The sequence below is a fragment of the Cervus elaphus genome, chromosome 11 (assembly GCF_910594005.1).
Source record: "Cervus elaphus chromosome 11, mCerEla1.1, whole genome shotgun sequence".
NCBI classification, from domain to species: domain Eukaryota; kingdom Metazoa; phylum Chordata; class Mammalia; order Artiodactyla; family Cervidae; genus Cervus; species Cervus elaphus.
In genome coordinates, this window is record NC_057825.1 from 100035140 (window position 1) to 100094522 (window position 59383).

Consider the following 59383-nt stretch of genomic DNA (forward strand, 5'->3'; position numbering starts at 1 on the left):
GCACAGTAGCTAATAATAAAGATCTAAAAGCAGATTTCCTGGTTCAAGGCCAAGCTCTTGGCAGTTGGCTGTCTGCTTCTGTGTGCATTACCTTCCCTTCGTGTACCTGCTTCTCCTCTGTAAAATGGGAGGGATAATATTTACTAGTATGTTCCTCACAGGGGATGCTGAGAAGGCTGAAAAATGTCATCCACAGAAGGTACTTAGTAGTCCCTCAGTAAACGTTGGAATTTTTTTCTCTTATCACCCACTAGCAGAATTATAGGCCCAAGAGAGCCAATCTTTTTTTTAAGAAAATCTGTTTTACTTGTGGCTGTGCCGGGTCTTTGTTGCTGCACTGGGCTTTCCTCTAGTTGCAGCAAGCAGGGGCTACTCATCACTGCAGTGCACGGGCTCTGGGTGTGCGGGCTTCAGCTGTGGCCGGGAGCTCAGCAGTCGTGGTGCATGGACTCAGTTGCCCCGCGGCATGTGGGATCTTCCCGGACCAGGAATTGAACCAGTGTCCCTTACGCTGCAAGGCGGATTCTTAACCACTGGACCACCAGGGAAGCCCAATGGATCCAATCTTGAAACCCCTACTCTACTATAAGACAGATCACCTCAGCCCTTAAGAATTTCCTGCCTGATACCAAACAAGTCCGCATTCCTGAGTGTAAGAACCAGGTCTGATACTTGCGCAGTGGGCAATCAGCCAGTTTGTCAACAAACTACTCAAAGGATTTTATTTTTAAGCTTATATACACATTTATAGGCACATAAATGGTATATTTTATATACAAGGTTTTGGTAGCTATTAAAGGACAAGTGCCTACTGGGAAATTCTTTTCTATAAGAATAAAGTATGGAGAACAGAGCAGTGAGGAGACAAACTACGTGGATACGAAGAGTGGACACTGCTTCCATGATCAGGGCCAGTATCCTTGCCCTCTCTTCCCTCCTAGGTGCTCACCACAGAACAGAAAGCTTCCATCAAGGACAAGAGTTGGTCAGGGAGCTGGTTCCCAGACGGTGAAGGAGAGAAGGCGTGCTGGCAGTCGCTAAAGCTTCGCCTCAGACCCCTGGCATCTCAGCCCCAAGTGTGGGCATCCTGGTCACTGTGGGAGCGAGGACCGCCCCCCACGAGCTCAGTCCTCCTGCCGCACCAGAACATCCGAAAGATCCTTGGTTCCTTCCAGCTTCAGATTCTGAAGGAAGATCGAACACAGATGAACACTAGTGTACAGAAGATACAGCAATCAGAAAGCAAACTTGGAGGTAACAAGGTGGTGACTACAAAGAACCAGGCTTGTCCCATGATTATAAGTGACACTGTCAACAGCGAATATAATCTGCATGATAAAGCTGGCTCCAAACCTTTGTCAATTGCTGGAAGCGAAGCAAAATGCAAGCCTGGTTCCTGTGACAATCTCTGTAAAGGACCCAGGGCTGAGCTGGGAGGAGCTGGGGGAAGTGACAGGGAGCCCACCAGGGGCCACGGCACCGGTACATCAGCCCCGTCTATGCGTGGCCTTCCTGCCCTGCCCGAAACCTGCCCGTTGGGTGATGCCGTGACACCCACACTCTCCCTCCCATCTCTGCACAGGCCTTTTTCCTTGCCTCCCACTTCCTCTTGGACCGTCCCACCTCACGGATCCTCCACCAAGCCTAGGCAGCTGTCCCCTCAGGACTAAAGAGCTGTCAGAGCCCCTTGGCACGCGGAGGCCTAACTGCACTGGGACCACGCGCTCCTCTCCAGGCACTGGAGGCAGGCACGCGTGTTGGCACACCTTCTGCGAAAGACGGCAAGCACGCCCCTCACTTCCCCCATGACGGCTGAGGGGGAGCCCGTTACCAGAGGCTGGTGAGGAGTCCAGATGGGAATGAAAAACTGGGAGGAGGTGGACCAGCACAAGCGCCATGCTCTGGCAAGAGGTGTTGTGTGAGATTTGTCCTGGTGGCTCAAGCTCTGAGTCACCGCGAATCCCAGCGGATTATCTGGTTACTGTCAGCCAGTGCTACCAGTGAGATCTCCTCAAACAGTCCAAAGGTCAGCCCAGCAGGTCCTGGTCTGGGAACACCTCCTGATTCTTCCAGTGCTGAGCACTCCAGGGCCCCTTAGAGAAATCTGATCACAGCAAAGCAAGCAAAGCTGTCTCTGCTGCTGTGGGAGGCGAAGCAGTGGCAGAGTGAAGCCTGCATGCTTCCCGGCACGTCTGCCCGGCCCCCGTCCACCTGGGGGTCGGGGAGGATGACGAAGCCTCGCTCTCAAGCAGACACAAGGCCCCAGCCAGCGCTGGCCCTCCAGCAATCACTCACACCTTTAGAATCTGGACTCAGTATATGTTTCTGAGCTTTGAGGGTGGCACTATGTTTTGAGGGCCTGGCTGGGCTGGGAGACCACACCCAAGGGAGAGCCCACAGTACCGACATCCACGAGGATGGTGTGAGATTCCAACCTTGCTCAGGGAAGCTGGCAGTGACACCATGAAGGTGTCCAGCTCCAGCCCTGGTGACGCTCGCGGCGTGTGCTACAGCCCAGCCCCGTCCTGGGCACACGAGAGGACAAGTTTCAGGCAGCACCAAGTGCCCGGGCCTGCCGGCTGCTTCTTTGGGGTGCCTGCCTCCCGGAAGCGTCCACTGAGAAGACAGGTCTTGCCAGCTCCGTAGTGACTGCCCCACGGCCACTCCGCTCTGTCAGCTCTCTCCCAGCGGCTGTCTCCTTCCTGCCTCATCGCTCCCCTCTTTTCTCCACCAGGTTTCCCATCTGTCCTGACTTTGACACTGGCAGGATTTGGCCTTGATGCCCAGTGATGTAAAAGCACCTTACATGTTTTCAAGTTGGGAATTGACAGATCACAATTTCAGCATCTAAAATTTTCCCACTGGGATCCTCCTCATAATTTTCATCTCTAATCATACATGTTGGCCTTTTTCTCAATAATTTTTCAGTATCTGGTTAATCCTCTGGGTTGAAGGTAGGTACTACGTAAGTCACTGCATTTAAGATGTCCCATGAGGCCGCCCATGACTAATAAAAAGCTCCTGTAGGCTGACTATAATACTCCATGCTTACCAGGTCTACCTACCTTTTCATTGGCTAAATGTAGGAGACACGCAAAGGCCAGAGGTATGGAGAGGTTCTGAGCCATAAGGGGAGGCAGGCTGTGAAAGAAAAAGGCCAGGAAGTATTTAGCTGTCACTGCAACTCCAGGAACAAAAGCACTTTCATCAAGTATGAATACACATACCCAATGAATAAACTAATAGGAAACAAAGAAATATTCAGATGCCTTTTAGAAGCAGGTTTTTCCAGTTTCTTATTTGGAAATATTTGCTGTTCTATTCCGGCCACTGGTACAGAAAAATGCCTTTTTTAAAGGTGGGCTAACTTAACTCACTTATCAATGCAGAGAAGGAATGGAAAAACTGCAAGAAATGTGAAAATGGGGGTCCTGTGTGGAGGGGGGGGCTCTGTTACGCAAACAACTTGGGGAGGAGTGGGAGGGATGAGGAAAGGAGGGGTGAGGAGGGGAGCGGTAAGGAGGGGAGGGGTGAGGAGGGGAGCGGTGAGGAGGGGAGGGGTGAGGAGGGGAGGGGTGAGGAGGGGAGCTGTGAGGAGAGGTGGGGGGGCAGGGCCAAGTCTGCCTCATGCACACACCTCTTCTGCAGGTCCTTTGTGAGACTGCTGAGTTTCTTGTCAGCCCCCTCCTCAAAGGGTCCTGCTTCTCCATTCTCACTGTGGTTTACCTGACAGAAGAAAGGACACTTAGGGATCAGACTGGGCCCAGTTTACTTTTTGACAGCAACATAAACCTATGAAGCTGGAACTCGAAAAAGGAAAGCCTGCGTTGGAATGAAACCGAACAATTTCTTTGAGGCATTTTGAAGAAAAAAGATCCACGTGTACCACCTTCTGTGTGACCCACCGGTTTGCACACTTGGTCCATTTCTGTTTCAGAGGTCTGATGTCATCCTTGTATTTCTGAATAACGGCTTTTCAGGTTCACGCTACTGATGCTGGAGCGCAGACTCGAGCCACGCCCGCATTGGTGCTGGGCACCAGAATGGAACCCGTTACCTCTGCATCTGCCTGCTTGGGGATCTCCGTCAGCAGACTCCACATGCTCTGCTTCAACTTCTTCATGTCCATCTTTTTGGCAGTCTTGGCATAATGAATTTCAATTTTATTTACCTGAAAACGGTATGTGACAAGTAAAACTAAGCAGAAGAAAGAAACATTTACCATCAGCTCTTTGAAAAAAAGTCTGGAGAGGAAATAATGAATAAACCTAGTTTACACTACCAAGTTTGAGCTTTCTTTGGACGTATTAAAATAGAGTCCCTCATTTCAATCTATTGATAATTTCTTTTTTTTTTTGATGATTTCTTTTTGATCAAGTACAGTCTTCATTAAGGGTATCCTGGAATTCAGTGTAAAAGAGAGAAGTGAATCAAATATATATAAAAGCACCAAGCCTGCCATCTTGGCATGGAATAGATGCTTGATACATGGTAACTTTATGAGTTGAATCTGGCCTAGATTTTCCAGAGCTAAATACCTACCCTTACCCAGCCCATTTCTCTTTCTGCAGGCTTCACTCACATACTGCATGTGCATTGCAGGTTTGTCCCTAGTCATATGGTTTATCACAATCTTTGGAGAGATAGCTGGTTCCACACAAACATAATCAGATTCTCTACAGCCTTATTTAAGAATCAGCCACGTAGAGAGTAACGGGTTAAACTCAAGAAGGAAAAAAAAAATCAAGCTCAGACCAATACGATTCTCATAAAAGAGGCAAACTAAGCAGCTCTCAGGCAAACAACATCACATGTAATTCTTGGCTTCGTCTTTACCTTCTGAGGCTCAGCTACCAGGTTTGACTCCCCGTAAGTGGTGATGTCCAGTCCGTGGACTTTAGATGCCTCACCGTTGCCTTGTGTTGTCGCAGACGGATGATCAGAATGGTCAAGGGTTCCAGCTGGTCCCACAAACAAGTCATCGGACTCTTCATAATCGCTGTCAGCGGCCTGGGCAAGGAAATAGCTCTTCAAGTTAGGCAGAGTTGTGTGAGGGGCTCAGAAACAGCTTTGCAGTAGACCCCATAGCCAGCAAGAGCAGACACCTGAGAGTTCACGGGCTTCGAGGCCCTCTAGTCATCTCCCTGTTGCACAAAGACGGCACTAGGGAGGCATCTGTCAACTAAGACCTCTGCAGTGAGAGTTCAGAGGAGCATGGTCATCAACACAGTGTCCTTTGTCTCTAAACAGTTTAGGATCTCATTTTACAGAAAGCATTCCTAAAACCCCAGAGATGTGACCTGCCGGCTGGCCAGCAGCAGGGATCCTGCTGGGAGCTGGTGACAAAGACATTCTTGGACTGAGCCCAGCAGGAAAGGCCAGATCTCTGGGTGGGGCCTAGGAGGTGGTTTTTTTAATAGGCTCTCTGGGTGATTCTTACGTACACTAAGTTTGAGGAGCACTGGTCAAGCGACCAACTAGATTTTCACTAAAATATAAATAACAGCTAACTCTCTTCCAAGTAAGAAAATACAGTAAATAAACTATTCTCCCTATTCTTTCTCCTCTCCTCACCTTCAGGGTCACATGGGGCCTAATATCTCCCCCTCTGTCAGGCTATCTCATTCAGAGTCACAGAAGGGATTCTGAGGTTATATAGTCTAACCAAGATCTAAAGGTGGGGAGCAGTTTGTAGAAGTTCACAAGGTGTGAACCTAAATCAGAGCTATAAACGTGGTCTCCTGAGATCCAGTCCATACACCTTTTCCCCATCAGAACACACTGGCATCACACATCTATGCGTTTTGTCTCCCCACCCAAAACTCTAGCTCCTGAGAGTGGGGAGAGCGCTTCTTTTCCTCGGAAATCTCAAAATAGCCAAGATAAGTGCTTTGTACAGGCTAAACACTCCGTCCACATGTTGATGGTTTATTGGACTATGTCCACTTTTCTCCTGCGTCCAGAGCTCAGTGTGAGGCAGGCCGAGGTCTGGCTGCTCCCCGGCTCTGCTCAGTTCTGAGGCCTGGGGCAGGGCAAGCACACACAGACCCCCACTGGCTCAGAATGCCCTGCAGGAAAGGACAACGGAAGCAGCGACCCTGCTGAGAAGAGGACAGAGTGCTTGCCCCTGCTTACCTGTAACCCAGGGCAGAAGTTGGAGGTGTCGTTAGGGTTGTTGTAATCATAGTCTCCAATTTCTTCATCATGCTCGGTCCCTGCCTTCTGGCCTTGGGCCACCTTCAGTAACTGATTGGAGGAAAGTACAGCTTCAGAGAGCAATTTCTAGAAAATCAGCTAGTAAACTAGGCTGGGGAGATGACCTTAGTTCCAACGATGCACGTCCCAGAACATTAGGGTTTATAAGGGTCCTGAAAAATCACCTCATCCAGCCCACTTCTAACTCACCGCCCAGCTCCACTCTAGAGCAAGCCCAGGGCAGTGGGGCTCCTAGCTGCCAGCCATCCCAAAGATGCCAGAGCAGCCAGGTTGCAATTAGGATTGCCCGCAAATTTATTTGAAAACATGTTCCTTCACTAAAAACAAAACCACCTATGCCTATCTGAAACGAAGTCCACTTGTGGCTGCTATTGACCAGTTTTGACAGAACACTCACTGTTGTAATTCTCAGGCAGCTGGTCCCACTCCTGGGGCCATGACTGCTCCCCAGCAGCCCTCCTTTCTGCCACCACACCTGCGGCCCACGAACCCCCTTCGAGGGGTCTCATAGAACAAGTCTGCCTCCTCTCCTGGGAGTGCCTGTCCACCACAGCCCTTCAGATTTGCAGGCCTTTAGGGCACTGATCTTCATCTAGGGTGTGTCTTTGGGGTGGAGGAAATGGGATTAAAGGTGTGTACAGTTTATAGAAGCACACTGAATATTTTAGTATAACGTAATATAATTACATACTCCAAAAGTAGTCCCCAAACCTCAATGTTTTTATAATACAAATCCAAAAGTAAAGAATAGATTTTTATTAAGAAATGCCCACTTTCTCCCACTTTTCTTCATATGATTTCTAAATCCCTCTCCATGTGGAATATTCTCGACACACTCTAAATTGTCCACAGTCTATTAGAAATGTTTCAGGAAGGGTATGTGAGACTCCTCATGTATTGACTGGTTGCTATTAACATTTCTCTTTAAGATATTAAAGAGAATGGGTGGTTGACCTGTATAGTCTCTAGCCAGACTGGGTGTTTGTTTAACAATCATCTGGTGTCTACTTTCTGCTATTTCACAGTCACTTTTCTAGTGTTGCTCTCCTGGAAGGATGAGGTGAGGAATCCTGGGCTTCTGCCTGGCTGCCCTGATAAACATGAAGGGAAATTTGTTCCTGTGGATAATCAGAAGCAAGAATTCTTTCCTAAGAAACAATGATGGGAAAAAAACATACAAAATGCAAAAAGACAATTCCTGGAGTACAGTGATGCAATGACCTTGTTTTAACCACTTTCATATCTGAAAATGCAAATTACCACCTAAGCCACACTCTTCAATGTTCATAGTAAGGGCCTGAGAGAGGAGAAGGTGGCTTGTGGCTAGGAAAGTGGCTGAGGCTGGGTTAGTTTGGTGGGGCATCCCACTGTCTTCCTTCCGGCCCCCAGCAGCCTGGCCCTGCCCCTCCACCTCAGGGCTCTATTTTCTGACTCAAGCAAACAGCTGCCGCATCCGACACTGATGGCGGCCGCGGCTGCTTCTGCTGCTGCAGCTCTGTCTCTCCTTCTGCGTTTTTTTTAACTGAGGTATAACTGACATATAACATTATATTCATTCTTTCTGCATTTTTAAGAGCATTTCTGTTAACTGAACGGTATTGATTAGAAGGAAAATGACCAGTGTTAAATTATAAAAACAGAATGTGCAATATCAGTGAATTCAGGGAACTGTATACGTATCATTAAGACCTGTGGAGAGACAGGTAAAACAAGGCAGAGGAAACTGTCAACTGTTTGTAGACTTGACACCACAAGATGAAAACACCCAGGAATGCAAATGAGCAGAGGGTCCGGGTAAAACGGAAGTAAGCATGACCCACTGCCTGGTTGCCCTGGCAACAGGAATACATGCTTGCTGCTTAGCATCACCAGAGGGGCCACAGGCAAATGAAGTGAACAGCGACTGGTGCACACCGGCACGTCTAGAGCACTCATCTGAACAGGCATGGAAGGAGTGCGGCCAGGCTGTGCGGCACCGGCAGCTGCTCCGCCCCGCACATCACAGGAGGCTTGAGTCTGTGCCATGATCGCGGGGAGGCTATGAGAGCAGGAGAGAGGACCTGGCTTCTGAATCCACAACTCTAATGAGAATCAAAGGATCAAGGAATAACCAACGCCGTGCAAAACCTGGACAAAGCGCTGTTCATCCCCCTTGCCCGTGAGGAAGTAGGCCAGCGTGTCCAGGTGAGGCACTTCATCTGTCCTGTGAGCGTTCCCCTCCAGCTCTGCCTTCCTCACACGCTCCTCCTCAGAGGCACCAACAGTCACGCTACCAGCCACTGATACCTCCGACGCTAAGAAGGGGTCCAACGACAGCATGACCTCAGGGAAGCAAAGAGCAGCTTTACCCTGGTGCCTGGTTTGAGATGCAGCTGGACCAGATCTTTAGTCTCATACTGGAAATCTGTAGGAAGAGTAGTGGCTCTCCAACTCTGGTTCTCCAAAGTGAACTTGGTCAGAACAGTAACAGCCTATTGATTTTAAAGAAAAAGAAAAGGGTAGTTTTTATGCATCTTTAATAAAAACAGCCTATATGCATACAGCTGCAACAGTCTTCCCGCTTCTGGGTAAAGGAGTGATTCTGTGAGACATTGTTCATAGTGAGTCTCTCTGCCACTGTGTCTGGGACTATTTCAATTCCTTCAGGGACTGAGGGAGAATGAAACTACCTATTTACTCTAAGAGTTAAATTTATAATGAATTCTTAAAAACCACAGATGAAAGGGGAAGAGGAGTGCAAAGAATTTGTGAAAGCACAAAGGATAATAAATCTAGCACAAACCTTTGTTTTTCGAAAATGTACATCAAAGTCAATATCATCGTCAAAGTCAATTTTAAAATCCTTCGAGCTCTTCTTTCTATGCTCTGATTGTGAAGCAGTATCACCTGCAGAAATGAAGTCAGATGTCAACACTGCTCACCTCTCTGGTCTCTTTATTTACTCATCCTGCGAGATCACTCGACAGCCTTACTGAACCCGAGACTGCATTTGCATTTGAGCATCAGAACAGCACTAAGAAGGGCAAATCTCATACCTAATATTTATCCGTATGATCTGTGTTTTTGCTGAGAAAACTCAGTAACAGGTATGCTAATTAATCACTTCTTTTCAAAGAGAGAATGCAAAACACACAATGCTGGCACAGCCCTTCAGAGGGCTGCAGCGTGCACCCATGCAGCAACTCACCGGCACCTCCAGACCCTTCCCACTTAGAGGCCGCAGTCTTAACTGCTCCCTCATCTCGGGCCAGGTCAACTCACTGTCCAACCAGGAGGCTGCTTATCTTGTGTATTTCCCTCCACTTGTTGGGAGGTACAAGACTGTGATGGGCATTTTCCCTTCCTGGGCTGAAAGGCTGACTGGCTGGTCATCTGCACTATTTCTTCTTAAAAGTTCTGCCTAGAAGTACATACGTTTGTGTCGAGGTCTAAAGCGCCAGTGATCCGGGCCAGCCCACATCGACATGGTGCGGGGGCTAAAGTAGGAATACTCTCCAGGCTTCATGGACAGAAGGGGACACAAGGTCCAAATGTCTCCGTCCCCAAGGGGAATCACTTCGTCTCTGTAACACATAAGATCCGTTTTTATATGTACAGTCATATGTGTGTTGATGTAGACAATACAATCGTGTATTTACACGTAAAGCAGAATACAACCCAGCTGAAGACACTACTTTTCCACAAATGAGCAACATTGCTAAGAGTGAGTCCAACATAAATATATCATTAGTAATCCTTTAGCTTACTCAATCAGTGCTTTTTCTTCTCATTTTATAACAACATGATTGTATCTATGCAAGTACTTTTCATGTTTCAAAGTGCTTCACAAAATGCAAGTTTACCCACTTGAGAGATAAGAAAACAGAAAGAAACTGACTTTTTATATAAGACTACATACATGGCTAGTAAAATGCAGAGCTGGGGACTGGACACCATTCCAGAATCCCAGGCTCAGGGTCTTTCCACACACAAGGCTTCCTACCACATGACATGATTGTCACATTTCTTCTTTACCATCTTTCCATAAGTGAGGGCTCCGCTAACACTGCTGTAGTTCCTACTGAAAGTGAAAACAACTAATTTGTCTCCCACATGACTGGGGGACAATGACCTATCTGTTAAACCATCTAGCTTGTATTTCTTGCTGTGTATGAAGGGTCTAACTGGCCCATCCAGCATGGCAGTTTTGGATTGGTGTTTCATCCTTTCTGCAAGGTAACTAAAACGTGTCGGGTAGGTTTTACCTACAGGCCCTGCCAGGTCAGAAAGCCTGTTAGCGCTACTCTACTGCCCTCTAAAGGTAAAGACAATGACGACCTTTTCACCTGTACTGACCCATACCTATAAATCCCCTTTATATCAAACCTTATGGTATGAGATAAAAGCTTTAAAAGGACTTCGCTTTCATCTATGGACTCTTTTTTTAAATTTTATCCAGTAAACTCTACCTGTACATTTAAGGTGTAATGAAAACAATTTTTAAAATTAAAATATACTAAAAAATCCCCACTAGCCTGTAACTGCCTTCCTATGTTAGGTAATAACTGTACTGCACTCTGCTGTATCTCTCCCAGGGCGAGAGAAGGTGGCTTTGGGGGCATCCCCACTCAAATTCTCGGGTACTCGTCTGTCGAAATGCTGGCAGCTGAGCTGGCAGTTTGTTGGGAACTTAGAGGCAAAGCTATAAAGAGCTTGGCTCCTATCTTCTGAGAGTTGGACTTCTTCTGAGGGCCAGAACTGGACTGAGGCCCTGGAGGCTTGACCTCTAGCCTTTTAATAATTCTTTCAATACAATACAGTGTTATGTGGCAGGCACCCGACTCCCCCATTCAACAACTAGCCTAATCCAGTCTACCCCTCCATCAGGCTTCTCTCATCCCCTCTGGAGGAAGTGTTCACTTCTCCTACCCCCACCCCACCCTACCGCAACCACAGTCCCTTCCTTCAGTTTAGCGCCAGCTCAGTTGTGCTGCACGAACACCTGCAGGTTGACGGTCTCCTCTCAACTGTCTCCTAGCACCTCGGCCAGCATGCAGCAGAAGGCCTCAGTCTTGCAAGCACAGAGCAGGCTGTGGTCTGGGGTGGACCACAGGCAAGGCCTTTAACCACAGTGAGCGCATGCGCCCAGGAGATCAGAGAGCGCACACGGCCCCGCCGCTGCAGAAGATGGAGGGCAGCTGAGCCACCCTAGGTCACCAAGTGCTTTCTCAGTCACATCCTTACTAATGTACGATGTGCACGGTGGTCAAAGGGCTGCCATCCAGGGACCAGTCGCACAGGGCTTCCTGCAAGCACTGGTGGTTATAATTCAGCATCGCTCCACCCCACCTTGAACTAGAGAAGCTCTTAAAGACCTTGCAGTTCAGTACAGTGTTTTCAGCCCTGCGTACAGCACAAGCCCCAGCAGCTCTGGGGAAGTCATGAGGCATTCCTGGCCTTAGACACTCCTGAGTTAGTGCCCTGGGGTGGAGCCTGCCACCCATAGTTCATCACACACGGCCAGACTGGTCGAGGGTGCTGGGTAACTCCCCAGCTCCACCCTTACTTACCTTCTCTGAGCCTGTTTCTTCACCTGTAAAATGGGGTAACAGGACCTACAGGGTTGTTGTAAGGATGAAGAGATTATTTTTATATATTATATAAATTATGTGAAATATGCAGGTAAGGAACCTGGCAGAGTATGTCGCACAATCAGAATAATCGGGCGCTCAGGAAACATCAGATACTATGATACTATTATCATCAAGCCCCAGTCACTCCCTTTCCAGGTGAGAAAGCAAAGCCCCACAGACGGACCACTTGCTCCACACCTCCCAGCCACCCACGGCAGGGTCAGGCCTAGCTCAGTTCACACACTCGCTGAGCTCCCAGGAAAGGCCCGCACCCAGCCAGCGGCAGGGATTTCAAGGCAGACAAAACCCTGCGCTAGAACCTAAGCCCTATACCGGCAGTGCACTCACTCAGCAGGATCCAGGCTAAGATTCTATTCTGTCCAACTGGGGCGAGAAATGGAGACATTTGTTCAAAATGTGTTTAAAATAACCATCTATGGGTTATATAGTTATAACAAAATAACAGAACGGAAGCCACTAAAACCCTCCTGCTCCATCAGTTCCTCAGACGCCGCCTCACTGTTTACACAAAGTGATGCTCTTCTCTGACTTCGAAAATGACATTAAAAGAGCTCATTCCACCAATCTGCCCATCATTTCTCACTTCTTGGAAGACAGGATGGGAACAGGGACAAAACCACAGGGTGGTAATAGCACACACCAGGAGAGGTGGTTTCTAAAGGGTCTGGGGGGTAGGGGTAATTTTTCCTTGAGGTCCTCACAGCCCCCTGACTTCTAGTCAGATTTGAAGGGGCACTGTCGATCACATCATTCCCCACATGGGCAAACAAAGTGAGTCAAGAAAGCACTCTCAGCCTGGACACACTCAGCAAGGCTCTTGAAGGAATTTTTGCCTTGGTGGGAAATCACGCTGGACAACTTGTACAGTTTCACCCACAGTGACCCAGCTGGGCTGTCCCTGACCCCAGACTTGCCAAGCCGCTGCTGTGGGCACAGGGTCATCTGAGGGTCTGCCTGTTCTAGTCTCGTGGGATCTGGCATACCCACGCCCGTTCAAGACTTTTAGAGGCCCTCACACAGTAGGACTGTGGGATCCCGCTTCCAGATCATATTCAAAATTAACGTAAAATAACCTAGTAAGTACATATAATAAAGATCAACCAAGTTCAGATTTTCCAGTGATGCTTACTAGAGTAATCAAAAATCTAAATTACTGGAGACCAATTCTACCATCTCCCCAATCTCATATGCTCAATTTTACCTGCTGCCTTAGTTTTCCTTGCTTTGCTCATCCCCTGTCTACCAATCTGATAACCAACTCTGCTCAGACCCCTCTGCCCTTTACGTGGGGCCCCCTTTTTCTCAGTAATCAATACGTAAGCCTGTTTTCTGCCTGTAACTGAGATGCAGTGATTCAGTCAAAAGCCAGACCATGTCCAGGGTCTTGAAAGGGAGCACAGTCCGTGCTACCAAAATGGAAGTGGTGATGACCAGCCGCCGCTGAAGGAGCTACTAGAGCCCAGCTTTTTATGTCATAGTCTCATGCTTATCAGCTCCTGCAACGTCAGCCCTATGACCAGTAAGTGGCTGAGCCGATATTCAGAGGCAGATTGATTCCATCGTGAGTCAGAATGGCTCAGCCTGTGTAACAAGACACACAAGCCCAGCCGACCACAAGGACAAAACCGGACTGTCCCAGCAGGACCTCTGGGAGGACGGCTACGGGGACACTTCCCATGGCCCTGGGCGCCTTACTGGCAGCTTTGAACCTGGCAGGGCTCCTTCCAGCTCCCGAGCTCGGTGCGGTCCCCCGCTGCGGTCTGCTCTGCTTCATCATTGGCATCGAAGTCATCCTCCAGGGGCCCGTTGGGGAAGTCCTCGCAGTCACTGTCCTCCACCTCGGCATTGAGGTCAAACACCTGGTCGTTCTTCTTAAACTTGTCCACCAGGGCTGACACTGACTGGAAGAGACGGAGAGCTCCCCAGTCCCCCACACCCCCACCACCCCCATTCCCACCGCCAGCCCGCCTCTGCGGGAAGACCCGCCCCACTGGAGGGGCCTCCCCCCAGGCCCGCCTCCCTGGAGCCGGAGTTCTCTCAACCGCAGAGCGCTGAGGAAGTTTACATTGTGCGGCACAGGATGGAGCTGGATTGTCGTCAGGCACATTTTGTAAAACATGAAACCGGAACCTGCATCCTTTAACCCCATGTTTAAACAGTTTTCCATGGAGACCATTTATTTTGGAGGTTGTAGTAAGTAGACTAAAGGGGGCCAGGCTAAAAATAGAGGAAAACTTCACACATGACAATTTCTCAGGAAACTCTGTGCCAAGGGACTCAAGTCTGAAGAGCAGGAAATTCCTTAGCTTGACAGCAACCTAAGAGACCAGAGGCCACTGGGACAGCCATGTTTGAGAGTAAATCTGATGAGACTGTGCACCCAGGAATGGAAGGACTGCCTTACCCTGGGGGGCAGACAAGAAGAAACACGAAGCTGATCCCCACACGCTACTCCCAGCTGCTTAATGGGCCTGCGGAGGGCAGCGCACAGCCCCACTCCCAGCCTGCCCCAGTGTTTAGTCCCTATGGAGGAGCCAAAGCAAATACTTTCTGTACTGCCGGCTAAATAAAAATGATGCCACAGTTTTGGTTCCCACTGGGCAGAACTCATCTCAGGCCATCTCACTGAAACCACGAGCTGCTGGAGAAATGCCCAGGGTCCTTAGAAGTCCAGAAATTGACCACACCTCATTATGTGCTTCACTGTCCCATTTAGTGAACTGGAAGCCGGCCAGGGAAGGGCAGATTTGGCGATCTTCCGCGCACTGCTGCAGGGCCGCTGGGAGGACAGGAAGATCACAAAGAAGGATCAGAGCAGGCTGGAGACATGCCTCAGCCCCTGGAGATGACGGAGCAGCCCCGTGGAGGGGGAGGCGCGGCCACCTCCTGCCCTCGGACAGAGGCTGGCCGGCCGCCCACCTGTGTGCCAACTACTCTCCCAGGAGAGGACGTGTGCTCAGGCACACACCTGTGCCAGAGGTAGGCTCCACACTGGTGTTCCAGGAATCGGGAAAACACCAGAGCAGAAGCCTGAAGCACAGACTTTTTAACTCCGAAATGGACTCTGTGTCCCATGATGGAGCTGGGAAATCAAAAACCCATCCTGAAAGTGTACTAACGGCACAGACAATTGTGAATGTCACTTATTTTAGCCCCAAAATAAACTAGGGACGGGCTTCCCTGATGGCTCAGTGGTAAGGAATCTGCCTGCAGTGCAGGAGACGTGGGTTTGATCCCTGGGTCGGGAAGATCCCCTGGAGAAGGGAATGGCTACCCATTCCAGTATTCTTGCCTGGAGAATCCCATGAACAGGGGAACCTGACAGGCTGCGGTCCGTGGGGTCCCAAAGGAGTTGAATGTGACTGAGCAACTAAACAGCAACCAAACTAGGTCCAGATTACCCCCCTCACAGGATGAGAGCGTCACTGAGTACAAACACCTGGACAACTGTTAGTACTAAACAGTCATTCTTAGCAAATTCTAGACAAGGACAGGCGGATGGGCATCATAATATCGGTGTGGCCCTGCAGAGGGGAGGATAATTCCATGTACCACAGAATCGTCCCATGCTAGTGCCTGGCCTTCACACCGCCTACCACATCCTCAGAGGCTCCCCCAGCAGTGGGAGGGGACAGGTTGGATGGGTGGCAGCGGGTAGCGGAAATCACTGCTAAGCCAGTATAAGGGACTGACAACAGGACAGATCTGTTCTCAGACCACCGTGGAGGATTCTGAAGACAGTTCATACAGCCCTTTTCTCCTCAGGATCCCCTGGGTTAATAACAAGTGAACACAAGGCCTCTGGCACAACAAGTCTCTTACAGCCCCTTTCCCAAGTCCAAACTCTCACCCTCCAGAGAACCAGCTGCCCACAGGGCACCAGAAGGCCTTAGCACACATAAAGCACAAGCACTGGCTACTGCTGGTCAAGACTCCGTGCTGCAGAGAGGCCAAAAGTGAGTTTCTCCTCAAAAAAAAAAAAGCCCACTTTGTCTTTCCAGAGGAATCTTCTGGGTAAATAAGCAACACAAGAGGCACAGTGGGCTTGCTAGCCATGGTTACATACAGAAACCTCTCTGATGACTGAACTGCTCTGGTAAGAGGTGGCACCGGACTCACCTTTTAAGTCGGTCATTTCCACCCAGCCCAAATCCGGCAGCTCAGGAGGCTCCCCGCTGGAGAGGGTCTGGATGTCGGCGGGGAACAGCAGCTCGCTCCTGTAGTCTGGGCAGTGGAGGGTGGAGAGGAACACGCCTGCAGTGCTGCACTCGTCAAACGAGGCTGCTGTCTTCTGGAACATGGGGTCGACCTGAGTGCAGAGAAGCAGAGGGGACCCCAGGGTTAAGGGACGCAGCCAAAGGAAACAGGAAACCCCGCTCACTGGGCCTTGCTCGTTCGCAGCTGCATCTACGGGATCAAAATGTCTCTGGACATGATCAACTGACAGGTAAAACCCCACCTGCTTCAAAAGGAGGGCTGTGCGCACTCAGATGGAGAAAGGCGCACAGCAGATGGTGACAAGCTGGTACCACGTCAGCGTGTTTGCTACAATGTTCCCGGGCGGTGTCCTTCTGCTGGTCTCTCTCCAGTCAGGTGTGGGCTCTGTTAAGATTTTATTTATTTGGCTGTGCTGGGTCTTCATTGCTGTGTGTGGGCTTTCTCTAAGTTGTGGCGAGCAGGGGCCACTCTAGTTGTAGTGCACGGGCTTCTCACTGCAGCGGTTTCTCTCGTTCTGGAGCATGGGCTCTAGGTGAGCAGGTTTCAGTGGTGACTCAAGAGCTCTAGAGCACTGGCTCAGTAGTAGTGGGGCATAGGCTTAGCTGCTCCGCAGCATATGGAATCTTCCTGGACTAGGGATTGAACTCACATCCCCTGCATTGACAGGTAGACTCTCAACCCCTGGATCACAAGGGACACGTCTCCACCATCACTTTTTGAACATCTATCTCTAGTAGAATGCTACCACAACAAATTCCACTGACTTATAAAAAGTTTGTGTGAGGGATTCACAGAATTCGTCAATCCTCTGAACAACAATATTTTCAAAGATGTGGAAGAAAGAACCCAAGTAAGACATCCAGGCAAAGGACAGGCAGAGTCATCAGGGCTAGATGGCTGGGTTACACAGGGGGAGGTGGTCAGAAGACCCCCAAGGCTGGGGGTCAGGGTGCAGGAGGGGCATAACCACGTGTCATCAAGCCCCAAAGCAGAATGGGACACAGGGGACAGGGCCAGGCACAGGCACACAGGCCTGTGTGGCCAGAGGGCAGGAGCCGCCTGGGACTCTCCAGGAGGCCAGTGACAGGGAAGAGGTTGGGCATTGTGTTCACAGGTCTTCCTTATGGCTTAGGACAAGGCTACTCTGCAGACAGGGGCCCCTAATTATGAGGACAGACGTGGCTCTCCGGCTCTTTACTGGCCCCCTCAGCCCTGAGCCCAGCCTCACCAGAACCGAGATTCTCCTCTCACTTCCTGATACGCGAGTCCCAGAACAGCACACGTGGCACCTCCGCGTTCCGCCTGCTCTCCCCTCACCCAGCCAGTACAAGGCTTGGTGGGCTTCCCTGGTGGGCCTGTCTCTACCACCTGCCTCTTCCTTCCCGCCCTCACTGCCATCAGTATAACCACTGCCTGAGTTAACCCTTGTCTCTGCTCTCTCCTGCTTCTTATCCTAAAAATACCAGAGGTGCTACTCCCATGCCTTTCCTCAAAGGCTCACCACAGCAATGGTTTTCCTCCTGGATCCCACACCAAGGTCTTATGCAGGTAGTTACGGAAACTCAGCATTTCAAAGAGTCAACATGAAATCTGCACACTGACCTACATTCACAGCTGAAAACACTAAGATAACTTTCCTCACTTTTGCCTAGAATTAGATCACATCAGTGTGAGAACAATGGTTCTTTCATGTGAATTAGATTTGACTTACATCTCTGAGTGACTGAATGGGAAAATGAATCACTGCTGGCTGTGCAGTCTAGAAAAATGAACTCTTTGAAATAAGGGTCCCAGCAAGGGAGAGAAGCCGTAAAAGCAGGCCTCGGTAGACAGCAGACGGCAGGATGAAGTCGAGTCATTTCAGGAGTAAATCCTCCCCTCCAGTCCAACTTGGACACTGTCCATCTGCTGAAGGAACCAGAACTTTCTCTGCTTCGTGACCTCGGCTTGTGCTTCTGCCCAGAGTCCCCTTCCTGTCACCACCTGGCAAACACTTACCCACCCTTCACGGCCCAAGTCAAATCTTGCCTCTTCCGTAAACTCTGACCTCCACCCACTCTGGTCTCCTGATAGGAGCCTGGACCTTCCTCACACTGTCTGTCTGTGCTCTCCTGGCCTGAAGAACTGGAACATAAGCAGGCTGGACCCCCCGTGGCAGCAAGAATTCTACGCACAGTAAAGAGATCTGTCCAAACCAGATGAGCTCACACGCAAAAAGGGGTTCTCAGCTGGTCCAGACCCACCCACAGAACATCTGCTTCCCCATCTTCTGCCATCATCCAGAGAATGTGGGTTCAACAAACTGGAAGTTCCACTGAAACTTCAAATTTTAGGTTTGTGTGCCTCCCCTCCTCCTTTTTTATCTTCCATTCTTTCTGTTAGTACAAGTTTACTGGAGGTTACAGAGTGAAAAAGGCTTTCCAGTGTTGGGGTTCTTGGTGTTTCTTCAACACCCTGTTGATTCACTTGCATAAACAGACCACAGCCCGACAGCCGCAGGCTTGCAGGGACTGGCGCTGCTCGCTCTCGTGCTCTCTCTCTAGGACAACGGAGAGGCCAGTGTAAGCGTCCTCGGGCTCCCCAGAACTGGGTTTACTGGGAAGAAAGAAGACGGCTGGGAAAGAGAATTTCCAACAATGCTGTCGAACATTTCGGTGTAGAACCAAAAGCACAAGCAAGAATGATGCTGAGGGACGTCCCTGCTGGTCAGTGGGTAAAAATCCACTGCCAATATTGGGGACACCAGTTCCACCCCTGGTCCAGGAAGATCTCAAGGAGACCCAAAGTGTTGACTGGCCATCAGACTATGTTTCCCTAGTCCCTCCACTCAACACCCTCCTGGACGAGTCTCTCCTACCTAATTCTCTCCTCAAATCTCCAACACCTTCCTCCTCCACACTCGCTGTCAGTCGAAGATCTGGCTTATTTCACTGATGGGGGCAGGAGTGGGTAGAAGGGGAGATACAACCAGAAGAGATATCCAGAATGTGCCCACGTGCACACACTCAAGCCCCGCCTCTCATCAGCCACTGTGCTCCTCCGCCAAGGCCCATCCAAGCTGTCTACTCCTTGACCTCCTCACCCACTCAAACACCACCCTAGCATTTATCCTCCCTTTTCTGCATCATCAATAATTCCTTCTCCACTAGATGGGTGCCATGAACAAGTAAACACGCTGCTAATTCTCTCATTTTTTAAAAAAAGGGTATTTTCCACGGAATTAGAACACATAATTATAAAATTTGTACGGAAACACAAAAGACCCTGAGTAGCCAAAACAACCCTGAGAAAGAGGCAGAGGCAGCGGATTCAAGCTCCCAGATCACACCACACAACTACAACGATCAAAACACTCAGGCGCCGGCACAAAAACAGACCCACGGGGAGTTCCCGTGCAGGCCAGAGGTCAACAATCTGCCTGCCAACGCAGGGGACATGGGTTCAGCCCCTGGTCTGGGAAGATTCCACATGCCATGGTGCTGCTGAGCCTGCAAACCCCAACTACTGAAGCTGATGGGCCCCAGAGCCCACGTACAACAGCAGAGAAGCCACTGCAAAGAAAAGCCCACACACTGCAACCAGAGTGGCTGTGTCTCGCCACTACTAGAGAAAGCCCACGCTCAGGTTTCTGACCCACTGCAGCCAAAACTAAAATAAGTAAAATTAAAAAAGAAAAAGACAAGACACAGAGATCAATGGAACAGGATAAAAAGCCCAGAAATGAAGGCATGCACTTATGGTCAATTAATCTATGACAAAGGGAGCAAGAATAAACAATGAGGAGAAGACAGTCTCTTTGATAAATGGTGCTGGGAAAACTGGACAGCTACATACAAAAGAATGAAGTCAGAACACTAACACCACACACAAAGATAAACAAAATGGACTGAAGACCTAAACGTAAGACTGGAAACCATGAAACTCCTAGAAGAAAACATAGGCAGATTTCATATAAATCATAACATTATTTTTTGGATCTGTCTCCTAAGACAAAGGAAGCACAAGCAAAAATAAACAAATGAGACCCAGTTAAACTTAAAAGCTTTGCACAGCAAAGGAAACCAGTGACAAAATGAAGAGACAATCTACTGAATGGGAGGAAATAATTGCAAATGATATGACTGATAAGGGTTGTTAAAATCCCAAAATATATAAACAGCTCATACAATTCAATAATCAAACAAACAAAACTTAATCAAAAACTGTGCAGATGTAAACAGACATTTTCCCAACAAAGACACACAGATGCCAGACAGATACATGAAAAGATATGCAACACTGCCAATTATCAGAGAAATGCAAACCAAAAAAATGAAGTATCATCTCATACCTGTCAGAATCGCTACAATTAAAAAGACCACAGATTAATACTTTGTGGAGAAAAGGAAACCCTTGTATATGGTTGGTGAGAATATAGGGAAATTAGCAGCCTCTATGGAGAACAGTATAGAGGTTCCTGAAAAAACTAAAAACAGAACTACCATATAATCCAATAATTCCACTCCTGGGTATACATCTGAAGAAAATGAAAACATTGACTTGAAAAGATATACAGTACATGCATCTCAATGTTCATAGTGGCATTATTTACAATAGTTATGATATGGAAGCAACTTAAGTACCCATCAACAGATGAATGGATAAAAAGGCTGTGTATGTGTGTGTGTGTACACGCATGAGTGTACATACACATTTACACACACACACACACACACACACACACAATGGAATACTACTCAGCCATTAAAAAAAAATGGTGTTTTGCCATTTGCAAAAACATGGCTGGACCTGGAGGTTATTATGCTTAGTGAAATAAGCCAGAGAAAGACAAATACTATATGTTACAATGTATATATATGAAATCTAAAAAAAAAACAAAGCATGTTTATAACAAAATAGAAACAGACTCAAAGATACAGTGAGCAAACTAATGTTTACCAGTGGGGAGAAGGAAGGGACATGAGAGGTAGAGGACGAAGAGGTACAAACTGCTGTGTATAAAATAAACAAACTCTAAGAACATAATGCACAGCACAAGGAATATAGTCAATATTTTACAATAACCTTAAATGAAGTATAATCTATAAAAATTTTGAATCACTATGTTGTACACTCAAAACTAATATAACATTGTAAATAAATTATACCTGAAAGATAGTTTTTAAAAATTAAAAAAAAGAACATATTCTGCAAATATTCCCATGTCAATAAATACTACATCACTGTTTAGGAAAGAAAACAAAAAAACCCCACGACAACTCTGGACCTTACTTTCCCTGCATTTGCCACTCTATTACTCTGCCCCAATTTATAGCAAAACTCTTCCAAAAAACTGCCTCTCTCCCCACTTGTTTTCCTCTGCCCAATTTTTACCAAAAAAATTTCAAACCTACAGGGATGTTGAAGTAGTCTTAAGAATCTCTGTTTAACTTTCACCTAAATTCCCCAACAGGAGACATTTTTCATGTTTGCTTTCTCCCTGTCCCCCGGCCGACAGAATCTTCTTGAAAGTGGGTATTATAAGACTCTGGCTCTCTGCCAGTTATTAAGCTATTGCCACTCAACTCCAAACCCACCTTCTATGCTCTGCCCTGTGATGCTGGGTCAGAGGCCACATTTCAGTTGTGTCAGCAGCTCCCTACTGGGCTTCACCAAAAGGAGGCACTAGAGGGAGATGGTAGGGCTGGAAGGAGGAGAAGGGACCAGCTTCTCTCTGCAGGACCCCCGAAGCAGGACCCCTGTTCCTGGGAGTGTCAGCCAGCAGTGATGCCCTGCCCCAGCAGCAGCAGGCCCACCGGTGGCAGCAGCCGAACTTCACCTGTACTTTCTACTGACACAGAACCAACCTTATCCAGGGCCAGTGGAGACACCAGCACCAGCAGGGACACCCTCCTCAGAGGTCTGGGTCCTGAGCCCCAGGCCGCTCCTTCAAACTTAGCCAAGGAGCAGCCCTTCCCCAGGGCCCCTTCTCCAAGCTCACCAAGGCCTAAGGCTGCCATATTTGACACAGGTGACTATGTCCTCCTCCCTGAAACTCTCATTTCAATACCACACTCTCCTAGTTTTCCCCCAGCCACTGGACGTTTCTTAGTCAGCTTTCTGAATTCTTAAGATAGGGGTACCCCAGGGCCCCAGTCCTTTTTCCATGTACACGTGTTCCCTTGATGATCAATTCCACCCTCGTGACATTAATCACTAATGTTGTGCAGGTAAGAGAAACAAATGAGCCCATTGTTGGTGGGAGAGTAAATTGATAAAACCATTTCTGAAGACAATAGAAATTCCATGTCTCAGAATTTTTTTTACAAATATACTCCCAGAAGAATGCAAATATGTACAAGAATGTTCACTGAAATTGTTTTTAATAACAAAATTTTTAAAAAACTTGTAGCAACATCTGTTTGCTTTAAATTAACTGCTAATTTATAAAGAGGCCTCTGGAATCATTCCTTTAAGCAGATTCCTTGGATTTGCTAAATCGTGTAAAGTTGTTTACAGCAAGGATTCTGGAGGCAGACCGCTTAGTTTCATGCACCTCAATTACCTCTTCATAAAATGGAGCAAGGGTGTTGTAAGGACTGAATGGGCTGTCACAGGCCTAGGCAGCAAGATGTGCCCAGTAGACACACAATAAATGTTAGCTGTCATCACCATTGCTGCATGCACTACAGAAGAAAATACACGTTTGAATCAATTGGTTTTCTCAGTAACTTGCCATCTCCTTGTACTCAATCATCCTGAAAACGGGGGAAGACAGGGACCTGCCCTCTTCAGCTGAAGGATGAAAAGCTGAAGGATGACAATGCAGAGAGACCAGCTGAATGCTTTACTGCCCTGAGGACCGAACCAGCACACACCAGCACACTTGCACCTCGGAGGTCTTGAATTAGTCAGAGACCACACTGGGCACAGTTCCTCACCTCGTACTTCCGATCAGCGTTGGAGACATTGAGGTTGTTTACATTCTGCTCGATGGTTTTGCATGAGTGCTTCTTCCTTGGCTTTGGGGCCTTCTTGGCTGTTCCTGTTTCAGTTGCACTTCCATCTGTGAGAAGGAGTAAGACTGTGCACTGTAGGGGCTGCTTTGGAGCATGTGACTGAATCTATCAATACAAGCTCTTCAAACTCTAAAGGGTGATCATCATTGCAACACACGCCATCCCCTCAAAGCAGCAGGCACATCTAATCCTCAGGGGAGGGAGAAACCAAGCTACTAGATTAAGTATCTGGCTTCTGATACAAGTCAACTTCCAAAGACACACCACCCCAAATCAGAAGCTCCCTAGTCGGTGATGTTTACTCAATCTTGTCTAAATAAAATTGAAAAGCTTTTATAAGGCCCTTCTCTTTTCCAAAACAAACAAGCAAATCTAGTGTTTGAGTATCTTCTGAAATATAATTCTGAAAAATGTCCATGTCTTCGATAGAATGGGAACTGATTTCCTGTGACTTCATTCCAGTATGTTACTCGAATAACTACTTGCTACATCCTTTAAAAAGTCCCGTATATTCAGATCCTAGCCCGTGTACCTGTACCATGGTCCTCTGCTTCTTCCGGAGATGGCGCATCCTTGCCCAGCCCCCCTAGGACTTTGTATACATCCGCATGGACGGCATCTACACGCACAGCATAGATCTTGGTGCTGGCATCCAAAGTGCCAGCAGCTACCTAGTCAAGCAAGCAGAGGTGTATGCATGGGGATCAGAGAAAGGAGCAGCTGAACAGGCAAAACACAGCAATCTGCATCAAAGATTTACTTGCCCTTAAGAAAAAAATGACAAAGATCCCCCTAAAACTGATAGGGAATAAGTAGAACATAATGGAAAGATATCAGCTCTTCATCAGTTTAGGAAAGAAAGTAAAGTAGGTAATAAAGTGTCCCAAGCAAGGAAGCCTCGCGTGTGTTTGTAGAATCCAATTATTGTGCTGTGTTAAATATTAGTCATCATCCGCATTCACTCAGATGCAAGAGCAGGTGGACATCCTTCTTACTTTAAAGTTGGTCGGTTCGGCATCTTTCTGTTTAAGAATCTCTGACATAAAATCAATCAAGTGCAAGCCGAAAGCATTCTTGGTGGTGATTTTCTGAAAACAGAAAATTGCAGAAAGGCTTGTCATTTAGAGCCTAGGCTCATGTAAACAACAATACCCTGACAAGGGAAAGCCAAGTTCGTAACAGGAATAGCCCACATCTCAACAGACATCAAATCCCACCAACGCCTGGTGAGAGAGTGAAAGCCCTGTGTGTGTTTCTTCATCCTCAAGGTCTGCAGTGACAGCACCCAGCTCCTGAGTGCGCCTGTGTGCAAGCCCTGGCCTAAGTGTCGACACAGAGGGGCTCAGTGCCCTCAGAGCATCTCTGAGGCAGGGACATTCTCACCCTCATCTTACAGAGCAGGGCCTGTGGCACAACGGCTGGGTGACTTGCCAAGGCCGCACAGTGTGTAAGTGGCCGAGACAGAATTTCAACTCAGGCTAATTCTAGGACTCACAACGAGCCCACAAGCCTAGGCTCTATCTACTGTTTAGCTCCGGAACTACACTACTAACTCTAGTATGCTGCCTCTCTAGTCACACTAGAGGGGTCAGGCAGCTTGTCACAGGGGTGGCAATGGTCTATAAGAAACAGTAAAACCACACTGAAAACACCAGCATTAAAGAGTCATGGAAATGTAAGGGCACCATCACCAACCATGCAGTCTCTACAGAACCAAGAAGGCCAGATCTCCTCTCTGACCAGGCTGCAAAACCTTCACTGATTAAACCAGCAGATACTCACATTTTCAGTAGAAAGTTTGATACAGGTGGAGTAATGTTCAGTAATCTGTGTATTTGTAAACTTGGGCATTGTAGCTGAAACATCAACATTCCTAAAGGAAAAACAAGCGAAACGGGAGCTGTTGAGCATCCAGACATAGAAACCAGGAGGTGCTGTGGTGATGCAAACCCGCACAGCCCGCGATGCGGTGGCTGCCACAACGAGGCAGCCCAGTGCCCACTCACCTGCCGGAGGGGGAGGCCAGCAAATGCGGGGAGGCCAGCAAGCGTGGGGAGTCTGTGCTGAACTGCAGGTCAAAGACCCTGGAGCGCCGCCGCTGCAGCTTCTCCTTCTCATCGTCATTCTGAGGGAAGTCTTCCAGGACTGGGGTGCCAGGAGTGTTGAGAGGGGCCTTCCGGGGCAGGGCCGTGGGGAACGCCCGCTCTGCAGGTGAGGCGGTGCTGTGGTGGCGTCCACGGGGCCCTGAAGGAGAGTTCTTCATGGTGGCTGAGGGTGAGGGACGAAACACCGGCTCAGGAAACCTTCAGCAGGACACTCCCCATGTCTAAAGGGGGGCCGCAGCCTGTCCCAGGGTGGACGTTCACTGAGCATTTCCGACCAAGATCTTTCCCAATTCTAATATTCTATGGCTAAAACCTCTATGGGCTTCCCAGGTGGTTCAGTGGTAAAGAATCTGCCTGCCAGTGTAGGGGACATGGGTTCAATCCCCAAGCTGGGAAGAACCCTGGAGAAGGAAATGGTAACCCACTCCAGTCTTCTTGTTGGGAAATCCCATGGACAGAGGAGTCTGGAAGGCTACAGTCCATGGAGTCACAAAGAGTCAGACACGACTGAACACACACACACACAGAACCTCTATAGTGAAAAAGTGAGAAAAGTAAAGCATGGAACGGGAATAGGACGGGGGAATGGAGGTGGGAGGTCATTTTTAATATAGTGGTCAAGGAAACTTTTCAGTGAGAACATAACAACAGAATCAAGACCATGTAGATGTCTGTGGGAGGTCACGTGGAAGCAGGGGGAACAGCAAGCAGAGGCAGGAACATGCCTGGCACACCTGGGGGCCAGTGTGGTGCAAGAGGAATGTGGGGAAGATAGGTCACGGGGTGTCATATTTGTGAGGGCTGGTAGCTCAGGAGCACCCAACAGAATAAGGCTGGGGCAACGGGTAGGGGAGTATGAGCCTTACTTATGGGCCACTGTAAAGACCTGGGCCTTCATGAGAAGGGAAGTGAGTGAACATGGTGAGAAAAGGCATAAAGTGATCTAACTTATGCTTCATGAAGATCCCTATGGCTGTTCTGTTGAAAACAGACTGAAAGGATGAGCAGGAAGACCAATTAGTAGGCAACCACCAACAACCAGGGGGCGTCCCTGCTGGCTTAGTGGTAAAGGACCCGCCTGCAGACACGAGTGCTGCGTGGCGCAGAAGAGGCTGAGAGGAGCTATCCCACATCCGAGGTCAGGGCTGGCGGCCGAGAGCAGATACCCCACGTCCAAGGTCAGGCGCAGTGGCCGAGAGGAGCTACCCCACGTCCAAGGTAAGAGAAACCCAAGCAAGACGGTAGGCACTGAGAGAGGGCGTCAGAGGGCAGACAGATGGAAACCACAGTCACAGACAACTAGCCAATCTGATCACACGGACCACAGCCTTGTCTAACTCAATGAAACTAAGCCATGCCGTGTGGGGCCACCCAAGACGGACGGGTCATGGTGGAGAGGTCTGACAGAATGTGGCCCACTGGAGAAGGGAATGGCAAACCACTTCAGTATTCTTGCCTTGAGAACCCCATGAACAGTATGAAAAGGCAAAATGATAGGATACTGAAAGAGGAACTCCCCAGGTCGGTAGGTGCTCAATATGCTACTGGAGATCAGTGGAGAACTAACTCCAGAAAGAATGAAGGGATGGAACCAAAGCAAAAACAGCACCCAGTTGTAGATGTGACTGGTGATAGAAGCAAGGTCCAATGCTGTAAAGAGCAATATTGCATAGGGACCTGGAATGTTAGGTCCATGAATCAAGGCAAATTGGAAGTGGTCAAACAGGAGATGGCAAGAGTGAACATCAACATTCTAGGAATCAGAGAACTCAGATGGACTGGAATGGGTGAATTTAACTCAGAAGACCATTATATCTACTACTGCGGGCAGGAATCCCTTAGAAGAAATGGAGTAGCCATCATAGTCAACAATAGAGTCCAAAATGCAGTACTTGGATGCAATCTCAAAAATGACAGAATGATCTCTGTTCATTTCCAAGGCAAACCATTCCATATCACGGTAATCCAAGTCTATGCCCCAACCAGTAATGCTGAAGAAGCTGAAATTCAACGGTTCTATGAAGACCTACAAGACCTTTTAGAACTGACACCCAAAAAAGATGTCCTTTTCATTATAGGGGACTGGAATGCAAAAGTAGGAACTCAAGAAACACCTGGAGTAACAGGCAAATTTGGCCTTGGAGTACGGAATGAAGCAGGGCAAAGGCTAATAGAGTTTTGCCAAGAGAACACACTGGTCATAGCAAACACCCTCTTCCAACAACACAAGAGAAGACTCTACACATGGACATCACCAGATGGTCGACACCGAAATCTGATTGATTATATTCTTTGCAGCCAAAGATGGAGAAGCTCTATACAGTCAGCAAAAACAAGACTGGGAGCTGACTGTGGCTCAGATCATGAACTCCTTGTTGCCAAATTCAGACTTAAATTGAAGAAAGTGGGGAAAACCACTACACCATTCAGGTATGACCTAAATCAAATCCCTTATGATTATACAGTGGAAGTGAGAAATAGATTTAAGGGACTAGATCCGATAGACAGAGTGCCTGAAGAACTATGGACAGAGGTTCGTGACACCGTACAGGAGACAGGGATCAAGACCATCCCCAAGAAAAAGAAATGCAAAAAAGCAAAATGGCTGTCTAAGGAGGCCTTACAAATAGCTGTGAAAAGAAGAGAAGTGAAAAGCAAAGGAGAAAAGGAAAGATATACCCATTTGAATGCAGAGTTCCAAAGACTAGCAAGGAGAGATAAGAAAGCCTTCCGCAGCAGACACGAGTTTGATTCCTGGGTCGGGAAGATCCCCTGGAGAAGGAAAGGGCAAGCCACTCCAGTATTCTTATCTGGGAAATCCCATGGACAGAGGAGCCTGGTGGGCTATAGTCCATGGGGCTGTAAGAGCCAGGCACGACTGAGCGACTAAACACCACCACCAGGACAACAGATGTTGGTGGCTCAGACCAGAGAGGGGATGGTGGAGGTGGTAGAAAGAGAGAAAGCAAGAAAGAAAAAAAGAAAGAAAATGTAGCTGCTCAAATGTATCCAACTCTTTGCAACCCTATGGACTGTAGCCTGCCAGGCTCTTCCGTCCATGGGATTTTCCAGGTAAGAATACCAGAATGAGTTGCCATTTCCTTCTCCAGGGGATCTTCCGGACCCAGGAATCGAACTCAGGCCTTCTTCATTGAGGCAGATTCTTTACCGTCTGAGCCACCAGGGAATCTCGTGGAAGTGATAGGCAGAGGTCAAACAAGATATAGTCTCAAGGTAGAGCCAAGGTGATTTCCTGATGGATTAAACATGGGGCAAGAAAGGAAACAGATGAATGAAGGATAATGACAACACTGCTCTAAATAACTGATGGAATGGAGTTACCAGGGCCTGAGAGAGGAGGACTACAGAAGAAGCATATCTGGGGAAAGGAGGCAAGACTGGGGCTCAGTCTGGTGCCTGCTGGGCTTCAGAGGCTTACTAGTCATTCAACTTGGGTAGAGAGTCAGATATTTAAATCTAGAGTTTAGGGAAAAGTTTTGGGCTGGATATATTAATATATATGTGGATGTTGTAAGCAGAGGATATTCAAAGCTGTGGGGGATGAGAAGACCAAAAACATGAGGACAGTTAGAAAAAGAAAAAGGCTAAGTCCTAGAATACTTCAAAGTTTAAAGAGAAGGAAACCACAAGGAATCCATGAAGAGATGGGTAATGCACAACAAGCAAAGGAGAGGGTGGTGTTCTACAAGCCATGTGAAGAAAATATTTCAGGGGAGGAAGGAGTAACAACTACATCAGTGCACCTAGCAGGTCAAACTAAGTGAGGGAGGAGAACTGACCACTAGATTTAGCAAGCCAGAAGTTACTGACAAGAGCAGCTTTCCCAGAGTGCCAGGGAACACAGAGAAAATCGTCGTCTAGAAGAAGGACACTGCATGAACCAGGGAGTACAGCATGACTGCTGGACATCTTCAGGGTCCCCTTGAGATGACAGGGTGCGAGGGGGCTCGGGCAGAGTAGGGATTAATCAGAGTTGTGATTTTGTCATAAGCAAGTGTAAAGAGGCAAGAAGAGGGTAAGGGGTTACGGGCGTTAAGGAAGGAAGTGATTACACTGACTGACCACGGAATGTAAGCTGTGTAGGAGGGGAACAAAGGCATGAGAGAGGTGAGAGACGCGGAAAGTAGAACACAGGTGTGCTGGGTCAAAGGACTGTTGGAGTTGGGGAACAAGGAGTAAGCTGGGACGACAGGAGTGTTTGAGAGGCAGGGTGCACTGAGATGAGAGCGGCACAGCTCTTCACAAGGACAAGGTCTAGGGTACAACAACAGTGGACGGCCACGGCCGATGAGAGCAGACCAAGAAACAAGCTCACTGGAGGGGAGAGGTGAAGAAACCAGGGGGCAGTTTTCAGATTTAAGAATCAGAAGACTTGGCTTCAAATTCCAGCTCCATCACTTACTAGCTGGAGAAATTTTAAGTAAATGCTCTAAAGGTTTGCTTCCTTATCCTCCAAATGAGAATAAGAATGTATACGTCGGCTGGTTCAGAACTGGTGACGTGAAAAAAAAACCCACAATATAACACGTGTTAGATAAGAACATGTTAGTTTCGTAAAAACACACTTAGTGACACGACAAACACTGAAAGGCCGCCCGTGGGCTTCCCCGGGGGCTCAGCGGTAAAGAAGCCGCCCGCTGGTGTAGGGCAAGGCGCGAGCCCTGGTGCGGGAGGATCCCAACGCCACGTGGCAGTGAAGCCCGGGTGCCGCACTCCTGAGCTCTCGCTCTAGGGCCCGGGGGCCACAACGACGGAGCCTGCATGCCACAGCAAAGAGTAGCTCCTGCTCGCTGCAAACAGCCTGTGCAGCAACAAAGACCCAGCGCAGCCAAAAATGAAATAAATATATAAATTTAAAAGGCTGCCCAAGTAAGAGGAAGGAAAGGAATGATGATTGGGGATAAAAGGGAATTAAAAATAAATACAGCTTTATAAGTTTTCCCTGATAGTGTCCCACAAGCTAGAGTATGATTAACAGAACCTTCAGCTGAGGTCAAAACAAAAGAAAAAGAAAGTAAAAATAGGAAGGACGCAATAGACATTTTTAGAGGCTAAATCAAGAGGACTTGTGACTACTTGAATGTGGGCACTGCAACCAATATAAGGAAGGAAGTTGGACCTCAGAAGAAAAACAGTTATAGAAAGCACTAAAGGAGGAATCTAAGAAGGAAACTCAAAATGGAAATTAGAGCCACACCTTATTTCTCAGAATTGTCTTTCCTCAAATTTCTCTCCTCCCCTTTAACATTATACATCCATTCATTCAACAGATGGGTACTGAGCTCAAAAACACTTTGTATATCCACTTCCTCACCTCCTATTCATTTTTCAACCCTCTGGTGTGGCTCCCATGCCCACCACTTTATGAAAACTGTCTCTTCATCACCACCCACAACTTCCATGTTGCCAAACCCAATGGTCACTTTTCAGGCCTCATCCCGCTTGAGAGTCAACGGCACCTGAAAGAGCTGACAACACTCTGCCTCTGAGATTTCAGAGGCTTCTTGGCTTCTATAACACCACTCTTCTGAGTTTTTCCAGCTCTTCCTTTTCTAACCAGCTTCTAAGTATTGGTCCCAAGTGTTTTCTCTACCGGGTGTTCCTGGTCTTCTCACCTGTTTCCATGGTTTTGCCAGCTACACAATGAAAGTGAAAGTGTTAGTGGCTCAGTCCTGTAGCTTAGACTCTTTGGGACCTCACGGACTGCAGCCCACCAGGCTCCTCTTGTCCATGGGATTCTCCAGGCAAGAATACTGGAGTGGGTAGCCATTCCTTTCTCCAGGGGATCTTCCTGACCTAGGGATCGAACCTGGGTCTCCGACATTGCAGACAGATTCTTTACCATCTGAGCCACCAACGAGCTGGGAGCTATACAGTAATGATGGCCAAATTTACCTCTCAGTCCATAGGCTACTTCCCTGAGCAGCCCGTACCACTGCCCCCAGTGTTAAACTCTTATCCAGGTGATTATTGACTCTTTCACCTGACCCACTTAGGTAAGTCACTTACCACGTCCAAAAAAAGTAACTCTCAATTTCCAAACCTCCTCACAAGACCCACAAAGCCCCTGCCTACCGGTCGGACGTCACTCGTTACAATGTTACACAGTTACAATGTCCCGGTCCGTGCCGTGTCAGGCTTTCTCGCTTACTCTTTTCTGTGTGCTTGCTCCTTCTGCCTGGAACTCGCTTCCCAGAATCTGCTTAAAGATCTCTGAGTCCCTCTCTCGACTCTGCTCTTCTCAAACTGAGCACTCAGCCTCATCTGTAACTATTTAGTTTCCTCTCTTCCGAACTAAAACACATGCTCTAAGAGGATGGGATCTTATCTATTTTGTTCTTTATTGTAATCGATCTCTACATCTGAGAGAGGGTCTGGCCCAATGGGAACACTGGGTACTTGTTGAAAGGATGTAAAAATAAATGCACGCCAATAACCATATAGTGGTAACCTCCATACTACTATGGCCCTGAACAAACGTGCACTCCGGGAAAACCTCATTTTTAGCGAAGAGACACCACCCAAGGTGTAAGAGCCCGAGGAAAAGGCGTCTGGTATCCCGCTCACAGCCGGAAGAGCAGCCCGGGCTGACGCCGTGTCCTGATTGGCCGGACGTGCCCGCCTGCCCACCTCCCGCCGGCCCTCCTCTCCCACAGTCGGCCGGCCTCTGGCTCAGCCCCGGGAAAACAAAACCAACGACAAGGCCGAGAATAACCGCACTCCCCGCTCAGGCCCGCCCGCCGGCCCTACAGCCCGGCGCACCGCTTGGCACCGCGCCCTTCCAGCCTCGCCTGCCGGCCACACAGCCTCACCAGAGCAAGGAGGTCTCATCTTGTCCTCCGCGTCGCCAGAGCTGGTTTTAAATTGCCCGCCGAGACGCCAGGTCGCCGTAACGGCCGTGATGACGCCAACGTGGGCGGGGCCAGAGGCGCGCCTGCGCAGACCGCTTTGGTCCTCCGCGCAGTGTCCACCCAGCCGCGTGGAAGAAAGAAGTCAGGGTTGAGGGTTCCCGGCTCGAGTCGTGAGGGTGGACTGTAGTGGATCCGTGGAACACGCCCCACCCCCGAAATAGTATGGAGACTCCATCCTTTCAAGCGCTAGACGCGAAACTGGGCCCTAAGGACCGAGCGTGGAGCTGAGCTGGCGGCAGCTCTGCTTTCACGAAATTCACTAACGGAGGAGGCAGGTGACCAAGGAAACAAAGATTGATTTTCCCATCGCGACCTGCGCTGTGAGGGCAGCAGAACACTCACTAAGGAGGGGGAAAGTGATGGACTGGATGTGGGATGGAGGTGAGAGGGAGCGGACACCGGAATGAAGAGCGTTAACAGGCCAGGGAAGAACTGATGCAAAATGTTGTGTGTACTTTAAGGAAGACTTTCGCTAATATATATTCTTGCGAAAAGATTCCTAGATGTCTTATCCCTTGTCAAAAAAGTAAGGTTAAGGTTGGAAGTGAGACGGGTGTTTTTGTGCTGCCTGTCTGTTCATTCCACTCATTGCATCCAAAAAATTGTATTATGGGAGAAAAGGCTATTCCCCCAAATATTCCTAGAGCACCCTATAATTTCTTAACACATGACGTTTTATAGAGTGCTTCTTCGCAAGGGTGCTATTGGCATTCAGGGTGAAACAGTTCTTAGCATGTGACACTCTTGCCCTTTTTGTAGGACTGTTCAGTGTCCCTGAACAGTATCTGCTCACTGAATGCCCTTCAGTCATTTTGATAACCAAAAAAAGTACTACCCGTTGAAAAGGACTTTTTAGGCCTATTTACTTTTTTGCACAAACTTGTGCAAGGCTCCCAGTGACCACCTTCAAATCTTTTGTATAAGGCAGTGTTCAATAGAAGAAAGAAAACAAGTTTACCCAGGAGCCATCCTGGACACCTCCTCTCCCTCACTCGATCCGCTCAATCCATTGCTGGACTCTAGTTGCTAAAAGTCTCTTCAGTCCTACATCTCTTTGCATCCACGTTTCCTTCCTGCTGGTCCGCAGCAGCTGCAAACCACCCCTGACCCCCTTCTCCTGGGGCCCAGGGTGGTGTTTCCTAAGTTCAGGATCCTTTTCATCTTCATCTTCACCCAGTTAGCTCCCATCAGGTTTCAGCTCACGTCACTTCCTCAGGGAGGCCTTCCCTGATACACTCACGTGTCCTTACTGGAACTTGTCACCCTTGGGGTTTTTTGTTTTTGTGTTTTTCTTTGGCTGCACTGTGTCACATGCCACGCAGCACGCGGGATCTTAGTTCCCTGACCAGGGATGGAACCCAGTGCCCCCTGCAGTGAAGGCACGGATTCTTATACACTGAACTTCCAGGGAAATCCCTACCTTTTGTAATTTTACATTTGCTGGGGTGACTATTTTGTATCTGTCTCCTCTATAGACTGTCATCTCCATGAGGTCAAAGCGTGTCTTTGCTCACCATTGTTTTCCCAGGGCTTGGTGCTAGCCCTGGACATAGCAAGTGCTTAAATACATATTGAATGAGCAAAGTTGGAAGACAAATTTAAATCCTGGGTTGGGCATCTTAACCTCTGGGCCACATGTTCTTCCCCCTTTATAAAGGGGTGATGCTAATACCCCCCTTTCATTAGGCTTTATGAGGAATTAGATAATAGATCCTCTGAGCACATGGACTCAGCATATGCTCAGGTTCCAGCTATTGTTCTCTATGTGCATTTGTGAAAGGAAGTGGGAATGGGTTGTGATCCTCTGGATTCTGTGCGTGCACCATCTGAGAGCCGGGAGTTTGGGAGGCTGGCAGGTGGCACTGAACCCAAAGCCTCTGAAGAACTGGCTTGGAACGCCTGACAGAAGGCTCCTAGCAGACCCATGAAGCTGTTCACTGGTTATAATGGAGCCTCCTGAGCAGACTGCTTGGGGCTCTGCATGCAAGGAGGCAGTGCCAACTCCACCCCCTGCATCTCTGAGCCAGGCCCGCCTGCTGCAGACAGGTCTTGCACCTCCCGTTGTGAATGCCGTCTTTGTTTGGGGGCATTAGGACTACAGCGGGTGCCAAGAGATGGATTCATCAGTGGTGTGCAAAACTCAGCTCTGCTGTCTACAAGAGTGAAAGTACTGGGGCCCCTCCTCCACCCCTCATCAGCCAGAGACGTGCTGGAGCCATTTCCCCTTTCCTATTTTTCACTCCTCACCCAGATTCTGCTTCCTCAAACTGAATGCCAAACAGCCTTAGTTTAGGTGAGGAATAATAGCGTTGTCAGTTGGCTACCTGTACAAGCAACCTTTTAGCTTAAATTTGCCCAGATCTTCCAGCCTGCAGCTGGCTCATATCATAATGTACATAATGTAGTTCCTGATGTAAACCACCACATCATTGGGGTTCAACACGTAGCTGAAATGGCTCTGTGCAAATACCTTTTTCTATGTGGTATGAAATTTCTGACCTAAAGACTGAATGAAGAACCAACAATTTCTAATCTTCCAGAATTCCCAAACAATAATATACTACCTTTTATCTTAAAATTAATGTAGTGCTTTTTGCTTTTCAAAACTCTGTAAACCCTACGTCTTGATTTATTCCCAAGACTATGCTGGAAGGTGGTAGGATGGGTACTTCCTTCTAGTCTCTGCCACTTACGAGCTATGTTACTGGGAAAAGTTGTATCCTCCTTTTTTTAAAAAAAAATGTATTTGGCTGTGGCACTTGGGTTCTTCGTTGTGGCATGCATGATCTTTAGTTGTGGCATGTAGAATCTTTATTTTTTAAAATATTATTTATTTATGCAGATCTTTAGTTGCAGCATGTGAACTCTTAGGCACAGCATGTGGGATCTAGTTCCCTGAAAAGGGATCGAACCTAGGCCCCCCTGCATTGAGAGCATGGGGTCTTAACCACTGGACCACCAGGAAAGTGAAAGTGAAGTCGCTCAGTCATGTCCGACTCTTTGCGACCCCATGGACTGTAGCCTACCAGGCTTCTCCATCCATGGGGTTTTCCAGGCAAGAATACTGGAGTGGGTTGCCATTTCCTCCTCCAGATCTTCCCGACCCAGGGATTGAACCTGGGTCTTCCACATTGTAGGCAGACGCTTTACTGTCTGAGCCACCAGGAAAGTCCCTGTATATTCCTTCTGAGTCCCAGCTTACTCCTAGGTAAGATGAGGGGTTAAAGCACCCACTTCACGGGGTTATAGTATGAGGATTAAATGAATTACCAGATGTGTCTGGACCATTGGCAATGCTCAATGAACACTAAGTATTCCCATTACTATAACTGCTGTTGTATCCTGGGTACTAGCCAGATATTGTTTGAGAATAAAACTTAGCTTCCTAAATATCTGGAAGTTTCCCCTTTTATTGTAGAAATATTCCCAGAGCCCAACATCTCTGTTCTTCTCATTACTACTTGTTTTTCCTATACTTTCTTATATTCTCTGCCCCACCCAAGCTTTGCTGACTATTCCCTTTGTATTCTTCTGCCCACTCATAACTTTACATTTTCTTCCTTGTCTCCTCCTAGACTAGAAACCACCCAGTCCTAGATCCACCTTCTTTCTACCTGACAAACATATGCCTTATGGAGTTTATATATATTGCTTGTAGACATTAAGACCTTTCAACGTGGCTGAATATTTTGGTGTGGGCATCCTGAAAATGTATAACTTAGGTGTTACTTAAGATTCTGAATTATTCCTTCCTGGCTACTGTCCGCACTAATGGGAAACCACAGGGCAGACTGGCTCAACATACACTGAGAAACACCAGGAGGTACTGGATGAAGCTTTCAGGATAACATAACTTCTTAGAGACAGGCTGATCTGCTGTGTGTTACTGCACAGATTCCAATTGTTACAGAAAATAGTCTCCTTTATTGATTTGGAAGTAAAACATCAGCAAATTACTTTCTAAACAAAAGCATATGGATGTTTTTAAAACACCAGAATCCCACCAGCAGAGAACCAACATCATTGCATCTGAACCTGAAAGCAGTACCTGGCCGATACCAGCAGACGTGAGAACACAGCAGCTATTGTGCAGCAGTGGGGGCCCTAATATTGGCTGGCGTCAGCATCTGGGACACTTGTCATTTATTTTTGTGGAAGGGAGGGTGTGGATTCTATAACCAAAGCCTCTGCAGCCAGCATCTAACTCCCCCAGAGCTCCCCCACCCAAGGTCAAGGTAAATGTGGGCCCGGTTCTCCTCCTGGCAGTGCTGGAGTGCTGGCTAGGAATAGCACTGGTATTTCCAAAACAACCACACCCACAGCTAGAGTCTCACATTTCTTAATGCTCCTCCCTAGGATACCCAGGGTTTTGAAAAAAGGGGAAATATACCAATCACATCTCTGGAATCATGGCTTTGTTAGAGCTGATCAGCTTCACAGCCCCTTCCTGTCCAGCCCTGGCAATGGGCCTGGATTGCAATGACCCTGCTTTGCAAACCCACAAACATAGTTCAAATAAAACCTTGTCATCTTTGAAGAAAGAAAACAAGGCATTACCAGACTGAAAAGAAGCACAGCTACATGTGGTAGCTAAACCTTCTTTCCATTTAACAAATAAGTGACTCCCCTCAGAAACAGTAATTGTTCATCTCCAAGCCTCCCAAGAGACTGTCCTCCTTAAGGGTTTTTTGATGTTTCCAGGCCCGAAGTTGGCCATCAGATGTTGACAATGTCATTAACTTTAGAATACACATCATCTCAATTATGGGACAGGCCATTGTTGACTTAATATTTGTTTGTGAATCAATGCTAATAAGTTATTTAGGTAGCATTGGAGTTTTTTTCAGATGCATAAAACAGCTATATTATATTTCACATAACATGAAGAAGGGCTAAATGAAGAAAAGGGCAAATAAACATCCTCAAATAATGAAGGTCTGAAAACTCTGATCCTAAAATAACGAGAAGCTGCCATAACAGTATTTGGGGTAAAATGGGGTGCTACCAGCTTGGCTGTGAATTGGGCTGAATTCAAGAAGGAAGCCAGTTTACAAGGGATATGTGTGGAGTCATTCACACACACAAAAAAAGAATAAGCTGGAATGGAGGTATTCTCTGGTTGTTTCACTTCCAGTGTTGCTACACACTGCAACTGCACCGTCCCCTCCAGATCTCAACTCTTTAGCAGCAAGACAATCCCATAACATCCATTTCCCTGGGCCCTCTTTGGGTCATGATGAAAGTTAAGTCAGGAGAAGAAAACTTCAAAGACCCACCCTAGATTAGCCCCTGCAGACTGGACCCCTCCTCATAACTGCTTCATGTATACCTAAGTGTCTTAATCTATCATAACCCCCTACTGGCAAGGTGAAGGTCACACATACCACTGATGTGTCTGAGAAATAAAACTCTTTGCCACCTGAGGAATCAGAAATACCGTCTCCCCCTTTTTAATGGCCTGTATACGAGTCAGTGTGCCCCGGCCAGCGAGGAACAGGGCAGAGCTTTCACCTGGGTCAGAAGGTTGTGGAACTCTTCCACTGCCTGTGAATGTGCCATGGGGTTTAACACCAGGTGTTGGAAGAGATTGACGGGCTCAGCATTCCGAAATGTCTTGGGAATCGGGATGGTCAGGGGCAGGAAGGTGTTACCGATGAGGAAATGATGGAGAGACCTCTGCTGGAGGCATCGGCCCAGGAACCAGAGGATGTCCTGGAGTCGCTGGGAGAGCATGCTGTGTTGCCAGTCTGTGAGGGGGAGCCGCAGTAACAGGTGCATGAGGGCTGTCTTGAAGTGGTAAGAGGTGAGGATGGGGCGGGACGCCCCCTGGGGTAAACTCTGAAGGTCCCGGAGACTCAAAATGATCTGGAGGCACTTGAGGTGACAGGTGTTCTCAGGAGCAAAACGCCCAACCAGCTTTAGGAACAGGTGCTCACAGGCCGCAAAGGACTCGGGCCAGTCCACACTGGTGAGCTGTTCCTGGCCGGGGGCCTGACTCACCAGGTAGACCAAGGTGTCTTCCCGTTGCACCCCCAGGACCAGGCGGATGGAGAGGAAGCGGCCTGAGCGGTAGTCCAGCCTGAGCTTGCAGCAGGTGGTGGACGGCGGCAAGCTCAGCTTGAAGTCATACTTGTGGGCCACGAGGGCCCAGGCATTGCCCACCATGTTCCGGAACCACTGGACAGTCTTGTACACGTCCAGGTGGGAGCCGGTGCAGAGCGCCGCCTTGACGGAGCTGTTGGACTTCCCCACGAGGGCAGAGTGGTCCCTGTGGTGATGCACCAGGCACAGCACATCCCCCAGCAGCTTCTCACGCTTGCACACGCATTCTGACTCCACCAGCACGCAGCCACAGCGGCGGCCGAGGGCCGGGTCCCTCATCTCCAGCACAAACATCGTGCCCTGTGGGGGGACGATGGGCACCAGGATGTCAAACTTCTGGGTCTCATGGAGGGTTCCCCATTTCTCGAAAGCCGCCCCGATGCCCAGGCAGTCCTCCAGCTGCGGGTGAGCCTCCCGGCGGCTGAGCACTCGACAGGCCTCGATGAGGTCATCCACGAAGCTCTCCACGAACTCGCAGGTGCAGGGCAGGTCCCTGGTGACGTTCTGGACGTGGTGTTTGTGGAAGGACTCCAGGGCCTCCCTGGAGGGGAAGTCAGTGAGCCAGTTGTAGGAGGTGACGGGCACCACCCGGACCTCCTCCTCCTCCTCATCGCTGCTGGAATCAAAAGCTGGCTCGTGCTGCATGTTCTGTCGCAGGAGCTCAAAAATGAGAAAAACGCAAAAGAGGCCAGCATTCCACAGATTTCCTAGCATCCAGCCCAGGGGGCCCTCCTGGCCGTCCACCTGGAATGGCCACCCCCTGTCCTTCTTCCCCAGCACTAGCTGGTCACCGGAGGTGTCCCCTCTCCAGAAGTTCTCTGCCTTCTGCTTTTCCTCCGCTGCTCGCTTCCTCTCTTCAAACTCCAGCTCCAACTGGCGCATCTCCTCACTCATCCGCTTTTCCAGCTGCCGGCTTCTGGCTAGAGTGTCCAAGTCCATCCGGTCACTGACCAGCAAGGGGTGGTGGACGACGTACATCACTGCCAAGAACAGAAGGCTTATCACAGCCATGGAGGCCCCTGCATCTGGAGAAGTAGGAGGGTGGGAGTCAGTGGTGCTCTTCAGGACGCCTCTGCTCTCCGGCGCACACTCCCCAGAGTCTCGGAACCCCAAGTCCTGGAGGTCAGCTACTCAGGAGGAACAGAAAGCTCACAGAGCTGGGGCTAGACAGGGCAGGGGCGGTGTGCCCGGGAGTCTGGGGGCGGGGAAGGAGGGCAACCGGATGTGCCACCCAGTCTCCCAACTGCTTTCCTTCCACATGGTGTGGGTGGTGTTTAAGGTTTCCAGAATGTGGACCACAGAACTGTCTGCGTTCCTGAGTAGGAGGGGAACGGGGACCCTTGGGCCAGGGTGGCCTCACCCGACTCATGAGTCCACCGTGGGCACCAGGTGTGCCCCGCTGACCCCAGAGGCTCCCTTCCACAGGTCTGCCTGGGCAACACCTTTCCTCCTCTTGCCCCGGCTCAGCCCCAGGCCCGGCTGGAGCACCCCACTTCCTCTGTGACTTCACAATCCTCATTCGGCACACCTTGTGTCATCAGACCACCCAGCCCCTCCTCTTCCCCAGTGCAGGGTAGACCAACCCCCAGAGGGAGCCAAGGAGACACAGTGCCACCAGTCACCTTTCCACCCCGGCCCCGTGCTCTCTGAGATCCTTAGGGGGCTGCGGGAGGCCCCACTGCTGAGCCGGGCCCAAAGGCAGGCGTGGCTCCACCTCTCCGTCCAAGAAACTTCATGAAGAACCAGAAGCCCCAGGCCTCCCAGAGCCCACAGTGGTGGCTTCCTCTGCCGCTCCGACCACCGCAGGGGCCTAAAGCTTCCTGGATCTTGAATCCAGCCCACCTGTTCACAAGCTCTAGGCCTTACCGAGATCATGAAGGACTACACCGTGTGGGCCCTGAGCCAGGCGGGGGCTCTCCTCCCTTTGGAACTTGTTCTTGCTTAGTCTCACCGCCCTCTCCAGGAGCCCTGTTAACATTTACAAGGTACCTGGGGTCTGGATCAAAGTCGCACACCACCACCCACACCCCTCCCCGCCCCGGCCGCCATTCATAACTTCCCCAAATTCCACGCCCAGAGATCTGAACTCTCATCCGTCTGTTTTTTCCAAGCCAGCTCAAGGTTTCTCCCGGGACCCGGGGCCAGGTTACTCACAGTCGGCGTTAGCACGGATACGGTCTTAAAGAGCCCGCGCGGCTTGACGGTCCCCGCCCTCTTCCCCGCGCGGCGCAGGCTCCGGGTTCCTCGCCGAGTCCGCCCGCGGGAGTGGTCCCGCTGCCCTCTCCCGGGGAGCGCATCGTGTTCGCCCGAGTGTCCGGTCGCCCGCGAGCCGCAGGCCTCGAGACCCCACCGTGCCCCGGGCGGCTCCGAGGGCGCCAGCCCGACTAGGCGCTCCCGCCGTCCAGGCTCCGCCCCGCCCCGCCCCGCCCCGCCCCGCCAGTGCCTGGCCGCCCAGCGACCTCGCCGCGGGAGTGGGGCCCAGTGACCCTCCTCGCCGTCGAAACCCGAGCTTTGTGTCCGCCGCCTCCGCTCCTCAGGCCCTGCGGAGAGGCTGGGGCCCCGGACTCGCAGCTGACGGTCACTCACGTCTTGGCCGGTCAGCCTCCCTAAGGTGGCGCTAGGGGGCACTGCAGGGCCAGCTGTCAACTCCACTCAGCCGGGTTCAATGGAGAATATACTTAATGGGAGTTTAGAATATATTTACAGTAAGGATGATGGTGGCATAACCAAGAAAGGTTGGCGGTGGGCGGGGCGGGGCGGGTCTGGCATTTCCACTTGCGGCTGACGCTGCGCAAAATGGTAGCTACCAACCTGGGTCCTTGGACTCTAAATCAATAGAAATTGATGAGGTCAGAAGAGGCCAGATGAGAAATTTAGGCAAAGCTGTATTGGGACTTCTGCTACAGCAGGAGAGAGAAAAGTAACAGGTCCTTCCATGGGGTGGGGGGTAGCGGCGGGGGCAGCGGCAAGCTGGTTCTTTACGTGGATGAGGGTAGGGGCAGGTCCAGGGCTCTGGGGAGAGTGGTGGCCCGGGGGTCTGCCCATCCCCTTGGTGGCACCGTGTGGAGGAATCATGCCCAGGACACTGCACGTGCTCGGGAACCTCAGAAGTGGCAGTTGGGTTGTTGGTCTTTTTGTGTCTTGCTGTTTGTAATTTGTCCCAACTGCAGCATGCATGTAGTTATTTTTTAGTCACTTATAGTTTCTTTGTATTCTGTTGCCAGAGGAGATGTTTATCCAGATGCAAGCACTGCAGCAAAGGGCCCCAGCTCCTAGCCTGAGTTAGTACAGCACCTGAGGTTTGTTGTCAGCATCCTTAATATGCCTCACTCCCAGCCAACACCCACACTCAGGTGTCTTTCCCCAACTCCTTTCTCTTATCAAAGTAGCTGTCATGAAAGGCCCAGACCTCACCCAAAGACTTGGCTGGGAATAAGAATCCTAAATCTGCCAGGTAGTTCAGCTGGTAAGATGAGTGGGTGAAAGAGAACTTTACAAAGTGTCAAGACCAGATGAGCTTATGATTCGCTAAGAAATGCCAATGGAATGGGCTTTTTAGAAAGGATCTTTAGGGGTTTTCTGGGTGGTCCAGTGGTTGAGACTCCGTGCATCCATTGCAGGGGATAAAGATTCGATCCCTGGTTGGGGTTAGATCCTGTATGCTTCACAGTGTGGCCAAAAAATTTAAAAATGAAGAAAAAGACCTTTAGAGACTCAGAAGGAATCTTAGCCTTCCTGTCTTGTGTTGACTGTCCAAGGAGAAAAGGAAGATTTCATTATCTCTCCACAATTACTAATTGAAATCCTTCTGCTGAAAGATGAATTTCACACCTCCTAGCCAGTGGTTAGGGATGCAGAATGTCCCTATGCAGAAGGGATGTCAAACAACTTGGATGGTACTTCCAAAAATACTGACTTATGGTGGAGGGGGAAGGATTCTTTTCACTGGCCATTATTGAAGTTCCAAAGTTACTCTTTATAAACTTTCATGATGAAGATAGACCACCGGTTCCTGCTACTAAGCATCAGTGCAATCAATCAATGATAATGAAATTATTATTTTAAAATTGATGACATGACAATGTCAGGGTGAAAAAAATACATTTCAAAGTGGGCAGAACAATGGGTTTTAAAGTCATGTGTTCAAAGGTGTGTTTTCATGATCAACTAAGGGTTTGTTTTTAAAATGATTGTCAGGTTAGGAGACATTTGCTAATTGATGGTCTGCACAGAAATGAAGTTATATGTTATACCAAATTAGAGACTCCAAATTAGAGACCTACTAATCCATTTAAGAGCTTCCCTGGTGGCTCAGATGGTAAAGAAGTCCCTGCCAATGCAAGACACGCATGTTCGATCCCTATTTTGGGAAGATCCCCTGGAGAAGGGAATAGCAACCCACTCCAGTATTCTTGCCTGGAGAATTCCATAGATTGCACATCAACAAAAAGCCCTCTAGCGGTGAACACTTCTTGGTCTGATTTCTAGTGATTTTTCTTCTTCAACATGATGAAGTTGGCCTCAGTCAGTGGGGTTAATAGGAAACCAAGCTGTTTGGACGCCTTGTCATTCACACTAATTGGTGATTGTACACAAATGACACAAGAATAAACGGTAGAAGCAGCCACTCATTTAAAAAATATATAGCAGCTTTCCCCCAGAATAAATTTAATAAATTTATTTTCAACATTAAAAAATAAATATGCAGAAAGTAAGTACCCACATAATTTACTCGATTCTCCCTCCTAGCCCGTACAATCTAAAATTTATTGAAAACTATTATACTGATGAGAACAATTGCTCAAAGACTTGAAAACATTGGGAGAGAGATCAATAATCAATTAAAAAACAAGGCAAATGATTTTGAGTGGTTTTCCCAGAATTAACGAACCTACAGATATTATTGATACTGTTCAATTGTTGCTATTTATTCAAGAAGCCAGAGCAGAGTTTGTACTTACTGAAATAGACTTCATGAATATCTGCATGGAACAGCTAAAGGCAAGAATATTTCAAAGGTGATAAAACACTAATTGAGTACAACCTGAAGTAGAATCTGCTAGTATGTGTCACATCTGATGTTGGGAAAAATATTTGTGGAACAGGAAAAGTCTTCAATGAACAAATTTACAAAACTAGTGAGAAGGTATTTAAAGCCCATGATTATTCATCCTGTTATTCATCGGCAGGTATTTTGTGTAAAATGTTTGAACCCATCATGTTTCAGTGATCAACAGTGTCAACAGTGAACTTACCTTATTCTCGTGGACTTAAAAATCATCAGTTCTTTGAATTTTCTTCAGAAATAGAAGCTGAATATACTGACTTGCCCTACCACACAGCAGTTTGCAGTTTTTTCAAGATTGGAGCTGTGATAACATTTTTCTCTCCGAAACTGTCCTCAAGTACTTTGCTCAAACACTGAGTGGCTTTGGAAATTAGTTTTTGTTGCAGACTTGATATTGTTTCTTAGTGAGGTCAACCTAAAATTACAAGGCAAAATGGTAATTATGTGAAATTTATTCTGTGATAAAGTCATTTCAACAAACTGAATCACAAGTAATAGCAAGCTGCTCAATACACTTCCCATGCTGTCAAAAGATAAAACAAGAAGCAGGATGTCCATTCCCACATAAATCTGCAGCAGATATATTTTCTGAATGATTTCTGAACTGCAATTCCAGCAGTTTGACAGATATTGGTGCAAGTGGAAAGAACAGTTCCATATTTCAAAATCCATTTAACTTTGTTTTTAACTTTTAATTGAGGATCTTCCAGGTAATCTCTAATAAGTGATTAATCTGCAGTGTAATGACATACTAAAAGACAAATATCAAGATGAATCTAATTATATAAGAATGCTGGGATTCCCTGGTGGTCCAGTGGTTAAGACTCTGAGCTCCCAATGGAGAGAGCATGGGTTCGATCCCTGGTTGGGGAACTAAGATCCCACATGATGTGTGTCCAATAAATAAAATAAAACAATTAAAAAAAAAAAAGAATGCTGCTGCTGCTGCTAAGTCCAACTCTGTGTGACCCCATGGACAGCAGCCCACCAGGCTCCTCTGTCCACAGAATTCTCCAGGCAAGAATACTGGAGTGGGCTGCCATTTCCTTCTCCATATGAGAATAAATATGCTCAATTAAAATCATAAGTTGTGGATTAATATCAATTAACCATCTTTACACTGAAAAAAAATCACTATGTACAACACAGGGAATATAGCTAATATTTTACAATAACTTTAAATGAAATGTTACCTTTAGAACTGTGAATCACTGTGTTATTCACCTGAAACATATAATACTGTACATCAACCACACCTCATCAGAAAAAGAAGCAATATGTAATCTTTCATTACAGGTCAGCACTTACAAATGAAATTTGCAATCAGTTAGGATGATAGGGAACACTAACTTTGAGCCCCAGCTCATTGACATGTTATTATTTTTTTTAATTCCATTTTTCCATTCAGTTCAGTCACTCAGTCATGTCTGACTCTCTGTGACCCTATGGACTGCAGCACGCCAGGCTTCCCTGTCCATCACCAACTCCCGGAGCTTGCTCAAACTCATGTCCATCGAGTCAGTGATGCCATCTAACTATCTCATCCTCTGTCAACCCCTTCTCCTCCTGCCCTCAGTCTTTCCCAGCATCAAGGTCTTTTCAAATAAGTCAGTTCTTCGCATCAGGTGGCCAAAGTATTGGAGCTTCAACTTCAGCATCAGTCCTTCCAATGAATATTCAGGACTCATTTCCTTTAGGATGGACTGGTTGGATCTCCTTGCAGTCCAAGGGACTCTCAAGAGTCTTCTCCAACACCACAGTTCAAAAGCATCAATTCTTCAATGCTCAGCTTTCTTTATAGTCCAATTCTCACATCCATACATGGCTACTGGAAAAACCATAGCTTTGACTAGACAGACCTTTTTCGGCAAAGTAATGTCTCTGCTTTTTAATATGCTGTGTAGGTTGGCTTTTCTTCCAAGGAGCAAGTGTCTTTTAATTTCATGGCTGCAGTCACCATCTGTAGTGCTTTTGGAGTCCAAGAAAATAAAGTCTGTCACTGTTTCCATTGTTTCCCCATCTATTTGCCATGAAGTGATGGAACCAGATGCCATGATCTTAGTTTTTTGAATGTTGAATTTTAAGCCAGCCTTTTCACGCTCCTCTTTCACTTTCATCAAGAGGCTTTTTAGTTCCTCTTTACTTTTTGCCATCAGGGTGGTGTCATCTGCATATCTGAGGTTATTGATATTTCACCCGGCAATCTTGATTCCAGCTTGTGCTCATCCAGGTCAGCATTTCTCATGATGTACCCTGCATACAAGTTAAATAAGCAGGGTGACAATATACAGCCTTGATGTACTCCTTTCCTGATTTGGAACCAGTCTGTTGTTCCATGTCCAGTTTTAACTGTTGCTTCTTGACCTGCGTACAGGTTTCTCAGGAGGCAGATAAGGTGGTTTGGAATTCCTATCTATTGAAGAATTTTCCACAGATCGTTGTGATCCACACAGTCAAAGGCTTTGGTGTAATCAATAAAGCAGAAGTAGATGTTTTTCTGGAACTCTCTTGCTTTTTCTATGGTCCAACAGATGTTGGCAATTTGATCTCTGATTCCTCTGCCTTTTTCTAAATTCAGCTTGAACATCTGGAAGTTCACAGTTCATGTACTATTGAGTCCTCTCTTGGAGAATTTTGAGCATTACTTTGCTAGCATGTGAGATGAGTACAATTGAGTGGTAGTTTGAACATTCTTTGGCATTGCCCTTCTTTGGGATTGAAATGAAAACTGACCTTTTCCAGTCCTGTGGCCACTGCTAAGTTTTCCAAATTTGCTGGCATATTGAGTGCAGCACTTTCACAGAATCTTCTTTTAGGATTTGAAATAGCTTAACTGGAATTCCATCACCTCCCCTAGCTTTGTTTGTAGTGGTGCTTCCTAAGGCCCACTTGACTTCACATTCCAGGATGTCTGGCTCTAGGTGAGTGATCACACCATCGTGATTATCTGGGTCGTGAAGATCTTTTTTGTACAGTTCTTCTGTGTATTCTTGCCACCTCTTCTTAATATCTTCTGCTTCTGTTGAGTCCATACCATTTCTGTCCTTTATTGTGCCCTTCTTTGCATGAAATGTTCCCTTGGTATCTCTAATTTTCTTGAAGAGATCTCTAGTCTTTCCCATTCCATTGTTTTCCTCTATTTCTTTGCATTGATCACTGAGGAAGGCTTTCTTATCTCTCCTTGCTATTCTTTGGAACTCTGCACTCAAATAGGTATATCTTTCCTTTTCTCCTTTGCCTTTAGCTTCTCTTCTTTTCTCAGCTATTTGTAAAGCCTCCTCAGACAACCATTTTGCCTTTTTGCAATTCTTTTTCTTGGGGATGGTCTTGATCACTGCTTCCTGTACAATGTTACGAACCTCTGTCCATAGTTCTTCAGGTACTCTATCAGATCTAATCCCTTGAATCTATTTGTCACCTCCACTATATAATCATGGAATAATTCTTCCATTATTAGGCCCATAATACCAAAAAAAAATTGCACTTGATTATTTTTATTATGAACTTTGTAGAAAATTTCGTGGAAATTTATTTTCTCTCTGATTATGTAAGCACTTACATGATATTCTCCACTCGCCTCTTGGCTAGCAACACTAAAACATTTAGCATTTGGTCATTTACAGAAAAAGTTAACTCACTTTTGCTTTTAAGCATCAAAATATACACATCTCCCTAGAAATTTTTCAAGTTTTTATCTTTTTGTAAAAATGATATATGCTCATTGTAAAAATATGTAGGAGGAATAGAACAAAGAAGCTACCCTCACCCCCCCTGACCCAGAGATAAGTGTTAGAGATTTTGGGAGTATCTTCCAGAAGTGATTTGTGCCAATATTTCCAAAAACGTGCCCTTTGGAACACCAGTTGCTCAAGATAACCCTCAAAAAAGAATGTGTATGATCTTTCTGGATAATATTTTAACAACTTGTAAGTGCAAACCATGATAATTTTGAAAAGGTTGGAAAATATAGAAAAGTTTTAAAAGATCAGTTTAAAAAAAAATCCTGACAAGATGGGCCTGATAATCTATGTGAGCCTACTTCTGCTGACTCCAAAGATCCTGAGTCTGCCGTTTGATCCTCAAGACAATGCCTTCCTGTCCTGGGCTCACTCCTATGCTGCATTCCACAATCGGTCTAACTGCTGGGTCTGCGGAGCACTCCCCTCTTCATCTGTGGAAGGCGTCCCATGGTGGACATCTCCACTTCAAGGAAAGGACTTTCTCCAAGTCTGCAAATACCTTCAACAATCGCATGTGATGCCTCTTCTTAAACTGATGACATCTAACAACCTTAAGATGGACTGATGTAACTATGGACATAATGTGACTTTTCATTTTGATTTTAACTTGGTTTAATGACTATTTTGCCTTACACCTGTAACTGTATAATGGGGTTTTCTAACTGTCTAAAAGCTTTTAATTTACAAATAGTTGTCCAAGCTCCTATGAGTGCCACAGCCTCCTCCAACTATTACTTGGGGCCCCTGGATCAGACATCCTCACTATGAGCACTAGGAGAATATGTTGCCTCATCAATTTAGGGACAACGCCCCTTGTCAGCTCGGAAGCAGTTATGGAATGAGAATGACGCCCCTTTTCCCTAGGCAACATAATTCTCCTAAAAGAAAAGGGGGGAATGAGAGAGTCATTCCTAGGCAGGTTGATAAGAAGTCTAGGGGTCCCCAAGGGGAGAGAGGTCTGGGATATTCAAGGAGGAAGAAAGGACAAACTTTTTTACTTTTTTTCCTCTACATTCCTTAGGATTATATAACAATAATGTATCCTGCCTGAGGACAGTCTTTGGATTAAACCCTCTGGCTAATTCTGTTATCTTAATGTAAATTATGGGAGTAGGTCTGGTCTTTACAAGGATGTATCCTGGCTGAGGACAATCTTTGGATTAAACCTTCTAGCCAACTCTGTTATCTTAAAAAGTAAATTATGGGAGTGGGTCTGGTGAGGTCTTTGCAACCTCCAGACATTCTTTGGATTCACTGGAGAGTATATAACTCCATTGCTAACACTAGCAAAGGGGTACTCTTTTGCCCCCTTGTGATGCCTATGTCAGAAGCTTTCTCTATCTCCTTTATACTTTAATAAAACTTTATTACACACACACACACACACACACAAAGTCCTGAAACTGTGGTATCAGGGTTCCCAGCAGGATTTGATGGCATCCTCATGCTGGGTAATTGAGGAGAATTTAATAAAGGAACAAAAAGGGAGGGGATTTGGGGAAAGCTGCAAGGGATGATGGAGAAGGCAATGGCACCCCACTCCAGTATCCTTGCCTGGAAAATCCCATGGGCAGAGGAGCCTGGTGGGCTGCAGTCCATGGGGTCGCGAAGAGTCGGATACGACTGACAGACTTCACTTTCACTTTTCACTTTCATGCATTGGAGAAGGAAATGGCAACCCACTCCAGTGTTCTTGCCTGGAGAATTCCAGGGATGGGGGAGCCTGGTGGGCTACCGTCTAAGGGGTCGCACAGAGTCAGACACGACTGAAGCGATTTAGCAGCAGCAGCAACAGCAAGAGATAACGGGCTTCCCAGGTGGCGCTAGTGGTAAAGAACCTGCCTGCCAATACAGGAAACCTAAGAGACTTGGATTCGATGCCTGGGTCGGGAAGATCCCCTGGAGGAGGGCATGCCAACACACGCAGGTATTCTTGCCTGGAGAATCCCATGGACAGAAGAGCCTGGAAGGCTACAGTTCATAGGGTCGAACACAGTCATGCACAACTAAAGTGACTTAGCATGCATGCATGTAAGGGATGGCTATTGTTCCTGAAGCCAGCCCAGTTCTGGGTAAGGGTTAGGAGGGTGGAGTGATTTGTTCCTAGAACTTGAGAAGAGTAGTTACTTGGATAAAATCTGATTAAAAAAAAAAAAAAATGTGGCCTTCAGTTGAGAGGATGAAACTGCAACTCTTCGACCCCATAGGAAAAGAGCTGAGTTCTCTCAAGACTGATTTCTGACTGATGCTTCCTACTGGCCAAAACCAACTGGAAGCCGGTGGACAAAGGAGTCCCTGATTTAATCCTTCAGGGCCAGTTCCCCAGGGCACAGAGCACAGAGAGAAAGGTGAGAGAGGGTGGGCAGGGGCAGAGAAGATGCATGTCACTACCAAAGGTACCCAAGTTTGTCCCAAACAAGTGCCAGTCTGAATTCACACTGCAACCAGCCCACCTCAGCTACATACAGGCCAATGAAACCACACCCTACACCCTGTAGCTTAAGGTAGAAACAGGATAGAAACAAAAAGATGCACCAAGAGCACCAAGCTTATTTTGCAGAGTATCAGCTTCCCAGGTGGTGCTAGTGATAAAGAACCCACCTGCCAAATTCAGGAAGATGTAAGAGACCTGGGTTCGACACCTGGGTTGGGAAGATCCCCTGGAGAAGGGCATGGCCACCCATTCCAGTATCCTTGCCTAGAGAGTCCCATGGACAGAGTTGCCTGGTGTGCTACGATCCGTAGGGTCACAAAGAGTTGGACACGACTGAAGTGACTTAGCACACAGAGAAAGCTAAGTGAACAACTTGCTGACAGCTCCTCCTGACTGAGCATTGTGCAGATGAGTTGAAGGACTAGAATGACTGATAGTGAACTTTGGCTGTCTCAGGCCAAAAATCCACCGTGTGTTACATAGGAACTGCTCCCCCCAAGCTACACATGCAATCCGTGAAGAGGCTTAAAGGACAATCACACCTGCATAGAGAACTTTTTTTTTAAAGATTTTTAAAAATATGGACCATTTTAAAAGTCTGTCTTGAACTTATTACAATATTGTTTCTGTTTTTTATGTTTTGGTTTTTCAGCTATGAGACACGTGGGATCTGAGCTCCCCGACAAGGGATCCAACCATACCCCCTGCTTTGGAAGGTGAAGTCTTAACCACTGGACCACCAGGGATGTCCCCATAGAGAACTCTTGAAGTTTCCATAGAAACTTCCACCAATCATTTCCACCAATCATTTCCCAGCCCCCTCCCTTTATAAGTCGCCAGGTTCAGAATAAACATCCCAGTCACAAGCCGTGGGAGAGACAGATCTGAACTTGGCCTCCTGTCTCTCTTCCTCTTGTTGTTCAATCACTGAATGTGTTCAACACTTTTGCGACCCCGTAGACTACAGAATGCCATGCTTCCCGTCCTTCACTGTCTCCCAGTTTGCTGAAACTCATGTCCATTGAGTTGATGATGCTATCTAACCATCTCATCCTCTGTCGCCCTCTTCTTTTGCTTTCAATATTTCCCAGCATTAGGGGCTTTCCCAGTGAGTCCGTCTTCCCATCAGGTGGCCAAAGTATTGGAGCTTCAGCTTCAACATCAGTCCTTCCAATCAATATTAAAGGTTGATTTCCTTTAGGATGGACTGATTTCACTCCCTGCTTGGCTGCTGTGCAATAAAGCCTTTTTCTTTCAGCAAAAAAAAAAAAAAAAAAAATCCCTGGGGGGTACTCTTTTGCCCCCTTCTGATGCCTATGTCAGAAGCTTTCTCTATCTCCTTTATACTTTAATAAAATTTTATTACACAAAAGCTCTGAGCGATCCAGCCTCGTCTCTGGCCCCGGATTGAATTCATCTCCTCCGGAGGCCAAGAATCCCCGCATCTCATCGTTCAGCAACAACCTTTCATCTTGGGGGCTCGTCCGGGATCCTTCAGGACAAGATGGGCTTGATAATCTATGTGAGCCTACTTCTGCTGACTCCAGAAATCCTGAGTCTGCTGTTTGATCCTCAAGACAATGCCTTCCTGTCCTGGGCTCACTCCTATGCTGCATTCCACAATCGGTCTAACTGCTGGGTCTGCGGAGCACTCCCCTCTTCATCAGTGGAAGGCTTCCCGTGGTGGACATCTCCACTTCAAGGAAAGGACTTTCTCTAAGTCTGCAAATACCTTCAACAATCACATGTGATGCCTCTTCTTAAACTGATGACATCTAACAACCTTAAGATGGACTGATGTAACTATGGACATAATGTGACTTTTCATTTTGATTTTAACTTGGTTTAATGACTATTTTGCCTTACACCTGTAACTGTATAATGGGGTTTTCTAACCGTCTAAAAGCTTTTAGTTTACAAATAGTTGTCCGAGCTCCTATGAGTGCCACAGCCTCCTCCAACTATTACTTGGAGCCCCTGGATCAGACATCCTCACTATGAGGATTAGGAGAATATGTTGCCTCACCAATTTAGGGACAACGCCCCTTGTCAGCTCGGAAGCAGTTATGGAATGAGAATGATGCCCCTTTTCCCTAGGCAACATAATTCTCCTAAAAGAAAAGGGGGGAATGAGAGTCATTTCCTAGGCAGGTTGATAAGAAGTCTAGGGGTCCCCAAGGGGAGAGAGGTCTGGGATATTCAAGGAGGAAGAAAGGACAAACTTTTTTACTTTTTTTCCTCTACATTCCTTAGGATTATATAACAATAATGTATCCTGCCTGAGGACAGTCTTTGGATTAAACCCTCTGGCTAATTCTGTTATCTTAAAATGTAAATTGTGGGAGTAGGTCTGGTCTTTACAAGGATGTATCCTGGCTGAGGACAATCTTTGGATTAAACCTTCTAGCCAACTCTGTTATCTTAAAAAGTAAATTATGGGAGTGGGTCTGGTGAGGTCTTTGCAACCTCCAGACATTCTTTGGATTCATTGGAGAGTATATAACTCCATTGCTAACACTAGCAAAGGGGTACTCTTTTGCCCCCTTGTGATGCCTATGTCAGAAGCTTTCTCTATCTCCTTTATACTTTAATAAAACTTTATTACACACACACAAAAAAAATTGCCCGAAATGGTATTTGGGCTTTCGTGTGCAGTGGGCAACAAGCCCACTTGCTCTGTTACACAAACATTTGAATCCATGATTTTTTTTTTGGCCGTGCCACGCAGCATGTGGGATTTTAGTTCCCTGACCAGGAATTGAACTCACAGCCCCTAGATTGGAAACACAGGGACCTAACTACTGGACCACCAAGGAAGTCCCTGAATCCATGTGCTTAAGACCAGATTTGGGTCCACCGTCCTGCTGCTGCTGCTTAGCCACTTCAGAACCGCCAGGGTCCTCTGTCCATGGGATTCTCCAGGCAAGAATACTAGAGTGGGTTGCCATGCCCTCCTCCAGGGGATCTTCCTGACCCAGGGATCGAACCTGGGTCTCGTACACTGCAGGCAAATTCTTTAGGCTGAGCCACCAGGGAAGCCCACTGCGCTGCTATTCTTCTCTAAAAAGAGTCAGAATTCCTTGGAGGCTGACAGCAAAATTTGTCAGGATATCCAAAAAGGTGGGGCAAGCCTAGGACATCTTGCTGATCTTTAAAAGTGAGGGAGCCATTAGTAGGCTGTCTCAGATGACTTTAGAGAAAGTGCCAAGAGGCAACAAAAGGACTCCCACCGCTGGAGTGAACGGCAGATTATGCATGAAAAGATAATTATGATCATTGGGATAAGTGCAGCCACAGACCTGTGAAGATTTTTTAAAAATGATAATGTTTTTCTTAAAGGGTCTTGTCATGAACCCATGTATCTGCAATATGTTTACCAAAATTAATTCACTACATAAATCTTATGCTTTGATCATCACACAATACACCTATTAAAAACATAGAAATATACTGTATATGTAAAAAATAGAATGTAAAATATTCTATATACTGTATTGTATAAAATATTCTATATTTATAATATGTAATTACATATATCATTATTGTATATATAATACATTTAAAATATTATATATTATACATATATACATATTTATAAATATTATGTAAACATAATATAATGTAAATATTATATTTTATATATAATATAATACACATTATATATTATTGATATATAATTATTATATATAATTATATAACATATTTGTAGTTATATATTATATAATTATAATATATGATAATATAATTATTATATAAAAATACTATAATATATCATATTATTATATAATATATCATATTATATAATATATATTATATGATATATCATATAAATATATATTATATAATCATATATAATTATATATCAATAATATATAACATGTATTATATTATTATATTTATATATGTATAAATAATATATTATTATAATATAATATATTATATATTTATATTACATATAACTATATATATGTATAATATATATTATAATATGTATTATCATTATATATTATATATTATATTATATTATATTTAATATATAATTATGATTATATAATTATAATGCTATGTATAAATATAGATATAGATAACATATAACTATGTATTATATATATTATATATTAAGATATATAATTATACATAATTACATATAATATTATATATGCTGCTGCTGCCGCTGCTGCTAAGTCACTTCAGTCGCGTCCGACTCTGTGCGACCCCATAGACGGCAGCCCACCAGGCTCCCCCATCCCTGGGATTCTCCAGGCAAGAACACTGGAGTGGGTTGCCATTTCCTTCTCCAATGCGTGAAAGTGAAAAATGAAAGTGAAGTCGCTCAGTCCTGTCCGACTCTTCGTGACCTCATGGACTGCAGCCTACCAGGCTCCTCTGTCCACAGGATTTCCCAAGCAAGGGTACTGGAGTGGGGTGCCATGGCCTTCTCCGAATATTACAGACAATTATAATATGATATATAATAATATATATGATCATTATATACAATAATATATATTGTATTATGTATTATTATGTATTATATATTTATATATAAATATATAAATATATAATATATATTGTATTATGTATTATCATTATGTATATTATATTTTATATTATATATAATATATATAGTTATATAATATTTATTTATATAATATATAATTATATAATAATTATATACCAATAATATATAATATAATATATTATATAAATATATCATAATATAGTAAATATTTTATATTTTATTTAATATTTATCATTTATATTGTATTAAATATATTTATATTTAAATATGTAATAATTATATGACATATAATATATAATAATCAATATAATGTGTGACATATATAATATACTATACAATATATAGAACATAAATATTATATAAAATTATATATAATAAATGTATAATATATAATATATTATATAATATATATTATATATATAATAATTCCTTGGAGGGTGACAGCAAAATTTGTCAAGATATCCAAATATATCATTTGTCAGGATATCCAGAATATATATACTATATATACATTATATTATATTTTATATTATCTATTATATATAACATATAGAATTATGTATTAATATATATAACTATATATTAATATATAATTAAATATATTATAAGCTTTAATATATTATATACTGTATATTATATATTACATTATATATTATATTATATATTATTATATGATAATATATAATATAATACATTATATATTAATATAGATATAATGACATATAAAATATATAATATATAATATACTGTATATCATTATATTATGTTAGTATATTATATATTATATAATATATCATATTGTATTGTATAATGTAATTATATAATAATTATATTGTATAATTATAATAAATTATAATTATATATATAATTAAATATAATTAAACATAATTATAAATATAATAAATTATAATTATAATAAATATAACAATAATCATATTGTAATATTACAATATAATATAAATTATATAATATATAAATATTATATAATATATAATAATATATAAAAGATTCTATAAAATATTTTATAGACCATATATATAAAAATATAATAACATGGAAAATAAATAATTAAACATTCAGTGGGGGGTTTACAGAAGCATACTATTATTGGAGACCACTGTGTTACATGTTGTGTGTATCTAATATTAATACTTAGGAAATATACCTAAGAAAAATGTTTCAAAGGGTGTATTCCCAAATATTTACAGTGATCTGAGAATGGAGGGATAGATTACAAGGGACTTTTTCTATTCTTTTTTTTTTAACTGTTTAACAAGAGCAGGTACAAATAACATTTAGACAACACCAAATAAACCAGGTACAAAATCCAAAAGGACAAAAAATAAATAAAAAATAAAAGAGAAAAAAAAATGACAATGCCTAGATTATGAATGAATGGGGCTGAGTGCCCAGACTCTGGTCTGGGTTGGATGGTGCTCAAAACCTGATGTGAAGAACTGACTCATTTGTAAAGACCCTGATGCTGGGAAAGATGAAGGCGGGAGGAGAATGGGACCACAGAGGATGAGACGGCTGGATGGCATCACCGACAGGATGGACTTGGGTTTGAGTAAAGTCTGGGAGTTGGTGATGGACAGGGAGGCCTGGTGTGCTGCGGTCCTTGGGGTGGCAAAGAGTCGGACACGACTGAGGGACTGAACTGAACTGAACTGAAGGAAACAGGTGCGCCCACGCTGGCCTGTGCAACCCCGGGCTTGATTTGTCCGCTTAGTTCCGGAGACTCAGGAAGGGTCTTCCTCCTCCGGGTCAGTTTTGGGGGCTCCATGGGCACTCTCCCTTCAGCCCCTCACCGCTGACGGTGAGCCACCCCCAGCGGCTCCTGCACCCTCCCGGGAGCTATCCCCCCACCTCTGCTCTCTCTCAGCGGAGTCTGCTCATCAGGACATCGAGGTCACCTGGGGAGAGTATAGGGGCGCACAGTGACTGGGGCGCGTGGTTGAGAGAAGCTCGCAACCCCACCCCCCATCCTCCCCGCCCCAAGGTGTAGAGCCTGTGAATGAATATCTGAGACAGTACTTCCCAGAGTTGCACATATGAGCAAAGTACTGTTGCAAGGGGAACGTTGGCATTTTCCCGGAATTCCAGCCCATCCTAGCCCCACCCCACCCATCACCCCCAGCCCAGTATTCTTGCCTGGAGAATTCTGCAGACAGAGGAGCCTGGCGGGCTACAGTCTAAAAGGTCTCAAAAAGTCAGACAGGAGTGAGTGCCTAACACTTTGCAGGATCCATTCTTCCCCCATGGACGCAGATTGGTGTGGCAGGAGAAAGAGAACAGGGTACCAAAACTCAGAGCCATATCTTGCTGCCTGTTGTCTGAGGCCTGAAAAGTTCTGAACCTCCCAGAGCCCCAGCTTCCTCACCTGGTAAACACGACGATAAAAGTCCTTTTCTCTTAGAGTTAGTGTGAGTGAAGGAGGAAACAGAACAGGCTCTGTCTTGAAAGCAGAACTCCATCTTGGGCAGGACTGTGGACTTTCAGCTCTATGCCCAGCATCTATGGAAACGACATACCAACTGGAAAACCAGGCCCCGGCAAGGAAGAGCCCCAGGGTTCTCCATCGACTCAAAGAATACCCTAATTATCTCTGTAACCAAATAGAGTCATGCTTTCTGTTATGCTTATTGGGCTATGACCACAAACCTATTGATAATTGTCCACTGTTCACTACCTAGGCTTAAGGCATAGGAATCACGGGTTAACTTTGATTGTATCTTTCTTTTTCCTTGGCTCAGACTAGTTTCAGAGAATTTGGGGAGGTGGGTTTGGGCGCTTAAGCTTAGGGTATATAAGGTTTTCACAAAAACTAGTTGGGGTCCTCGGCTAAGAGGAGACTCCGCCTTGGGCCCGCTGGTGTAATAAACTGCACTCCACTATCTGCATTGTCCTTCTGAGTGAGTTTGTTTCCTGGAACGCATGGCTACGACAGGAGGATTAAATAACCCCATATATTTAAAGCACCTTGCTCAGGGAGTAGCCACCCACCCCTCCTGGGTGTTGGTATCTGTCATCCGTATTCACGTTACAAAATATGGTACTTAGCACAGAAATCTGCACCTTGCTTAGTTGTGTGTGTGTGTGTATGTGCTCAGTCCTGTCAGACTCTGTGACTCCACGGACGGCAGCCCGCCAGGCTCCTCTGTCCGTGGAATTTTCCAGGCAATAATACTTGAGTGGGTTGCTATTTCCTTCAGGGGATCTTCCTGACCCAAGGATCAGACGTGGGTCTCTTGCGTCTCCTGCATTGGCAGATGGATACCTAGAGAAGATGCACTAAGTTGCTGGTGTCACTAATGAAATTCTGGGAGTCTCAAGGGCAAAGACTAAAATTAAACATAGTTCTATGCTATTTTTGCAACAGCTGTGTCTTGGAATGAATGAGTGGAATAAATGAATGACACATTCATTCATTATCCCGAGTGTTCCAGCTATGAAGAATAGGAGACTGTTTGGATAGGTACCTTTTTGTTTTTATAGGCTTTTTGGAAGTTGGGGATAATTTACAGGAAACATGCCTAAGATCCACACAGAATCCTGACCAGGATGATGTAGAAATTGAGTCTATGGCCAAGAATAAGATAAGCAAATAAACATTTTTTAAAAAATTATTTACTTATTTATTTGGCTGCGCTGGATCTTAGGTATGGCTTGTGGGGCATAGTTCCCTGACCAGGGGTTGAACTCGGGCCTCCTGCATTGGGAGCAAGGAGTCTTAATCACTGAATCACCATGGAGGTGTATAAATAAACATTTGGATCTTAAATAAAATACTTGGTTTGGGCTATGGGTGGTACAGCAAGGAAGCTAAGGCAAAATAATCATGATACAGTAAAAAAACATTTTTCTCAACCAGAAATTTCAAAAAAATCATTTTTTTCAACTGCAAGGTTTTCATTGGACTAACTTCTTGTTATCACAAGCTGGAAGAGTTAGCTTGCTCTGTTGACAAACATTTTTCGAAGCTTGCTGTGCAAAGCATGTGTGGACAGACTTGTACATTGCTGATGCTGCTGAACATGGAGGGAAAGTAAAAATTTGCTGCCTTGTTTCCAATCAGCCAGGAATGCCCTGTAAAGGAGAAGAATCATTAACAGAAGAGCTGCTACTTTTTTTTTTTTTTTTTTTAGAAGAGCTGCGACTTGTGCATAGAATGCAACTCCTGCTTCATCAGTCTGAATGGCATCTCATCGCACATTGAAAAGCAGGCTCTCTCCTCTCAGATGAAGCACTTGTACTACTTGGAGGACAGCAAATAGATGCTGATGATTAAATGGAGATTTCAAAAATATAAGCAGACTCTACTGATTTCAAGATGCTGAGCACATCTATTGAAATTCTACACTTAATTTCAAGAAAAGCAAACTCAGAAACCATGCTGAATGAGTCATTTCCTGCCTCTCGCCCACCCATGTTCACGTGTCAACTAATAGACGTAGTTCTTATGTGACACCGGATGTCTGTTTGTTCTTTGGTTGAAATGATCAAATAAGTGAACCTTGGGAAGACACACTGTTATGCACTTTAGCCTGTCAATATTCAAGGGTTTGGCTGTGAGTGTGAGGAGAGATCAGGTGAGGGGGTCTCATGACTTAGAAAAGAGTAGTGTTGGGCCATGTTGAGAATATTTTATTTTTTTAACACATCAAGGATAACTTTTATTTAAAAACATAAATATTTATATGTATGTATATGTTGCAGGCCTTAAGGAAAAATAACAAAGTCCCTTTATTTGAAATTCAGTGTAAACAGGTATACAATTTCAAACTATAAATTCATAGTTTTTTTCTTTCTTAGTTTTTTTCTTTCTTATTTATGATGTAAAAACTTTTGTTCTGTTCAAAGGCATCTGTGTCTTAGAATTACAGTAACTTCTCAGTAATTTCTTCACTAGTCTGTTTGTTGTTTAGTTCCTAAGTTGTATCTGACTCTTTTTCAACTTCATGGACTGCAGCCTGCCAGGCTCCTCTATCTGTGGGTTTTCCCAGGCAAGAATACTGGAGTGGGTTGCCATTTCCTTCTCCAGGAAATATTTTAAAATACTTTTTAAAGTTTTAGGTATACAAGCAAGAGATGTAATATACATTCATTGAAGAAATCTTAGAAAATGTTGTTGTTCAGTTGCCCAGTTGTTTCTGATTCTTATTCAGTGACACTGATTCTGATGCAGTGACCCCGTGGACTGCAGCACGCCAGACCTCCCTGTCCCTCACTCCGTCCTGGAGTTTGCCCAAGTTCATGTCCGTTGCATCAGTGAGGCCATCCAGCCATCTCATCCTCTGATGCCCTCTTCTCCTGCCCTCAATCTTTTCCAGTATTAGGGTCTTTTCCAGTGAGTCAGCTGTTCGCATCAGGTGACCAAAATATTGGAGCTTCAGCTTCAGCATCAGTCCTTCC

At 46.1% G+C, this 59383-nt stretch overlaps 2 protein-coding genes across 3 annotated transcripts; both read right to left on the bottom strand.

The window, feature by feature from the left end:
- Positions 1–694: 694 nt before the first annotated feature.
- NCAPH (non-SMC condensin I complex subunit H) lies at positions 695–32118 on the bottom strand. 2 transcript variants are annotated; one of them, XM_043918714.1, is made up of 18 exons: positions 32004–32118; positions 25072–25333; positions 24848–24938; positions 24061–24153; positions 23598–23736; positions 22988–23112; positions 15969–16158; positions 14537–14628; positions 13545–13750; positions 9631–9779; positions 8999–9102; positions 8565–8687; positions 6136–6246; positions 4837–5010; positions 4058–4171; positions 3638–3726; positions 3066–3141; positions 695–1184 (listed from the first exon to the last, which is right to left on the bottom strand). In XM_043918714.1, the coding sequence occupies exons 1-18, from the start codon at positions 32020–32022 to the stop codon at positions 1125–1127; spliced, it is 2217 nt and encodes a 738-aa protein (XP_043774649.1). In that variant the 5' UTR covers positions 32023–32118; the 3' UTR covers positions 695–1124. The 2 variants fall into 2 exon arrangements, with proteins under 2 accessions (XP_043774649.1, XP_043774650.1); XM_043918715.1 differs by lacking the exon at positions 32004–32118 and adding an exon at positions 28340–28423.
- Positions 32119–35997: 3879 nt separating this feature from the next.
- ITPRIPL1 (ITPRIP like 1) lies at positions 35998–40633 on the bottom strand. The gene is made up of 3 exons (XM_043918716.1): positions 40359–40633; positions 40071–40172; positions 35998–39229 (listed from the first exon to the last, which is right to left on the bottom strand). Exon 3 carries the CDS (start codon positions 39213–39215, stop codon positions 37572–37574), a length of 1644 nt encoding a protein of 547 aa, XP_043774651.1. The 5' UTR covers positions 39216–39229; positions 40071–40172; positions 40359–40633; the 3' UTR covers positions 35998–37571.
- Positions 40634–59383: the final 18750 nt, after the last annotated feature.

What these genes read in the sequence shown, in the direction of transcription:
- ITPRIPL1 (XM_043918716.1), bottom strand. Translation starts at nt 39,215, where the DNA reads ATGGCTGTGATAAGCCTTCTGTTCTTGGCAGTGATGTACGTCGTCCAC.
- NCAPH (XM_043918714.1), bottom strand. An exon ending in TGCCAGGTTCAAAGCTGCCA is followed by an intron (nt 9,780 to 13,544) that starts GTAAGGCGCCCA and finishes TATGTGTTACAG; the next exon opens with AGACGAAGTGATTCCCCTTG. An exon ending in TACATTTTCGAAAAACAAAG is followed by an intron (nt 8,688 to 8,998) that starts GTTTGTGCTAGA and finishes TAAAATCAATAG; the next exon opens with GCTGTTACTGTTCTGACCAA.